General features: G+C 38.2%; 1 protein-coding gene across 1 annotated transcript; it reads right to left on the reverse strand.

Annotated features, from left to right (window-relative positions):
* Nucleotides 1-16,361: 16,361 nt before the first annotated feature.
* Nucleotides 16,362-48,796, reverse strand: GPR63 (G protein-coupled receptor 63). Its single transcript, XM_004673711.2, has 2 exons — nucleotides 48,614-48,796; nucleotides 16,362-21,641 (listed from the first exon to the last, which is right to left on the reverse strand). Exon 2 carries the CDS (start codon nucleotides 21,491-21,493, stop codon nucleotides 20,234-20,236), a length of 1,260 nt encoding a protein of 419 aa, XP_004673768.1. The 5' UTR covers nucleotides 21,494-21,641; nucleotides 48,614-48,796; the 3' UTR covers nucleotides 16,362-20,233.
* Nucleotides 48,797-72,089: the final 23,293 nt, after the last annotated feature.

Raw genomic sequence — 72,089 nt, forward strand, 5'->3', positions numbered from 1 at the left:
CATAGAGGAGAAAATTTTCATTTTAATTCAGTAAGTATTCATTAAGTGCTAGTGAATGTACAGCTGGCTTAGATATTAGTACACTTGGCTACAAGTAATAAAAGTTGCAACTCAAACTGGCTTACATAAGGACATTTATTGGCACACATCACCAAAATTCCTTCAGTGAATTGGGTTACAGTAGTGACAATCCAAGTACTCTAGGTCCATTTCACTGAGGTCGTCTTGGTATATTTCTCTGCTACTGACTTTAAATTCACTCTGATAAGAATAAGAATTATTTTCAAGTATCACATGCATAGGAGAGTTGCCTTTTGGAATCTTACCCAAGAGATGAAGTAAATGCCCCATCAAATCATTTCTTATGACTCGTTCATTCATATTGCATCATATTCTCAGTCTTAAAAAGAACAAGGAGGGATGAACACAAGAGGCTATGGTGAGGGATATTGGGTGCTCTGGTGGTGGGAAAACTATGGGGACTACTCCTGAAGGGAAAACTCAAATACTACACAAAAATGAGCAATGAAGAAAATAAATCAATTTTTTCTGTTTTTTTTTAAATAATATAATAGCTTATTTTTACATCATTTTGTGACTTTTTCCATCTCAGTTGTAATCCCTGTGAGCTTCCCATCACCAAATTACCTGTGTGCCATCACCACAGTCCAGCGCCCCTCCCCCCTCATTTTTGATCCCATTCCCCGCTTCACCCTGGTAAATTGTCTCTAATATATATAGTTGTTCACTATTATTATTATTTTCTCTCCTGGTCCTTTATACTCCTGCTATGAGTGAAACCATCTGTATTTTTTATTTTGCTTTCTGGCTTATTTCACTAAGCATGATCCCTTCCAGCTCCATCCATGTTGTTGCAAAAGGCATGTGTTAATCTTTTTGATTGCTTAGTAATATTCCATTTCTTATATGTACATCTTTTTAATCCAGTCATCTACTTTTGAGCATTTGGGTTGATTCCATGTCTTTCCTATTGTAAATTAAGCAGCAATAAACAGGGAGGTGAAGGTATCTTTTTGAATCAGTGTTTTTGTGTCTTTTGGGTAGGTACCTAGGAGTGGGATTGCTGGGTTATATGGAAGCTCCATTTTTAGCAGTTTGAGAAACCTCCAAACAGTTTTCCATAGTGGTTGTACTAGTTTGCATTCCCACCAGCAGTGCAGGAGAGTTATTTTTTCTCCACATCCTCGCCAACATTTGTTGTTGCTAGTGAAAACAAATAAGTTTAATAAAAAAATTTCATTGGCAGAGGAGATGAATTCTATAAGCCAGGGCTACACTTAGAGAGGGCATGAGGATGGTCTCTGAAGGAATATGGGCTGGGGTAGGGAGGTGAAAGGGGAAGTGGTGGTGATGTGGTCCTCACCCTGTCAGAGTTAATGCTGTTCCAGAAGGCAAACACCAATAAGCAGTTATAACTTTACATAATGTTACAGAACAGTGTTGTGCTTTGAGAACAGATAACAAAGAATTTGTTTGTAACTGTGGATAACTACCCTGAAGCATGCTTATGACCTAAGGAAAGGAAAGTGAAAACGGAACCTATAAAGACAGGAAGGCCAGCAAGTGTGATGGTTTTAAGTGAAAGCAGGCCAATGCTCAGAACCTAGAGGAATTGAGGCAACTCCTATACCTCTTCTGTGTATTAGAAAAACTGTAACATATTGCCAAGATAAAGATGAATGTCCAGAGAAAAACAATCCAAGAAGTTCATACATAAAGAAATAGAAAGTCAAATGAAAATATGAAATATTGTGTGGCTCACTGATAAATGGAGTTGCATTTTGAAGTAACATTACATTGTACTAGGATAGAACCAAGAAACATCACTGGGCATGGTAGAGTGGGACATTCCCCCTTGAACATACCCCTTGGCCTAATTCTCAGAATATTTTGATGCTTCCATGGCAAAAACACTTTGTATATGTGATTAAGTTAAGAATCTTTGAGTTGGGACGCTTATTCTGGATAAGTTTAGCCATGTGGAATGGATGTAACTACATGGGACTTTATAAGTGCAAAGGGAAGAAAAAGGGTCACAGTGTGCTACACCCTGGCTTTGCAGATGGAAGAAGAAGCCACAGCCAAAAATGGTTCTAAAAGCTGGAAAATATAAGGAAATAGATTCTTCTTAGAACCTCCAGAAGGGGCTTGGGACTTTTATTTTAGCTCAGTGAGACACATTTTGGATTTCTGGCCTCCAGAATAGTAAGATGTTTATTACATATTTATAAAATATATATTACTTAAAGCCATGAAGTTAGTGGTAATATGTTACAGTAAATAGTAACTTATTACAATTAATAGAAAACAAATACACTAGGGCAATCAAAATTTAACATAGATACCAAAGAGCAGACATCCAAAGGTAAGATGAGAAGTGGCCAGGAAAGTTGACAGAAAATAAAGAGGAATTAGGTCCAGAAGGGAAAAAACAAAATATTGAAAAGGGAATGTGGTGGCAAAATCAAAAACTAACAATAGAGCAAGCTTGAAAAATTAACAGAAAAGTGACCATGTATTTAGCAACAAAATAAATAACTGATTATTTTATTTGGGGGAAGTTTCAGTGGGGTGACTATAGGAAGCCAGATATAGGTAAGTTCAGATATGCCTAGAAAGTAAGAAAGTATATATAGAAAGTCTATGTTTCTTGTGGGAAGTGAAAAGAAAGCCTAGTACTTATAAGTCAGGCAAACATAACCACCAGACAACATACTGTCTTGTGTGTATCCTGAGAGAAGCCAAGAATCCTGGCTTTTTGAGCAATTGACGTTTGTACAACTGGAATAGCTAGAGGCATGTAATAAAATATATGTATTTACTTAGCATTAAAATAAGATACACAATACATATCTTGAGCAATCACAACAAATTACCCATCTGTAAGTCTGGCAAATGCAATCACAAAGTCTAGAAAAAATATTAATTTATACTGTTCACTCCTTCATAAATAATACTTTTTCCATAAATAATACTTTATGATCTCTTTGTATGACAAAAAAAATGTTTCATAAAATTTTCTGTGGAGATAGCAGGGAGATAATTCAAGCATTTTAATGTGATTCTTCAAAATTTACTTTTTAATATTAATGTTAGGAATGTATAAAACATGAAATTTCAATATACACACATGTCATCTGCAATACTACTAAAGGTTTTTCCCTTGCAAGCACAGGAACTATGATCAGTTTTTCTTCACATTATTTCCATCCCAAAAGAAACATATTGTAAGTTGAAATCTTTATTGCATTACTGAATGTGTTCTGCTACCCAACTTCTGCTTCTACTAGGCTTCAAAAAGAAATGAATTCTCTACTTACAATTTTATATATATGAGGAACGTAAGAATTTTCCACAGACTAGTTTCTGGCTTCAGATATTTCCAAAATTATTTCTACTCCATCCTCCTTTTACTTCCAGTGCCAGGCATCACACACTGCATTTGGACAACACCTTCAAGTCACAATGCAGCATGAGTCAGCACAGTTGGGAGAAGCAGCATTCCTGGAAGCCATCCCTATATGAGGCATGCAAGCAATAACTGTGTATGTATCCCATTCAACTAAATTAAAATGTGTCCCCAATTCACTTTGTATGCCAAATTGCTTACGAACTCCCAAAACATAAAAAAATATGACAGAACCTAAGTCAAAATGAAAAGAGATAGTGGTGCTACAGTGAGTAAAAAGTAAATACAGAAATATTAGTATTAATATAGCTTCCTTCTACATATTGTGTGCCCATATATGGCTAAGTGAATACAATGCTAAGTTCCCACCTGCAGTGCAGGAGGGGCTTGGACAAAGGAGAGCCTGAAACTTACTTAAAGGTCATTACTTAAAGGTCATAAACTTACTTAAAACTTACTTTATGGTAAACCTAACTCTGAGTGGAAAGGATGCAGACAAGTGGAAAAGTCTGCAGATATAGGGAAAAGAGGGCAGAGTGATAACTGAGGACATTGGAGAAGGAAAGGAGGTAAAAGTGAGTATAATTTAGGCAACTGTGTGTATGTAGGAAAAGGAAGTTGAGGGAGGACTCACTTTTTATCCACAGTTTTCTACAGGAAGTAAAAGGCAAAGTTGTCTACTGACGGTGAATGGAGAGTTATGTCTAAGGTGAGGGTTATGTCTAATGGTGAGGGTTAGGAATTGTATAAGAGATGACCAGCACAACTCAGTTGAGTTGAAAATATAAATGCAGAACATGTATCTAGTCTTCAGCAGCATCCAGCAGTTGAGCTGAGAAAATGTATGCCATGGAAATATTTTTTGACCACTCAATATGCATAGATCAGCACTTTACTTGTTGTACCCCAATTTCCTTTTAGAGAGCAAGCTACACTTTCCTTCATTGTTAGCTCACATATTTCTGGGATCCAAGGTAGAACGTGTTCTTCCAGCCCAATCCAGATTGTTTCAGTTTCTATCACTTAAAATGAAAAGTACTAACTGAATTTTTAAAAAATGAGACTGAAAGCAAGATAGTGTAAGTAGTAGATAAAATATGTGCCTTCCCTGGTGGCACAACGATTAAAGCACAGCATTATGAAGCTCTCCGAAGCCATTGCAGCACTAGTTCGGTCCCTGGCCAGGGAGGTGACCCACATGGCATGGCAGACCTCTCTTGACCCACCTACTGCTCCCCTCAGCAGTGTATTTCAGTAGAGCTGCCTTTTCTGTTCCCCCACTCTGTCTGGTGAAACTGCTCACATCCTGCACCTCTGGCATGTACCCCAGTTCTTATATGTATAAATGAATTTTTTTTATGTGGAATAAAAAAGACAAGGTGTAAGTAATAAAGATTTCCCATCCTATAGTGGAAAGTCAACAGTCCCTGTTAAGGAGTAGTACTGCATATAATCCTCTACTTGTATTTTGGGATTAAGAACACATGCCCTCTGGAGCACCTCCAATAAAATATTTGATAGAAAAAAAGTTAGAAGTTCAGAGAGTGTTATTTGTTGTAGCTTCTGTAAATCCTGCAAAGAAAAGATTTAATTAGACTAAAATTAACCTATATGAAAGCACAAAGGAATCAAATATGCTATGCTAATGTATATGCTAATGGAGATTTCTGCCTGTGGCCCACAATCTGAAATGTGTTTTAAAAAATTCACTGAAATGAAACCAGAGGATGGAAAAAAGGAATGTTTTACTATCAGTTAAGGTTCCTGCCAAGTAAGGCAGGGAAAGCTCATTCCAGGAGACAATATTGGGATGTTTCCACTCAGCTCTCTGGTGGTGTACACTAGGGTAGTGAGTAACAAAGGGAACAACTAAACTAAATGCAAAGAAGCTGGGATAGAACGTAGGAACAAGAGGTAAATTACTGTTGACTCCTACCACCACTTTTGTTTAATTTTACCCCTAGGCACAGACCAAGATGGAAGCCATTTGGTAGAGAGTCAAGTACAGAAGCTGATGTCAGGGAAGGTCAAAAATTTCCATGTCCAGTTTCACAACTCAAAAATGACTTGGTATGATGTCTGACTCTGAAATGGGGGGCATTGGGAGGGAACCCTCATAAACTGTTAAGTTGTTTATTTTAGCCCTAAATCAACCCCTAGAACCCTGAAACTTTACTAACTCAAAATAGACTGCTCCAGGATAATACTATTCAATAATGCATTCTTCTAATACCCATCTGAGATATTACCATAGAAAGCAATCAACAAGAGAAAACCTCCTAGAAACCAGAATAGGAATCTGTTTTTTAAACATTCTGATTTAGTAGGTTGTCTTTGGGGATTCTGTACCTTTAATAAATTAAATGGGATTATCACACACACACACACACACAGAGAATATAATATTTTAAGCAACTTAGAGCACTGACCTTCTTTGGAGATTTGTTTCATCTGTTCAAAATGTTCTCTCCTGACCAACTCCAAAGACCAGGAAGGACCAGCAGGAGAGCCTACATGATAGACAGGAATTGAGAGGGAAACTTGGGCCTTGTGAAATGTTTTCCAAAGGGAAAGTTGCAACCAAGAATCCAGAGGCATAATTTGGGTCATACTCAAGGAAATATAAGAATTTATAACCATATATCATATCCTAGGAGTAAAGTAAAATTACAAACGAAAGAATTAAGAAATGAGGTCAGAAGGTAAGTAAAAGGGGTGAGAGACAGGATGTTTAAGTGTGGTTTTATAGGATATGTCTGTATGTCACAACCGACCTCCAACATTAGTCATTCCATGTGGTCTTTCATCTAGACACTAGGTCCTAAGCCCTCCCCCAGTGCTCATCCACCGGGGATAATCAGTGCTATTCAGACTTGAACAAAGTTGGGCAGCTCAGTAGCTGGACCCACATACCAGGATTCAGGATAAGACTTTCTTCGATTATCATGCACTCCCTCTTAATCTCATGAGCACCCAGAGCCCACTGGCTTATTGGAATCAAACATATAGGAAGGAAGAGAAAAAATGACTTCAAGGAAGAGAGAAGAGGAAAAATCTGCACTTCCTAGAGTGGCTGAAGCATTTCCCATCAACAGATAACAGATGAAAAGACAGAGGGGAATATCTATAGACATAGCTGAAATCCCCAGGGAAGGATACAATTGTAAGAGTAAAAATGACTTCAAGGAACAGAAAAGAAAAAATATGCACTTCTTAGAGTGGTTGAAACATTTCCCATCAACAGATAACAGATGAAAATACAGAGGGGAATATCTATAGAAGTAGCTGGATTCCCCAGGGCAGGATACAATTGTAAGGGTACTGCAGGTCATACTTTTATGCAGCAATAGCTTGCTTCCTCTACTCACAGATTATATCTAGGCCTCAGCCATGAAAATATGTGACTGACTTAACTGATCTTCTCTGCACAGACAACTTAATTTGTGACCTAGTCTAATATACCATGGTAAATGTCCAGATAGTCGTCTGTTGTCAGAAACGCCAGTTTCATTGTTCCTGGATAAAACCTGTGCCAGCAATCAGAGCTTCAAAACACAGCAACATGTTGATAGATGCTGCAGTAGAGGTGACAGATGGTGATGGAGACATTTGCTTTCAGGATGGATGACCTGACACAAGCTGAAATACTTCCAAAAATCCTGCGTGGTGTTCCAAGAGGAGACTGGCTGGTCATGACTGTGGGGTTATTCGTCTGTCTCTCCTCTTAGCCAGGATATTCATATTGTCACTCATTCTGCAAGGGGGAAAGGATGTCCTGAATGAAATCTACAGATACAGGTTTCATGGACTCCACCCCTGCCCCAGATACTGGAACTACAAATCCCATCGATACCAAAGAGAAGCATGCTGGGACCTGAGGGTGGAGCTAAGCAGCCAGGTTGGGATAAAACCAGACATGGGCTCCTGGGGGCTTTTAGCCTTGTGGTGCAAGGCTTGTCTCTAGTCTCGTCATTGGCTTTCAGTATGCTATTGGTGTTCCAAATCAGCGGATCTGGTAGGACTCATTGATTAACTTTTCTCTTTCCTTGAGTTATTCATTTCCCCTTCTCCTTGTAAATAAGCCCATTGTTGACCTTTTGTGTGTGTGTGTCTGCAGTTGAATTTTAAGCCCATTGGTGAGGACTCACAGTCAGGGTACCCAAATGGCTTGCCCTGTAACAATTCTACCTTCCAATAAATTTCACAGCCTGGGGTACAGAATTCACCAATGGCATAGGAAATCTGGATACTAATTCTACTGTGAAAAAAAAAAAAACCAACATTGTTTCCACTAAAATTCATTTCTTTATCTGAGGTACAAAACTAGACATTTCTCAGTCTCAAAACACATTGAAGGACAATATATTTATGTTGCCAAATACTATCCAACAGAATATGGGGGAGAAATGATGGATGCCACTTCCAGGTGTGGCCTAAATAGGTCTCCTATGCGTCAGGTCTGGCACCTCTTTTATCTAGTCTACTGGATGAATAGTAGCACACAAAAGAACAGATGCTGGAAATAATAGCGCTTCTACCATTCTGGGCTCTTAAAGAATTATCTGGAGCCAATCAAGAACAGCTGACTTTGGCTATTATATGAGAAACTAAATGAATAATTTTTATACTAAGCAATTCATTACAGGGCTTTGTATCACAAAAGCTAGCATTACTTTGTTGAGTATATAGATTGATGTTTATGTCAGATTTTCCAGGCCAGGGGAAACCACCCAGAGTCATGATTGGACTGGAAAAGATGATTACCCAGGATCACGGCAGGAAGGACAGCTAGAGAATATAATGACTAAAAAAAAAGCATCCCGAGAGTTAAAGTGGAGGAAGGAAGTCATTGACAAGATAGTAAAAAATGAGAGTCAAATTGGGAAGTTTATATAAGCTTATATAAAACTGAGTTGGGGGCCTCCCTGGAGGCCTTGGGACTATCACTACTATGGACTGAGTTCAATCCCCTGCCAGGGTACTAATCCACATGGCATAGCAGATCTCTTCTGTCTCACCTGCTGCTTGCCCCTCAGCAGTGTATTTCAGTACATCTGCCTGTTCTGCTCCCCACTCTGTCTCTGGTGAATCCTCTGACTCCCCACAACTCCGACATATACCCAATTCTTCTACGCAAAAAAAAAAAAAAAGAAAAGAAAAAGACTTTAAGACTGTGATGTATACAATACAAAAACTAAATATTTCATTTTTATTGACATTAAAAAGAAATAAAAAATAAGTACCATAACTTAAGGCTATTCTAGAATTACTTGATTTCTAATGGAGTGGGTGGGAAAAACTGAATTCTCATACTGATTCACAAATGTTTATAGCATCATCATGTTTTATGATTTCTCATTACAACTTAATTGAAATTTCCTTTTAATATGTTCTCTATCTAGGACCTGTGGTTATAGTTTGGCACAATATTTTAATGCAATTCAACAACCACTAATGTGAAAGAATAAATATTTAAAGACAGAACATTCCTTGGTTTTAAAAAAATGGGACCTAAGGCCCTCTCTGGTGGCACAAGGGTTTAAAGCACAGCCCTGCAAGCAAACTGTAGCAAATTCAGTGTGAGTTCGATCCCTAGCCCCAGAGGTGACCCACATGGTGACCCACATGACCTGCCTGCTGCCCCCCAGCAGTGTACTTTGTCAATCTACCTGTTTTGCTCCCCACTCTGTCTCTGGTGAATCCTCTCACTGCCTCTACACCTCTGGCTTGTACCCCAATTCTGTATGAATAATAAGTAAATATTAAAAAAAAAATGGGTCCTGTATGACAATGATGGTCAAACCCAAAAAAAATTATGATTGGTTCAAATACTAACTGTTCTCCAAATGCCCCACCCACAAATTCTTTGCGGGTAGAAATCATAAAATGAATGTTAAATTGTAAAGTGATTAATATTTTTATAGAATTCATCTTAAAGTGATCTGACCTTGTGTTGGACCACTCCTGAACCAGGGTTCTACTGTACATTAGCTATAATGCTTGTATCATCTAGGTGGTTTCAAGCAACAAATAAAAGATTGTGGGTCTGCTAATCCTAAGTGGCTTATCCAGCCTCCATTTTGTTATTCCTAAAGCAAGGTCAGAACTGCCCAGTCATAGGAGCCCAACCCTGTAAGGCGACTTTCAAATCAATTAAGAGCATAAAGCTGGACCACTCTGGGAAGGATATATATCAAGAGGGACGCCTGGGGGTGGCTGGCAACAGGTGAATAAACTTACTCCTGACTTATACATCAGGAGGTACGACTGGGAACGCTTGGTGGCCATTGGCTGATGTATAAAGAAGGACCCCAGAAGCTGATCAGTGAACGCCTCATTGATAAGATTGAAATCCTGACTGGGGAGTCAGGAAGATTGAAATCCTGACTGGGGAGTCAGGGCTGGATCTACATACCAAGCTATCAGCAGATGAGAAATACAGTTCCACCCTCCCCCTGCTTCTACTTCTCCCTTTTCTGTTCTACTTCCTCATATGACTAATGTTCTATGACTGGCTTATCAATACCAAGGCCAGTAGCTTGCCCTTGAACAGCATCTAGCATTATGCAGCCTGCTCCATGACTCCTTTCTTTCAGTGCGGTGTTGCCTGAGGAAACTAAACTAAAGATGGCTGGCATTAATATGACTATTTGGTCAAGGACTTTGCATAGTATTTAAATAACATTCATGGCCTGGTAACAGAAATCATTTTAACACTTACCTTACTTCAGTCAACAATGAATCAATATGTAGAATTTAAATCTATTAGTATTTATTCATTGGATAGAGTAAGTAAGCTCCTTTTAAATATAAAAGTCTGAGCCAGCTACCAAGAATACAGCACTATGTAATCACACACTTATTATGTTAGCTGTTACATGTGACTGTCTTTTGTTTTAAAATGCCAGTATTTTATTTTATTTTTTTAAAGATTTACTTATTTATGCATACAAACCAGAGGTGCAGGGGTGGTGAAAGGATTCACCAGAGACAGAGTGGTGAGCAGAGCAGGCAGATCCACGAAGTACACTGCTGAGGGGAGCAGCAGGCGGGTCAGGAGAGGTCTGCCGTGCTATGTGGATCACATCAGGGGCTGGAGATCAAGTGCTGCGTCCTAACCCATTGTGCCACCAGGGCCTAAACTGCCAGTATTTTAAAGATCTGTTACTAAATGCAAGTTTTCTTCGCTTCTATACAATACTACATTAATTTGCCTGTCTGTTTTTCCCCCTAAGTTTTCTTTTTTTATTGAACCAACCCTTTGTTCTCACACCATGTTAATATACCTTTTAGCCTATTTTACATGTCACATCTTGGAGTGACTTTTTATTCCAAGTTTCTTCCTGGCAGACAATGAACACAGTGAGCATATTTAATAAATGTTACATAATAATAACTATTAAATGTTCCTTTAAAATTGCAACAGCTTTTTATCTTTAGCTCCTACTTTGAGATAATTATATATTTTCCCAAAGCTATTTATAGCATCCATCAGGAAGAACAGCTGAAAAAAAAAATGTGTTACAAGTCCTGCCAAAATTATGGTGAAAGTGATTCAAATTCTGAATTTTTGTTGCAAGTGTTCAAATAGCATTCAACGTGTTGATCTCTAGATACAGCAATAGATTACTTTTCCCATCTAAAATCTCCTGCGTGGAGGTAGTTATTGAACACTTTTGCGCATACCACACTGTCATTTAATAATAAAGTAAGATTACACAAAACATAATTTCTACTTGCTGTTATCAGTCCACATGTATTTGTGCTCCTCATCTTCTCCATAAAATCTTGTCCTCCCTCTGGTCTTTGAAGCCTAAACCCAAGCATATAGTCAAGCCACCCAAGGAAGTCACAGATCAGCTTTACAAATGAAAAGAAGAGAGGACCTTCTCTGATCTCTGTTCCACATCATAGGTTCAAAAATTTGCATATATATGTGTACATATATAATCCTAATTAGTATCGAAAGACTTAGCAATTAACATTTAGAACCCCAAAGACCCTACACACTCACCTCCTAAACTAGTCTAGACAGTGTTAGAAAAAGCCCAGATGACTTTCCCTTGCAGATTTGAATGGTGAATAGGTCTGTGCATGCGAGACTGAATACCTGGGCACTGTCCTTAGCTCTTGCCACTTAGAATCTATTTGGTTTGGAAAAGTCCATTAAGACTTTGAGCAACAATATTCTATCAACAAAAGTCCATTTCCAGACTTTTTGGAACTACTACTCACTGTGAGCAATCACGCTAGTGCAGGGAAACCAGTAAGCAAGTACCAGACCCTGCCCCTGGTGTCAGGGAAAGACCTGGGCACCAAAAGTGAGTAAGGCTGGCCAGAAATCAAGACTGAGCTTGTCTTTTGTTTTTTTGGCTGCCATTATATCTCTGCTTACATTTCCATATTGCCCTTCCATGTACATCTTGTTTTATTATGTGTTTTCATGAGAAACATTTGCCCTTGAGAGAGATGAGACAGAACCTTCACAATGTTTAATATAAAATATGTTGATGTCTTGCAATCTAAATAAATCAAAGCTTCTGAGAATATAAATACCTCTGGGGAAGTTGTCCAAGAAAACTCCATCTTTCTTCCTGTCAGAGAAATGCCTTTTGCACCATTTGCAGTTACATTGCTCATTGACAAGATCTGGAAAGGGAGGCAGGTAAGAGAAGACATTCCTGACTACTGACAGTTTCCTAAGGAATACCCAGCATCCAGGAAGAAAAGTTGTTCTAGGTAAAAATCATAGCAGTATTTATCAGAGCAGTTTGGTGTATAAACCCAGCTTAAGTCTGCTCAGATTTAATTCCAGACTAAGAACCAACCGCTGGCCCCCAGATTTGGCAGCAGTAATTCCTGGCATCTTTGCTTTTCTGAGAGCAACTGCTTTTTTTTTTTTTTAATTTATTTATTTATGCATACAGAACTGGGGTACAGGCCAGAGGCTCAGGTGCAGTGAGAGGCTTCACCAGAGACAGAGTGGGGAGCAGAACAGGCAGATCGAAGAAGTACACTGCTGAGGGGAGCAGTGGGCGGGTCAGGAGAGGTCTGCTAGGCCATGTGGTCACCTCCGGGGCAGGCGGGGATCGAACTCATGCGGAAATAGCTTAAGCTTCTTAGTACTGTGCTTTAACCCGCTGCGCCACCAGGGAGGGCCCGAGAGCAACTGCTTTTTAATGGATGCCCATGGGTGGGAAGTTAAAATAAGAAATCACAATTTCCTTATAAATGTAAAAATTCTGTTCTTCCTTCTACTATTAAAAAAGCAGATGTTGGGTTAAGATTTTTTTTTTTAAAGATTTATTTATTTATGCATACAGAACTGGGGTACAGGCCAGAGATGCGGAGGGTGAGAGGCATCACCAGGGACAGAGTTGGGAGCAGAACAGGCAGATCAATGAAGTACACTGCTGAGGGGAGCAGCGGGCGGGTCAGGAGAGGTCTGCCACACCATGTGGTCACCTCCGGGGCAGGCGGGAATCGAACTCATGCGGAAGCGGCTTTAGATTCTTAGTGCTGTGCTTTAACCCACTGCGCCATCAGGGAGGGCCCCTTAAGATACTTTTTTAGTATCATTTATCTGGCCTCTTTTTACGTGTTCACTGTATTTGCAAACCTCGAAATACTACTTTTTTTTTTCGCTCTGACAGTCAAATCTCACCTCCTCCACGTGAAGTGGGAAGATGTCTAAAGTTAGGAACTATCTTGCTGAGTTCGAATCCCAATTCTACCTGTAAGCTCCTGTGAGAAGTTGGGCGAGTAATTTAATTGCTCCGAAACTATCCCTCCATCTGCTTATTAAATAATGCATTTGAAAGCTTTTCCCAGAGGTACTGTTTAAGATAAATTGTCAGTAACATAAATTGCACACTTTAAACAATATTTTCATCATTATAAATATATAACAAACTAAAGTAACAGGGTCCCAATATTTGTAGTATGAATAATTCTACTGATTCAGCAATTCTAATTACTATACCAACTATGAATTAGTATCTTAAAACATACTTTTTTTTTTATATCAGGCTGAAAGAGGTCTAGTGACTCCATAAGTGTGTTGAAGCTGGCACAGGACGCCAGGGCTCTTGACTCCTAGCTCAGTTTTCTAGGCTTATTTGATTTGTTTTGATGGCTTAATACTCTCCAACATTATTATTAATTTGCTTAATCAACCATACTTAAATAGATTAATCACATAAAACCAGCTCACATTTATTACTAATTCCCAACTGATAGTTCGCTACTACATTTACATACAATATAGACATGTGTTGACAATCAGAAGTCTCATGGGTCAATTAATATAGGAAAATGCCAATGTCATTCTGAGTTTCAAAGATTTAGTCTTCTGAATGCCCAAATGCAGGTATTCTCTTCTTCTCCAGCTATTATTGAAAACAAATGTTTATTAACAGTGTTTACTGAGTGCCTTTTATGGACACTGGGGAACAACAGAGAAAAACATTGTCTCCTGGTATAAGGGGCTCACAGTTGGATAGAAGACATCACCATTTCTCAGCACTGGCTCTGGAGTCCTGGCATAATTCTTTATGGGTATCTTTTCCAGAGACCCCAACAAGAGTATTGGGGGAAACCTCACAGACACTTCCACCTCCAACACTTTACACTCCTTTGAGCCCCGTCAGCTCTGCCAAACTTCATTGCTTCCACTTTCTCTGCCCTGGCCTTGTCTGCTATAGATAAATCCCAGTATGCTGAAAATTAGCACATTACTGAAGCCCATTTGTGCACTTATATGAAGGGCTTTACAGAAGGAGTTCTGAGATCCAAACAATTTAGGAAAGTATCTTAGTGTTCCCCAAATTTCTGCTATAGTCAACAAATTCTGTGAAGGTCTGACATCAGAGATGGTGGATCCCCAAATCCCAAAGGCCAAGTCAACTCAATAATCTCATTTTTAACCTAACCAATTAGTTAATCACTTAAAACCAAGACCAAAATAACCTAGGTTTGTGTTAATATCCACAGCTTTGTGAATAGGTTTTGCTGCTATGAATATTTATCACCTAATGCATGTAAAGTAATAATCATCCAGTAAGACTTAGCTTAGTAAACTCTTGTCTCTAGCTGTTCAGCATTGTTAGATAATAGGGACAAAGTGACCTAGAAAAATATGAACTTTGGCAAAAGGCCTATATTTTAAGACTCCACTATGATTTCATCTCCTGGGAAACTGGTTTCCTCAATGGGAAAAAGGAGAAAAACACTGTGGATTGAAATGATAGTGTATTTTTGAGCATAAATAAAAAGTTAAAAAAAAAATGGTACCCATCATCATCAATACTATTGCCATACCTTTATGCTGTTATTTTTTATAACTATAAATGCCTTCAAACTTTGTAAAACATGTCATCTTTGCAACTATCAGTTTATATAGAAAGGAAGTTGGATTGTATAATCATCTGATCAATTGATTATTAATTCATTTTGAGAAGTTTCAAAATTGAGAGTCAAAACTAGAGGTAAATAGTATGCCCTGTATGTGAATTTGAATATATATCCTCTGTAACAAGTTTATCTCTATCACTTTCTTAACTTCAACACTGAAATGCACATGACGAAATTTTGGACTACCACCTACATCATGGAAGGATTTTACTATATTTTACCATATATATTTACTATATTTGACTATATTTGCTATATTTAACCATATAGTTGGCTAGTGATGGTGCACTACTGATATGTCACTCTGGCTAGGTTACAGTGACCAGTTATTCCACCAAACACTAATCTAGGTGTTGTTATTAAAGTATTTTGTAGGTTAAAATCCACACTCCGTCCACAAGACCTAAGAGAGATATCTTAGATTATGTGCGTAAACCTAATTCAATCCATGAAGGGCCTTGAAAACAGAACTGGAACTTCTCTAAGGAAGAAATCCCACCTGAGTTCAGCAACCTCAGCTTGTGTGTGTGACTCCAGTCTGCCCTACCCCAAAAGCATTGGATGTCAGACTAGCATAGCCACCAACACACATGTAGCAATAAAACTCTTAATAAATTTCTTCTAATGGAGTCCTGCTTCACTGGTTAAAACCCGATACAACCATGGAAATTATTTTTCTGTTTTGCATTAAATCTGACTTTATCTTAATATTTAAAGGTATTAATTGCTCCTAGAGCATCTCTTCATTATCAATGAGTTGACACGGTGTATTACTTCCACAGTAAGTGTGAAAATACTTTTAATTCAACGAGTCCCTCTATTTTGCTAAATCGTACTGATAACTTTTCATTTTGGAAAAAACTGCAAATGTAGATTCAGTGACAACCTTCTTTACAGGTCAACTTTCTTTTATAGCTTAAATAGAAAAGCATTTACCTATGGCCCAAAATTGAGAGTCAAAACTAGAGGTAAATATTATGCCCTGTATGTGAATTTGAATATATATCCTCTGTAACAAGTTTATCTCTATCACTTTCTTAACTTCAACACTGAAAGTCAACACCAGAAAGTCAAAACAGTTATATACTAATAAATGAGAGGTAAAAGACCATAGTTTTAAAATAGCAGGGTGGCATACAATCATTTCATCAGAGCAGGAGCAGACATTGTCTTTGCTTTGTTGAGTGACAATCAAATTTTACATGACTCAGCAATGACATGTCCATGACTCTTCTAGAGGGAGTTCCTTAAACTGTCTCAGGCACTAGTGGGCTTTTGCCAAGTTCCATTTCACCCTTAACTACTCTAAGAACTTCTAAAACTAGAAGATAATCATATGCACACAGGCTCTGAGAGCTAATTTGGAGATAAAAGCCCAAAGGAGTCAGAATTTGAAATTAAGCTCAGATACTACCAGAAAGTATTATTCATGACATTTTTTTCTAAGGTAAAATGAAGTAGTCCTTTAAAAAGAAAACTCCACTTTTAGAAATGTCAAACTTTTATTCATTTTCTTGCTGGGAATGTGTTTCTCATTGTAATAATATGCACAAAGAAGCATACTTTTTGTTTTTTGAATATTACAATCCAAAATTCACGGAATTTTTTCCATACAGGCTAGGTACTCTTGTAAAATAAATTAATTTTAATTACAAAGAGCTAGTACCAGTATATATATCTAAGAAGTATGTTACCATTAACCTGTAATAACAAACATGTGCTTTGATATTTTATTATTATAAAAAAAGGAGTTTTTAATGAAGGCAGTTTAGCAGGACTATTGTGAAAATAAATTTGAATTGAGCAGTCTATTAAACTTAAAGTCACGGTAGAATAAATTGTCAAGCAAGTGGAAATTTTTCTGTAATATATACATATTTTCATGTAAACAAAATCAAAGATCAAGAAAAAAATTAAATATCTTTGTCAGTAACAGAAATACATAGATTAAAAGATTTATTTTATTTTCTTCATGCTTCCACTGAACATGTCTGAATAAGCAGAGCAACAAGAGTTAGATGAATCTTTACATTCCCTCATACTCTTCAGGTTACATATGTAGGAGAAAAGAAGGTATTAAAGAAATTAGGCTCCTGAGAGTTATGAATTTCAAATATTAAGTAGCTTTTTTGCTCTATTGTGAGTCCATATGGTTCATCAGAATTTTGCCAGTTGAAAGGAGGTACAGCTACACTGGCAAGACCCAGCACTACCAACACACACAACAGCAAATGAGGCACAATGATAAATAGATTTTCATCTCAATGTGGATTACCCATGCACTAGGAAATGGCTTCCAACACAAAAATTTTGGATAAAACGGTCAGTATGTAAAGTGGGTTACAGGAACATTTCATTTCCCAGGGACCTGGATCAGGCAGAGTGCTCAAGAAGTGTGCATCCCTGGGTCCAACCCCAGCCCCTCTAGGCACCCTGGGGGCCTGTACTGTTAACAAGCTCCCCTGAGAATACTTATACACACTCACACTCATACCAAAGCTTAAATATCCCAACTCCACACTACTTGGGATATCCTTTGACCACAAATATTTCACTATCCCTTTCATGCTTCTCAAATAGCCAGATGTAAAACAAAAATAAAAATATTTCTGATTTGTTAGTTAGCAGTGATATTAATAGTGGTCTTTTTCCCCCCTTAAGAAAATACAGGGAAGAGGCAACATATGATTCTGCACCTAAATTTTTCAAAGGTATACCATAGTACTATTTTGTAAAGCTTTCGAAATGTGTGTTCAAAGTGATTTGTAAACTGTCATTGGATCAAGATTATCCAGTGTAAAGAGAACTGCTGTTCAGTGTTGTTACTGAAGTCTCACAAAGGCCCCTCATGGTCTCCTTTTGCAAACATGAGAATCTCAACAGGTGCTACAGTGCTCCCACCAAACCATGCACTGCCAACCAAGCACCACAAAATACCTAAGGATTACTCATAAAAACAGCACAAAAGAAAACAAAGCTCAGATTCATCCCTAACCCCAAACAATTGTTAAAGCTTACTGGCACTACCTATGAGAAATACAGATCATGCTGACTTTCCTTAGAGAAAGTCTAACTTCAAACACACTCATTAATATCTGCTTGTAATTCAGTTGATAGTGAGAATGGAAAGCATAATACACTTCATTTTGCCACAAGTATCTACCACAGTGTCTATGTTCTATAGGGTTCCCATGGACAAAAACAATACTACCTGTGACTAATATAAAATAGAAACCAGAGGTAGGTGACTATCATCATCAGATGATTCCAAAACAACATGTTGAATAATATGCATGAGTCCCCAACTGGAAAATTAATTCTAACACCATTACACGTGCTTTGCAAGCAGTTTCCCAGATCTGTAGTAATGTCATCACACTTCCAAAGTCCTAACTCCTAATACTATGCCATGTGCTCCTCAGACATTCGATTTTAAGGTATAGCCAACAAAGTAAAATAGAAAGAAATAATACTGGAGACCAAAGAGTGATGCTGATTATTTCAGCTGGACTCTTCAAAGAAATTTTCAATTCTCGCGTGGAAGAAAACACATCAGAGTTGGACAAGACCTTGAAGATTCATCTAATCCAACTCCCTGGTTGTACAACTGAAGAAATGGAAACTCCTATTTTCCCATTGGCTAAACAGAGGACTCAAAATTCTGATAAGATGCTCTAAATCCAAAATGTTCATGATTAACTTACCTATTTCTAAAGCTCATGATGTAACCAAAGGGCCACACTTCCAGTCCTTATGATCTTAGTCTGCAACTCTATCCCGGTAGGCTATTTTATAAAATGTGCCAGTGGTGGAAATAGAGAAGGCACCTCCACAATTATCAGTGAAAGAAAAAATAATTAAAGAACCCCAGGCTTGTTCCGTTAACACTTGCTATATGGTCGAACCAGGGCTTATCTTTACTTTTTCTTAGGAGACATGCTTCTGAGCACATTTACAGACTCCCGCTGTTTTACAGACAAGCATTGAGCCACCGATGATGTTCTTCTGCCCAGAACATTTAGAAAAATAGCTGGACTATTGGAAATTTCAAAATGCACAAGGCAAAGACCTATATACAGCTTATTTAACCTCTCAATAATTGTCAGTTACTTGTTTTGCAACTCCCCCCCTAAAAAAAGTCTTTTTAAATACCTTATTTATCTAAACCAGCTAAGTTCTAAGTGATACAAGTGGTTGTGATTTAATTTTTTCTTTTCTACGTTCCAAACTTCTTTTTTTCTTCTGGTAATAAAAAAAAAATTTTTTTAAAAGGTTTTAGTCTAAAGAAAATAAAAAGGTATGGAATTCCTGCTTGACTATAAAACATCTAAACCTAACAGAGCTGTCTGTGTGGCACAGGAGAACGTAGGCTCTGGACTTTGACAGATTTTTGGATCCCAGCTCTACCACTAGTCTTGGGCAGGATTTGAGTCTCTCTGAGGCTTGTTTTCTTCATTTGTAGAAGGAAGAATAATACCTACCTCACAAGATGCTGTGAGGATAAAACTATGCAGTGTGTCCAATAAATGTCAGACCCTTCTCCCCAACAGACTGAGCAAGAATTCTTAAACAGAATTGCCACACTCTACACCAGTCATCTTCTCACTGAATCCCATTTAAATCTGCAAGGGTACTCTTTCTCCTCTACTTTGTCCTATTGCTCAAAAAAATCACTATTGTGCTTTGAAAATTTTCTATATTTTTATGTTTTCACCTTTAAAATTTATATGCGGATAACACACTAAAAACAAAAAAAACTATCTTCCTAGAAATTATAATGCAATGTTCCCTAAAGCACATGTCATGTATAAAAATAATTCTGAAAAACATGACTGAATTAGTTTGTACATTGTTTCTTAAAGTGCACCAAAGTAAATCTTAATGAACTTTAAAATGTCACTAACCCCCTTAGGTTTTTCTTTTAAATAAAACTAAATATTTATCTACTGAGATGTATGTGGTTTTTGGCTCCAATGTGATGGTAAAAAGCAGCAGTGTCTTCCAGGAGAAAAGAAATGATAAACTCAATAATCATACTTAGCAGCAAACAAAATACCTACAATTCAATGTAACTGCAGGCTCAATAAAGCACAATCCTATAAAAACACTCCTATAAAAACCAATCAACCAAAGAAACAAAAGCCCATCTCCTTTTCCTCAGTAGAGTATTTCTCTTGAACCCTGGAGGTAACATTTGTGATCATTTCCCTAATGTGTATCCTTGGTGACAGAATTATAAGTAATCACCATTCTTTACGTTGCACACACACACACACAAACACACATCCTATGAAAAACAATAAAGTGTAAGTGTTCGAGAAGCAATGTGAAAGAAAATTCAAAGTCAGATAAAGAACCACCACCGTCCCAAACATCTGGCTGTTCCGACAGTCACACCACCGTCCGATGTTCTGCACAAACGTAGACAGCACTGGGCCGAATCCGGCGTCTCGTGTGACCCGGGAGACGCGGCAAAAACTTGAAGGATTTAGGCATCATGTCCAGGCAGGCGTCATGGAATTTCTTAATCCTCCAATAGTAGATGAGTGGGTTCAATGCAGACTTGAGGTAGCAGAGCCAGAGTAGCCAGGTGCTTATCTCAAAAAAGTTGTGCTTGTAGTAAAAGTGCTTACTGAATGTTGCCACAAGGCTGTAAGTGGTAAACGGGGCCCAGCAGACAATGAAGACAGCAAAGAGAATCAAAATGGTGGTGAAGGCACGCGTTTTAAAGCCCATGTCAATGCTCATCTGAAAGGGTCTCTGTAAACTCATGAGACCCAGCTTGCTGGCCTGGCTAAGGCAGATGCCCTCAGGGTAGCTGTGGATCCTCAAGGCATTATGCCGAAGAGTGTTGAGGATGCCCATAAATGAATACAGTATCACCAAAAAGGGTATGAAGAAAGAAATAAGAGAAATCATAATCACGTAAGCCTGGTATCCTGGGTTGGTTGTGTACCCAAACACACACTGGGGGGCTCGGGAAGGCATCTGCAGTTCAGGGTTGCCTACAGCCAGAGGAAGAGCTATACAAAAGGATGTTGCCCAAGAAACTGCAATCAGAACCTTAGCCCTGTATGGATTTAGCTTATCTTGTTTCTGCACGATAATAAGGAATCTATCAATGCTAATGATGAGCAGAATAGCTACTCCTTCTATCACAAACAACCAGAAAAACATAGCCGACACCCTACAGAAGAATTTCCCAAAAATCCATCTGGTTGTAAGAATAGTTATCAAGGCAAACGGCATGTTCAGAACTGCAAGTAACATATCAGCAAATGCCAGGCTGGCAAGGAGGATGTTAATTGCCGAACGCATAGCAGCTTTTTGGTAAACCATGAGGCAAACCACCAAGTTCCCCAGAAAAGACACAAACAGAATAAATATCATGACAGCAGAAAGAATGATCTGGAGAGGCAAGTTCAAGCTCTTAAAAACTGCTGGTGTTGGGGTCACAGCTGTGCTATTCCCTGTCAAGGAATTCATCCCAGTCGGAGCCAGGGGTTCAAAACTGTATCTAAGAAGCGGGCCAATGCCGGCATGCTGCAATGGTGGAGGGACCGTCATATTCACGTATGTGTTTTCATAGACAACAAACGTTGTGTTGGACGCCCCTGTATGGGACGCAGTCAACACTGCCGAGAAGACCATGGTTTTTGTAGGACAGAAGGTGCCAGCCTGGGCAGGCGCTCCTGGAGCATTTCAACACAGGGTAGCAGTGTCATGTTCCACTGATGGGCTTGGAAACACATTCTGGAAAACAGACAAAGAGTTCCATCTTCCAAAGCAGTCCTGTTGCCTATAAACAAGTCCAAAACACACACAAAAAAAGGTACATGAGAAATTAGCTCTTTTGTAAATAATATTTGACTTACCTTTCATTGTGTTTGTGTTTTAGAATTTTCTCTCTTTTTAACCCTTTAAAATATTTAAGCCTCTTTATCACTCAGATATTGTTATGTATTTGTCAACCATGATGGCAATTTCATAACATTCATACATAAAGCGAAAAAATATCAAAATGTATAACCTCTCAAAGACAAAAGTTGTAAGTAACCTAATGAGTTCTTTTCTTTTAATTATCTGTCACTACAACATTCCCCAGTCACTATGAAAACAAATTTTATTACTGGTTCTCCTGAGACTATTAATAGTGTTCTTAATAGCTGTATGATACAGGTTCATATTCTACTTTTTCATCACCACAAAGATGGTTGGCAAGGAACATTATTCTCAGTATCTTATTTAACCCCATAATCACACACTTTCTTCTAACAACCTTATAAGTGCCAGGTTATTTCCAATGAAGGTCTAAGTTTCTTGACTTCCTACTTATCTGTGTTTCTTTCTGAAAACTATAAAGAAATTACTCAAAAGTTATTTTATTTTAATTTTATGTTGAGGTAACACTGGTTTACAATGTTGTTTGTTGTTTCAGAAATATAAAACTCCCCTTTGGGTGTTATTACCACATCACACCCAACAGCACAATACCCACAGCCTACCACCATAGTCCATTGTGCTCTTTCCCATTTTCAAGGTTGCTATGAAAGTCAGGGTCGATTCTTTTAACAAATCTCAATGACTAGGAAAAAAATAAACACATACAAGTTTAAATCAATACTATACTACACTAATTACCTGCACTTAAAAGAGTTAACCATCAGGGCCCTTCTTGGTGGCACAGTGGGTTAAAGCACAGTACTGAGAAGCTAAAGCCACTTCAGCATGGGTCTGATCCCCAGCCCCAGAGGTGACCCACATAGCGCTGCAGACCTCTCCTGTTCTGCTCCCCACTGTCTCTCACCACACTTGCACCTCTGGCCTGTACCCCAGTTTTATATGCATAAATAAATAAATCTTTATAAGAAAAAAAAGAGTTAACCATCAATTTTAGGGATAAATGATGTAAGTTCATTTATTCATTTTGTAGAGTATGAAGGGTGAAGGCATCCCATTTGGGAAACTCAAATATCCACTGCTTGTGATCAAATCATAGGTCTCTACCCACACCTACATCCCTTTGTAATCCCTTCTCTGTTGTCTAGTGCTGCCTTTATGAATAAGAGGATACTAACCTATTTGTTTGATATACTATTTTTTACTATTTACTCATTTTAAAAAAAGATTTATTTGTTTATTTATGCATACAAAACTGGGGTACAGGCCAGAGGTGAAGGGGCAGTGAGAGGATCCACCAGAGACAGAGTGGGGAGCAGAACAGGCTGATCTACAAAGTACACTGCTGAGGGGAGCAGCAGGCGGGTCAGGTGAGGTCTGCCGCACCATGTGGATCACCTCTGGGGCAGGGATCAAACTCATGCTGAAGTGGCTTTAGCTTCTTAGTGCTGTGCTTTAACCAGCTGTGCCACCAGGGTGGGCCCCTATTTACTCATTTTTTTTTTTTTTAAAGATTTATTTATTTGTTCATACAGAACTGGGGTACAGGCCAGAGGCTCAGGGGCGGTGAGAGGCTTCACCAGAGACAGAGTGGGGAGCAGAACAGGCAGATCGACGAAGTACACTGCTGAGGGGAGCAGCGGGCGGGTCAGGAGAGGTCTGCCACACCATGTGGTCACCTCCAGGGCAGGCGGGAATCGAACTCATGCGGAAGCGGCTTTAGATTCTCAGTGCTGTGCTTTAACCCGCTGCGCCACCAGGGAGGGCCCTATTTACTCATTTTTATAGCCTGATTTTTGTCTCTACTAGAGTTTATCCATTTTCACTATCACTCTGAAATGCAAATCATACCTGGGAAAGATACCACACTTATTTGAGCCAAGTGACTCTCAAACTTTATTAACCACAAAAGGCAACTAGGGAAGACTAAGGTCCCCTTAATCACTGTAAGTCTCTTTAGAATCACCAACACATACATGTCCTTTCTTTCAAACAATGTCCTAAATATATCAGAGAAAAGTAATCAGAAAGCTAAAATTACTAAACATGTAGCTGTATTTTTGGAATAGAGTGAAAATTCAAAAATAAACAATTTAGAATTTTGGTTTTAAGCAGTCAGAAGCATATAGGAATAGATATTATCAAGCTAGTTAGGCAGTACTTAAATGGGGGATTTGCATTCTTAAAGAGAATAAACTGGTTCTTTTCTCTTAGAATTTGTTAGGAAGTATAATGTCAAAAATTGTCTCAGGCTTTTGGAATATAAATGAGCTTTTTAAAATTTCACAGTAATCCTGCGAGATTAGTCCTATTTTAATCCATTTTAAGGATGAGGACACTGAACAATTGCATGCCAACAAATCAGCTAACTGAGAATAAATGAATAAATTCCTAGAAATATACAATTTACCTAGTCTGAATCATCAGGAATAGAAAATCTGAACAGACCAATGAGTAAGGGGATTGAATCAATAATCAAAAATCTCCCAACACGTATGAAACATTTGAAGACTATTAATACTTGTCAAACTCTTCCCAAAACTTGTTTTATAAGACTAGCAATAACCTAAAACCTAAACCAAACAAGTACACTACTAAAAAAGTTACAGGTCAATATCCAATGACCATAGGTACAAAAATTCTTACCAAAATATTACCAAATTAAATTTAAAAACATATTTAAAACATTATACAACATGATCAAGAGGGATTTCTCTCTCACATATGAGAAAAGTTCAGTGCCTACAAATCAAAATAAATACATTAACAGAACAAAAGAAAAAATCATGAGTTTTTCAATAAATACAGAAAAAGCATTTGGGAAAAAAGCTCAATGTCCCTTTGTAAGGTGTCTGAAACCAAAAGACTGTTACAGATGGTGCCCCCTGCAGGGAGTTGCTGGTAAGAATAGATAGTCCCAGAGAAAATGCTAAAAAGTACCATATTTTGAGGTGAGGCTACCCATAAGAAATACAAGCTACAGCAGAAGGGGGAGGAATTCATTCAGGTCTTGGGATTCAACGTTTTGGTTTCTTAAGCATTTGAGTTCAGCGGATTCCGGCCCCCACCAAGCCTATCTTCCAGCAGCCAATCTTGGAGAAGAAAAGTTCTGAGACTTTGCAATTAAACAGGCATCTGAAATTGTTCCCAGTTTTCTTGTGGTTACCGCCTAGCAGAGAAGGCAAATACCTAGGGCTAGGTGCCTAGTTGAGCTACATAAATGTGGCTGTTTGTCAGTTGTTCGGCTGCTGCAGCTGCTTTTTTTTTTTTAGGGTGTACTCATCTGGTGCTGTACTGGGGCATCCCTGCAGCTTTGGAACGTCTCCAATTGTGTTTTCTGTTGTCTTCATGCATTGCAGGTAGGCCTGGAGTCTGGCTGTCAGGAGCTCCCAGTCTGCAGACATGAGGCAGAGTCTTCAGCATCAGAAAGACGCCATTTTGACTGTTTTTGTTTAGGACTGGAAAACACTAAACATGGCTTTGGGTGTGATAAAGGCCATCATTGACCTCAGCGACTATTTGTTTTCCCCTGGTTTGTTAAATAAATGCCTTTGTTGTTGTTCTCTGAGCCTAAGTAGTCTTGTAATTGTGCACATGAGCGAAGAACTTACAGTGACCATTTTAGCAGTACCTTTGGTCAGTTCAGTGCTGCCCTATATGACTTAACAAATCTGATATAAAACGAATGTACTTAACCACAACAAAGTCACATATGGCATGTCTGGAACTAATATCATATGCAAAGATAAAAAGTTAGAAGTCTTTTCTATAAGTCTCTAAGATTAGGAACAAAAGAAGGACAACCCATTTTCATCACTTCTGTTTAACATATTACTGACAATTCTAGCCACAGCAATTAGACCACTAATAATAGGAGAGGGGAAGGAGGAAGAGGGAGAGAGGAATGAGAGAGCAGGGAAAAAAAACATCCAAATTGAAATAGGATTTTCAATTCTATTCTAAAATTTTAAACTCTCCATTACAAAAATGTGTGAGAATAAATAAATTCAGTTAAGTTGCAGGATATAAAACATATAAAAATCAGTGTGAAGAAGATACAAATAAATGCAAAGATACAATGTTCTGGAAGAATTAGTATTATTATAAAGTGTCGATACTAACCAAAGTTTCCTCTAAATTCAATAAAATCCCCACTAAAATGCCATACCATATGGATGACTGTGAGAATTAAAAAGCTGGAAGTGGATAAAAAATACAAAGTATCATTAAAATACAACCACCATTATCTTTCTTTGGTATTTTAGCAATTTTATGCAATCAGTGTCTTCATTTTACTCTCTTGGGATGTGTATAAACTGATTGCAATTTTTTGGAGGGTCACCGAGCAGTATTTTTCAATATTAAGATAAAGTAATTTAACTTCTATATTATAAAAATAACATCAGAACTATGCAGACAAGGATATTTCTAGCAGCATTTTAAGTGTAAAAAAACTAGATTCCTTCTCAACAATAGCATGTTTAAATAGCACACATACTAGGGAATACTATGCACCTATAAAAAACACTTGATTAATCTGTAATAGTGACAACAAAGAACATTCATTGTAAACTGAGTGAAAAGAAATCAACCTGCAGAATGAAATACAATTTAGTCACACTGTGTCTGTATATAGATTATATATGCCTCTATGAGTATGTTGTGTACCTGTGTATGAATACTCATATACATATAGGCAAAACGATGAATATATACCAAACTGAGAAAAAGAATTTCCTCTATGGTGTAATAAATAGGGTGCAAAAAAATACATAACTTTTTTATTCACTTCATGGTTTGTAAAATGTTGATAATAAGTCAATAATAATTTTTATTAATCTATCACACTTATCTTCACCAGTTTCTTGTATAAAAGTCCTGAGGAGACAGGCCACAGCCTGTCTTTTTCATAATCTTTCCACCTCAACATAAAGTTGTATGCTATAGTGATGCTAAAAATGCAAGAACCATTTATAACATCCCATCAACAACAGAGAAAGTTGTTGAAAAGTAAATACTTAGTTTGTAAATCTTCCTGACAACTGAACCCAGCAAAGGCCCTGGGGCTCAAGCTTCTCCCAGCAGAGACCTCCCTTACGCCCTCAAGTTGGTCTTGAGTCCATGGGTATAGGCTGCTGGGAAAGACTCTGAAACAACTCTTTTCCTCAAGGAGGGATGCACGTGCAAAACTGAGTGCTGGCAAAAGAGAGGACTAATGAGATAATCCACAAATTTGGAAATATGAAATACTAGCCTTAGCCAGACTGTCTTTTGTCTTGAACAAATTATAAGTCTAAAAGAAAGGGCATGCCTAAGAGAGAATCCTCCTTTTGATCTCTTGACTGTTTCCTCCAACCTGGGCCAGAGACTGTATGGAGGAAAGGTGTCATGCCACTGTCCTTGGCTGACAATAGTGACACTCGTAGCCAAGAATTTTGGTCATGAAGGTTTGCTTCTCTATCCCACCCTTCCCCTCATTCAAGAAAAGAAATAAAAGATGATATATCACATATAAATGCATATTCTTTGCTTACATTAGGCCCCAAAATTCATGTCTGATGATTTTAATTGGAAATGGGGAATGAATGGTAGGAGGTGGCAGGATGAAAGCAAACATGCTTATGAATTCTTGAGTACATTGCTAAGTTTCTTATGAGGCAGGTGGAACCAGAACAAAAAATAGCGCCTCCCCTCAGAAGTGAATCAAGTTTCAACTTTACTTCACTACAAATAATAATTAAAAAAGAGAACAATCACTTTCATAGGCACCAAGTTTACAACTGCAAATAGTCCCCAAATAAATGTATATCACTAGAGCAATGTCTACATTGTCAAGGCTGGATGCTGTTATTTTTTTTTTTTTCATTTATTTGTAGGTATAGTAGGAGGAAGCTTTAAACAAACTACCAAAAGAGAAAATGCAACAATCAAGTGAAAAGAAATGACGTAGGTGAGGATTATTCAAAGTTATTATTATAAATAGAAATTCATGGCTGCACCAAAATTTCACTTATGTTCATGGTGTGCCTAACTTAAAACCCATGTGCAATAAAGATTGGGGGGCAGGGAAAAAGGGAGAGAAAAAGGGAAAATGCTGTGTGCATATTTTCTCACAAATACTAAGTAGAAACTAAACTAGGCCTCTGTTTCAGGGAATATTCTAAGGATTTCTGATGACAATTAAAACTGAAACTCAAGTGGCAAGAAAGGTTAGCATTTAATATATAAGTAATTAATCATAATTAAAAACAAGGCAAAGTCTTTTTTTTTTTTTTAAGTTGCTAATAGAGGGTTAACCTTCTGGAACCTCTCTAGAAATACAAAAAGCAAAGGGAAAAAAAGATGAGCCTCATGGGTGACAGGTTTTGTTCAAGTTTCTTTTGTCTCCTACTTCTATTTTTTATTTTCTGGCTCACATTCATTAGGCCATTGTTCTGCTGAGAATTTTTACTTGCCTTGAAACTACTATCAGTTTCATGCAGGCAAATTTAAGTTCATCACTGTTTTTGAATAGTTCACAAATACTGACCTGACACTGATGTTTCTCACAACAGTGTTGGACTATAAATTCAACATTGGATAGGAATACTTAGATAATGAACCTGGAATCTTAAAACAATTCATAAGCTTGCCTAGATGTACAAGTGCTCTGTTAAAACTTGAACATCTCTTTTCATCACCTATAAACTATTTTCACAGAGCAAGAGTGAAAACAAGTTTTGTTTTGTTTTTTATACCTCAGGGAGTATGCAGACATTCACATTGCTAATTAAAAGCAATGTAATTTAGTCTTACTTGAGAAACATATAAAAACAGGAAAAAGGGGTTTAAAAGCTTGGTTCTTTTCTTCTTGTGCCATAGGCAATCTCTTTTTCGCTGGCTCCTTCAATTATCACCTATATACAGATAGTTGACAAGAGCACTCAATGGCCCAAACTTTACCTCTGAGTTGCAGCCTCACATACTCCACATTTCCACCTAAATATCTCAAAAGCACCTCAAACCCTGCATGTATGAGTTAATGTAGAGGAGTGCACCTGTCTCTTTAAGCTACACAGCCACCAGTGTTTCCATGCTCAGTGACTAGACCGTCACCCATCTGGTTATACAAATCAGAAAGGTAAGTCATTTTGACATCCTCCTCCTTACCTGTCACGCCAAGAGCTATCTGTTTTAACTCCTCAATAATATTTCTAGCAAGCCATTTCTCTCCACTCATCCTGCCATATAGCAAGCCATTTCTCTCCACTCATCCTGCCATCATTCTGGTACAAATACCTACAACTCTCATGAGGTAGGAATTCTTGCCTGAGTAAGACTGACTTCCTGACACTTACAACTGTGCCTACCAGATAGTTGGTGTTCAGTAAACACTGCTAATAAATGAAGAGTCTCCAGTTGCCCATTCAAACCTCATTTCCCACTCACTCTGTGAATTCTTTTTCTTCCTTTATTCTTGGAATTACCTCTGGTCCCTTGACAAAGCCAACTCCCACCCATGTTCTGTTGCCCCATTTCTTTGTGACAATAGCCCTTTTAGTTTTCCATGGTATCCCTTCATTTACACCTCTGCCCATAACCACCCCACCCTCCTTCTGGATAGAGAGATGATTTTTTTGCTCAGCACTGCATCCTTATATTCAGGTTAAGAGCCTGGCCTATATTATATACATTGACTGAAAAGCTACTAAGTATTAATCTTTTAAATTCTGTTATCACATTCATAATACATGTCTTTTTTTAGTCCTCTTCACGAAACCCTTAAAAGAAGTTTATTGCACCATATTGATTTTATAGTTCTTTATTGAAATAGATAACACTATCTTGTCTACTAGCAAGCTACAGAGGTTAACCTAGTAATATACAGGGAATAGATGAAATCAAGTACCTGGTAGGATTTGATCATCAAGGCATTTTTCAGACTTCTGAATAATGAGCCACAGTTGATATAGTCAAAACGGGTTTGTCCCCCCCCCAAAATTTGTGTGTTAAAAAGCTATGACCCGGCCCTCCCTGGTGGCGCAGCGGGTTAAAGCACAGCACTGAGAATCTGAAGCCACTTCCTCATGAGTTCGATTCCTGCCTGCAGCCTGCCCCGGAGGAGACCACATGGCGAGCCAGACCTCTCCTGGCCCGCCCGCTGCTTCCCTCAGCAGTGTACTTCGTAGATCTGCCTATTCTGCTCCCCACTCTGTCTCTGGTGAAGCCTCTCACCGCCCCTGAGCCTCTGGCCTGTACCCCAATTCTGTATGCACAAATAAATAAATAAATCTTAAAAAAAAAAAAAAAAAGCTATGACCCAATGTATCAGGTGGTAGAGCCTTTGGGAAATGATTAATCAAAGAATAAAACATTCATGAATGGCATTCGTGCCTTTATGAAAAAGGCCAGAGGAAGCTCCCTAGCCCCACTGCCAGGAGAATATGCAGCTAGAAGTCTGAAGGCTACCACCTGGAGGAGGCCCCTAACTAACTCACATGGCACCCTGAGTTCCATCCTCCAGAAATGAGAAATAAATCTCCGTGTATAATCCAACTAATTTTGTTCTAACTGCCCAAACTGACCTAACAAGCATACAGAAACACAATTATATTTCAATCCAAGTCTGGAAATTATGTGAATGGAGACATCAGATTTATAAAAACTAGATGAATATGAATTGAAGATTAAAGCCAGAACTGTAATAACTCTTAGTGATTATAAATGGGAAACTAGAAAATCAGAACACGGTTGAGAGAAGTTGGGAAAGTATTTTGTAGGCTGTTCACCTGTCTCTCCATTTTCACTCACAGCGCTTCATAAACTCCTGGACCTCAGCTGCTGGTCTACATCTCAACCCACAGAACCCACAGCAGTTCTGCTCCTCCAACCACTCCTCAACTCACACTTCTCACCATACTGTAGGTAGTTGGATCTGCTTTCTACGGCTGCCCAGGGTGGCTCCTTAAACCAATCAAGCCAGAAGATCAAACCCCAGAAACCCTAAGAGATGAATTTTTGCCTGAAAAATGAAATAGAAAGGCTGTCTCTGTCCCTTGCATCCCTGATTCACCACTACGTGCATGAAGAGCTCTTTCAAGCCTGTGCAGAAGACATCTGGTTGTGGCCAGATCAGTAACACACCAACCACCTTGATTTAGCTTTTCTTTGCTCCAGCCTCACTTTGGCTGCCTAAGGATCGAACTTCCTAATACAACCTTCCTTCCATTGTGTTCGCTCTGCCTCAGACTATGGTTTCCAAGAAAACTCTGCTAATAAACACAAAGGAATTGAAAAGGAGACAATCTAATGATTAGTATTCAGTACTCATTAGATACCGTAGTAGTATCTAGTGATACTACAACTAACCTATTATTACTGCTGCTGTTATTACTACTACTATATCTTAACTACAATTATTGACCTCTCCATCCAATTACTTCAGCCCAAAACGTGGATAGATAGGTAGATAGACAGACAGATAGACGGATGGATAGACAAAGACAGATAGATAACTAGATAGAAAATGGACAGAGCTCAACTGGAGGATAAAATGTGTGTGTACATATTTTTTTTTTTTTTTGAGTGCCCCATGGAAGTATTTTCCACTCAATTCATCTCCTTTCCTTTTGGTCTCCTCCTCATGGTGGAGAAACCATTCTGTGAGACCACATCCTTGCAGATTTTTCTAAGAGTGACTAAAAGTCAGTATCTGACCACTCAGGTATTCCTACTGATCAACAGCAACCTTCTGAATTTATGCCAGCTTCAGAAATGACAATTTGCATCTCACTAAACTTCTTTGTGCCTATTTCTCTCACCTTATTTATCACATAGCAGTGTTGCCTCTTGCCCCATCACTGCCTGTATTAATAATAACAAACAAGGACAGCTGATTACTTACTTTATATATCAAATATTTACCTAGTGCTTTTATATTAGCCAGATGCTATTAATTACATCCCAAATGTTAATATAATTAACAACTGTACAAGGTAAGCATCATAATTATCCTCATTTACAGGTGGGGAAGTTGCACGACAAAGAAATTAGGTAACTTGCCCAAGGTCACAAATCTAATAAGTAGCAGAGCTAGGATTAGTACCTAGGCAACCGGGCTCTAGTTTGTGAATCATCATTTAAGGGAGGGGAAAAAAAGATTCATTCCAGAATAAGACAAAATTTAAAATGTATAATTATAGTTGCCATTTCTTAAATACTCAGCATGTATCAGACCTCTATTGCTAATCCTGACAAACCACCCAAAAGACAGACATTATTTACCCCATTCTGAAGCCACATAAATGGAGGTTCAGAGCATGGCAGGTCTGCAGGCACACAGCTGGTGAAAGAGCAGGAACTGGAACCCAGGGCAGTTTGGCTCCAAATTTCCTCCTCTTTCCAAAATGCTTTGCATCCTCTCTCATAATCTTAGGACAGAAAAAGGGACTTTTATTCCAATTTGCTAAGTTAAAAGTGCTGTCTCTGAATTTGGCCCACACCCTTGGTCTAACACCTTGAGAATTTTATTTTTAGATGAGCCTTCCCCAAAGGCTTCAATTTTTCTTCAGAACGTCATTCCCTAAGGGCCACAGGCAGCAGAACAGACATTATGTTTTAAGCAAAGTTGATGAACTGACCAAAAAAAAAAAATAAAATAAAAAAATAAGGTAGGGCAGTGAGAGACTAAAACAAGGACACTCCCAGGAGCAAAATGATACTTCTGCAATTAAAAGAAGCAAAGTGTGTTCAACAACCATATGGAAAATTCCACTATTCCTCATCCTCACGCATGATTTTCATAATGTTGACTGAAAATTAAGCCTGAAATCTAAATACTTGGTTAGTGTTACCTAAGAGAACAGAGAACATTTTAGATTTTTATGTGCATGCTGTAGTCAATCTAAACACTTTCAAGATGCAACTGATAAGGTTGCTCTTCAACACTGATATGATACTTCGAGGAAAGACATTAACCTAAACTTAAGAACTTAAGACATATAATTACCCTTTTATAACTGTGGAGCTTTATGGAACAGATACTTAACCCCAACAAATGTGGTATATCACAAAGGAACATTTGGTCCTAAAGTCATCATTTGGTTGAGTGTGAGAAAATAGTAACTCAAAAATGGAATGCCTTAGATTGAAGGGCAGATTTATAAGTGAATATAAATCAGTAACTAAACAAACTTTCCATGGTGATAGTCACAGAACAGGACATGACACAGAAAACAATCTTCACATCTGTATTATTTTTTCATGCGTTCTTGCTTTGTATTAACATGGGGTACACTATGTCCCAGATACTAAGAGACAAACACGTCTTGAAATGGTGTGAAGGTCAATGGAAAATCAATTGTTTTAAGTCCTGGAAGGTAATAACCCTTTATCTTCAGATGTATGAATTCTTATAAATACAGGCGATGTTCTTTAAAAATTATAGATATTAAAAGATAAAGCATAAGTAAATGATACACAAGACTAACCACTATTGGAAACAGTGATATATGGTAAATGAAATGGTCAGGCTTTTGTGCCACGGGCCTCTGTGGCTATCACCTGCAGCGATGAATGCAGGAGGCGCTTGAGAGAGTAGGCACAAGGTACACAGGGCTGATGGTGGACACCTGGAGTATGGTGTGGGCATGTGTGAGTGAGTCTAGAACTGAGTCTAGAATTGAGGCTATAAGGACAGGGTCACACAGGGATGTGTGTGGCAAAGGACGGCTGCAGTGCAAAGCGGCAGGGTATGGCTAAATGAGGAGGACTAGCCATGGCTGCGAGAGGAAGCCCAGAGGAGTGTACAGAGATTCACAGGAGCCCAAATTTCTGTCTCCCTGATGGTTGTTGCCCCTGCATATTGTTAAAAAACCTATGGGGGGACCCTCCTTGGTGGCGCAGCGGGTTAAAGCACAGCACAGAGAAACTTAAGCCACTTCTGTATGAGTTTGATCCCTGCCAGCCCCGGAGGTGACCACATGGCGTGGCAGACTTCTCCTGACCCGCCCGCTTATCCCCTCAGCAGTGTACTTCGTCGATCTGCCTGTTCTGCTCCCCACTGTCTCTGGTGAATCCTCTCACCCTCAGCATCTCTGGCCTGTACCCCAATTCTGTACAAATAAATAAATAAATCTTAGAAGAAAAACAAACAAACAAAAAACCTATGGGGATGACGCCAAGGGCTTCAAGTTTCTTTTTTTCTTTTTTTTTTTTTTAGATTGATTTATTTATTCATACAGAACTGGGGTACAGGCCAGAGATGCGGAGGGTGAGAGGATTCACCACACACAGAGCGGGGAGCAGAACAGGCAGATCGACAAGTACACTGCTGAGGGGAGCAGCGGGCGGGTCAGGAGAGGTCTGCCACACCATGTGGTCACCTCCGGGGCAGGCGGGAATCGAACTCATGAGGAAGTGGCTTTAGTTTCTCAGTGCAGTGCTTTAACCCGCTGCGCCACCAGGGAGGGCCCTCAAGTTTCTTTTTTTAAGCTGCCTGAATGAAACTACACGGCCTGGGATGGTTGCCAAGTAAGTGGCCAAGCTCACAAACTAAAAAATAAAAATTAAAAGAAAAATACAATGTAATATTTTGCACAACACATTTTCAAAGATTTAACAAAGATGAAAATAATTCTGGTAAACTAAATACTCCACCATTGGAAATGCAACCATGCCCATGATGCAGCATGTTATAGCAACAGCATTGAAATCATTTGAAGGGACTTTCTTTACTGGAAAGACAAGATTGTAGCAGACCAATATTCCCACCAAAACAACTCCTAACATTGGATAATTCTCTAAAACTTCTTTGAAGGCTTAAGATGTACCAAAGTAGGAAGGACTTGAGAAACAAAGAAAAGAAAAAAGTATGAAAAGGTGAGGCTGCTCTGTATTCAGATTTGCTCTCCCACTCCAAGTATGAGACAATTCTAAATGTCAGTTCAAAAGTTTTCTCAAAGCAGCTGAGAGCTGAGAGCCTTCAGAGGCAAATGAAAGACTTTTAAAAGCAGCTGAGAAGTTTAAACTTGTGTGAGTAAGGCAGCTTGAGGGCTGAGAAGCTGAACAGTGTCTATCAGTCTCAAGGGACAGGAAGCAGGAATTCAGAGCTCACAGGAGGGCTGGGGAATCAACATCTGAAGTGCATCACTTGCAGTGTATGCATGGGCAGGGAACAGAAGAGGTTTCAGAACAACCAAAAACCAGCCAATCAGCTCAAGTCTAAGTTTCTCAATCTTAAGTAATGTTCCAAGGTTTAAATATTTTTTTTAATTAAGTAATACTGGTTTAATAGGCTCTGGGTATACATTATTATAAACTGACAACATTTATATCACATTAAGTTACTACCAAAAGTCCAATTCCATCCTTCCCATATATTTGTATGGTCAAATATATTTTAAGAAATAAATAGGACAATAAAAGCACTCCTTATAAAGATAGGAAAGATTAGCAAATTGAAATAAGGTATCACTATGACAACAAAAAGGTATGAGAAAAGAAGACATTTACAATCATATAACTGACAAAGGACTCATACCCTAAAATAAATGTGTGTGTCACACAAATGTGTATAAGTTAATACACACATTTGTTCTAAAACACAGCAAACCCACTCCTGAATATAGAATGAATAGAAATGCTCCAAAAATTATGCACCTAAAGTCAAATACAAATGTGTTCTTAGCAGCACTATTTGAAACAGCCAAATATTAAAACAGCAAAAATGTCGTCAATAGAATCGTCAAATAAATTCCTATGGTGAAATATTATACAGTCATGAAAATGAGCAAACTTCTGCAACGTGCCATATGGGTGAATATCACAAATATAGTACTAAGCAAAAGACAGGTGTACAAAAATCTATATATCGCATTATTCCATTTATATAAAATTCAAAAGGAGACCAGATTAAATCACAGTGTTAGTAATTACTGGCTACTTTTGCAAAAAAAAAAAAAGTAATAACTGGGAAGCAGCTTCTGGAATGTTTTGAGGAGGAAGTTCAATCTGGAATGCTGGTAACATTCCTCTTAAACTGTGTCATGATTATACACATATATTCATTTGTTTAAACTTCACTGACCCATATTCTTAGGATTTGTCCATCTTCCTGTTTGCATGTAACACTTCAAAAACACTTTACTAAAGACTAATATAATGAAAGTTTCTACAACTTTTACTTCCCAGGATCCATCCTCAGGAAATATCTTAAAATAAGCTTTAAAAATTCTAGTTAAGGGCCCTCCCTGGTGGCGCAGCAGGTTAAAGCACAGCACTGAGAATCTAAAGCCACTTCCGCATGAGTTCGATTCCCGCCTGCCCCGGAGGTGACCACATGGCGTGGCAGACCTCTCCTGGCCCGCCCGCTGCTCCCCTCAGCAGTGTACTTCGTCCATCTGCCTGTTCTGTTCTCCACTCTGTCTCTGGTGGAGCCTCTCACCGCCCCCGAGCCTCTGGCCTGTACCCCAGTTCTGTTTGCACAAATAAATAAATCTTTTAAAAAAAAAATTCTAGTTAAATAATATGATATATTTAAAATATTTTATAGATATGACACCAAAAGAACAGTTTATAAAAAAATTGATATATCTCATAAAAATTAAAATTTTTTGCACTTTCATAAGATATCATTAATGAAAGTTCAAGCAACAAATTGTATTTACAAAACACGTATTTAATAAAAAAAAAATCTGAGCCAGAATTTATAAAGAGCATTTATAACTTAATAATATTCAACACATCAAAAATGGACAAAACATATAAAAAGACATTTCAAAAAATAAGACATATAAATGTTTCACATGTTCAAGATCACAGTCATTAGAGAAATGCACATTAAAATTATCATGAGATATTTCACATCCAATAGGTTGTCCTTAAGAAATATGATACAGAGCCCTCCCTGGTGATGCAGCGGGTTAAAGTACTGCACTAAGAAGCTTAAGCCACTACCGTATGAGTTCGATCCCGGCCTGCCCCGGAGGTGATCCACATGGCGTGGCAGACCTCTCCTGACCCGCCCACTGCTCCCCTCAGCAGTGTACCTCATTGATCTGCCTGTTCTGCTCCCCACTCTGTCTCTGGTGAATCCCCTCACCCTCAGCATCTCTGGCCTGTACCCCAGTTCTGTATGAATAAATAAAAAAAAATATGATAGAGTGCTCACTTCGGCAGCATATATACTGCAAAAAGAAGAAGAAGAAATACAACAAAAAATAGCAAATGTTGGGAAGGATACAGAGAAATAGGAACCCTCATACATTATGGTACTAATGGAAAATGGTGACACCAAACTGGAAAACAGTTTGGTAGTTTCTTGGAAAGTTACATATAATATTCCCCTACAACTCAGCAATTTAATGCCTAGATACCTAACCAAGAGAAATGAAAATGTACATATACATAAAGACTTCAACAAAAAGTGTTTATAGCAGAATTACTCATAATAGGACAAAACAACCTAAATGTCCATTAACTGATGAATGATAGACAAAATGAGTTCTAGTCCTAAAGTGGGAAACTGTTCAGCAACAGAATGGAATAAAGTACTGATACATGTATATCACAAAGGTACTTCAAAAATATTATGGCAAGGAAATCAGCTACAAGAAACCACTTTTTACATAATTCCACATACATGCTATGTTGAGAAAAGTCAACTGTATAGAGACAGAAAGTAGATTAGAGGTTGCCTGGAACTATAAATGGGAGGGATGATCAACTAAAAATGAGAATGAGGGAATTCACTGTGGGTGTTCTAGGGTAATCTCAATGTGAAATGGGTTGGCCTGACTGTGACCAATGCTGAGCCCTCACCAGCACACTTAAAAGAAATTTACAATGAGATTTAACTCTAGGCAAACATAAAAAGGTTAATAAAGGTTTTATTTACAAAAAGGGGAAATGAAAAAAGGAGAAAGAGAGAGAGAAATTGGTGAATGTGTCCTACAAGTTCTGAGCTGGGACCCCAATAACATGCTGAAAACCAGTCATAACCCAATGGACCTTTGGGCCCCCATGTCTGGTTATATACCAGGCCTGGCTGTTTAACTCCATCTTCAGTTCCCAGCAATCCTCCCTTCAGTGGTGATGACCCTGTGGAATTTGCTGTCCTTGGTGTCTTGGATCTCATTGCCTGGGTAGGGGTGGAGTCCATGAAACCTGTGTTTATAGTTTGTTCAGGACATCATTTCCCCCTAACAAAGGGAGACAATATTCTAAAACCAACTACAGTAATGATTTTGTGCCATTTGAACTGTACAATTGAAAGGTTGGATTTCATGATATATTAAATATACCTCACTAAAGCTGTTAAAAAAAAACTTCACTGATGTGGTAATAGGAAAACAGAAGCAACTTAACATTTCACATTAAGAAACAGATTGAGTCAATTATGTGATTTATGTAATAGTTGATTATATAACCATTAAAACTGTTTTAAAGAGTACTTAAAAATACAAGAAATGACATTAAATATTCTGAGAATATATTATGAAAGTATGTTGAGTGGAGAAAACATACTACAAAGCTATGTATAAAGTATACTTTTGCTGCTGCTGTTTTTTTTTAATTTAAAGGGGATAGAAAGAAAATATCAAAGTATTAAGATATGTCCCTGACTAGTAAGATTATTAGCGATTTTCCCCCTTACTTTCTCCCCTTACATATTAAATGATACTATGAAAAAAATACTCGAACATTCTCGAACATTTTATATATTTTAAATACACATTAGCCTTTCCTTTCAATAATCATAAGGTTTAGTTCTTTAAAAAAGACTTTATTCCTTAGGAAAGACAACAAGGAAACAAAAGGGGCATTCTTCTATTTATTCCATCATGCTTGTTGTCTGTGGGTACAACATAATAAGAATACTTACCAATTTGAAAACTGGTGACAAAAGGAATTTCTCAAATGTATCTTTTCCTTTGGTCAAGTGTATTAATTATTATGCAAGAAATGTACTCTCACTAGAAAAAGGCATAATAGACATATCAGTAGAATAGAAGTTTGCTATCTCCCAAAGCACAAAATTTAAATATAGTAGTTTTTCTAGTCACTACTTTCAAAAGTACCCCACATTTCCTCCTAAGTTTTTACTGACTAATGTAAAATACAGTGCCTTCCCTTTTCGTATTTATTTTTTCATCATCTTTCTGAGGTGATAACACCACAAACATTCCCTAAGAATCAATGCAATTTTAAACAAAAACAAGAAAGAAAAGAAAAACCCCTGCTTATTTCTGCTTATATTGATAAATTCCACAAAAGTTTTCAGTTTTGTTTGCATTTTAATCCACTTTAGAGCCATATGAATTTCAGGGTACAGTTTAGTTTGCCATTCTACTTTTTAAACCTGTTTTCTTCTGCAACCTATTTTATCCTCTTATATGGATATTTATGTCACAATTAGACACTTACATTTTTCTTTAATGGACACAAAGTTAGCACAATGAAAGTTCTCAGGCCTTAAAATAAGTCTGTCCAATCAAAACTAAATGTTTTCACCATCATACATCATATTCCTACTAAAAATGTAAGTAATCTCTTCTCCATTGTTTCTTGCTACAGAAGACCTTGGCAATGTGCTCGGGATGAAATGAGAAGGCAGTCAGGGCCACACCGGCTTTCTACTAACCACTTCCATCTTTTTCCTCTAGATCCCCACTGTGTCCATCTTAGCTGTGGTCAGAATATGATTGCCACTAATAAAGCGTGTGAGACTGGGATAAATTAAATCGTTCTGTTCCTTCTCAGAAAAAAAAAAAATGTGATCATAGTGCAAAGTAAAGTAACAGCAAATGCACAGTACTAGCATATATAGTCAGTGTTCACAAATATGAGATAGCAGTTCTACTTGGGCCAGAATAGAAAGTCATGTCCTCCACAACACCAACACTTCAAAGTGACACTAAGGATCCCACACAATCACCCTTGCAGAAGATTTTTTTCATATCTCATGCCAAACTGAATTTAAGCCTGTTTCTTCCTTTACGTTTCTGTGCTGTGAGTTTGATATGGTATTTTGTTTCTCTTGCTCTGACTTTCTCCCTCTAACGCCCACTTTCTTTATTTCAGATGGGTGAATTTCAGTAGCTTCTTTACAGAAAAAAAGAGATGCAGCTTCTCTTGCTCTTTCATTGCTTCACACATGTGGAAGTCTCTGTATTCTTTCTTAGACCTTGCAGAAATTGACCACCAAAGGTGTGGCAGACCTCTCCTGACCCTCCTGTTGCTCCCCTTAGCAGTGTATTCCGTCAATCTGCCTGTCTGCTCCCCACTCTATCTCTGGAGAATTCTCTCACTGCCCCTGCCCCTCTGGCTTGTACCCCAGATCTGTATGTATAAATGAACAAATCTTTCTTTTTTTAAAAAAAAAAAAAAAGAAAAAAGAAAATCACTACTATAATGGTGTCCAATTGATTCCTATCTCTTGACATAACTGTGTTATATTTTACTTGTTTTTCATAAGGATACTTTTTGATGATGTGCGTGCCTCTGAGAGCTCAAACAAATCAACTCAACAGAAATATCATCCATGTGTCAGGCTCTGTCCTAATTGCCCAAGACTCATATGACATGCTATCTGTCTCTGAAACCAAAGTTGGGACACATAGACTTACACCAGGGTCTCCTCTCTCTGTCTATACCTCTGGACAGTGTCACTGCTTGGCATGGTGGAAACACCATCTCTGGGTATAAAATAATGTGTAAGACTACCTTGCTATTCTACCCCACTGGCTTCAATGGAAAAAGTTTTCTCATTTGGTGTAATAGAAATTTTACCAGAGACCTCAAAAAGTCTTTTAGTTATAGCTAGAATAGTCAACCATAATTTTAAAAAAGAAAAAAAAAAAAGAATGTTAAAATCTCTGGTCCGTATGTATGTAAATATAATTCACTACCTAGTACACTCCAACAATGAACATAAGGGAAAATACAGAATTGCTGATTTTTTATGAGTGGGATGTTAGCAAAAACACAGGAGAAACAGCACAAAATTAAAGATCATTTTGCTCTTAGTATGTCTTTTCAAAACAGGATTGCTGAAGAGCAGCCTTGACTCATCCTCAGAAATAATGTTAAATCTGTCTTGACCTTAATTCACTGCCATGATCAAAATAATTCTGGTTAACTTGGGAAGTGTATGAAAAATCTAAAGGTCATACTTAAAATACTTAGAGCTCAAAAAAATCTATGAAGACTTTCATTTTAGCATTCAAAGTGGCCACCCAAAAAAGATAAAGGAAATGTCAATAATCATCATGAGCGCAGTGAAATGACCTTCCCTTGCATACTTGCTGGGATACTGTCTCCCAATCAGGCCATTTATGTAGCTTATTAAATCTTCAACAAGCTCTTTCACCTTGACTTATCACTTCTTTAAATTCATTTCCTTTCTTCCTTCAACAAACATTTGGTGCTCTCAGCCAGCTAGCTTCTGACTAAACCAGGAAGACAATGAAGAAAGAACATATATATCTCCTGATTTTAGATAGCTCCCAGGTATATGGCCGATTTTATGTGTCATCTTGACTGAGACACAGGGTGTCAGCTTTAACATCATTTCTGGGTGTGTCTGGATGAGAATAGGTTTTGAATTGATCAGCTGAGTTAGTTACCCTCTCCAAGTGCCTTCTCTTGGATGATCACTCAATCCTTTTAGGGTCTTAACAGAACAGAAAGATCAAGGAACGTGGAATTCAAAAACTCTGACTGAGCTGAGACATCATTATACCCTCAAATCGATACTTTCATTATTGGCTCTCCAGTTCGTAAAACTATACGCTCTGCTTTCCTGGGTTTCCAGCTTTAAGAGGGCAGGTGGTGAGACTTCCCAGCCTCCATAATTGTTTATGATTCAATTTATTGTAGTAAATCATCTATACATATCTCTTATTGGTTCTATTTCTCTCAGAAACACTGAAACATCAAATACACCCTAACCACTGGATTACACCTTGTTTGTGCCATGAAAAAAATTTAGATGCCAAGATCAGAAAATAGAAAAAAAAACTTAACTCCTCCTTTTCTTGCAACATGTTCAAAACTTGATGCTCTATGATCATAACCACTAAAATGAATTGAAACTACTAGGCTGATAACAAGTAAGTTTTGACTTTGAATTTATACTTCATTTTGTATTAGGGTTTACTTGTTGGTGGTGAAGGGATAGCAATAAGTTGATCATAATGAGTAAGAGGTAAAATAATAGTCATAAACATAATTTTGCAAGAGTAAATTACAAGAATAAATACAATTTTACAAAATATATGTGATACTGAAAAAGTCTTCTAAAACGAAATTGTTGGCAAATTGTAGACTAAGAAAATATTTCTTGACATAAGACTAGCTCAAGGACTCTTTACTAAATCCTGCCATAAAGCAGAATTCATTCATTCCTCTAAGTCAAATTTATTTTCACTTCTATTATTTCTAAATTTTAATTTTAATTTTCAATCAAGTCTGCTCTTCATTCAGCAATGGGGAAGGAATACTTTCAGTGAAAAGTTTACAAAATTGTCATTCTAAATTCATAGTACTAAATAGTATTTTTATAGATAGTCTCCATAGCCCCCCCCAAAAAAAAACTTTAAGAAAATCTGCAATGTTCATTTTGAACCTTTAGAAATAAAAACAAAATCAAGGGGATAAAGTGGTTGTAATCTAAATAGTAAAGAACAATTTCTCACTATGGATCATAAAATCACAGGGAGAAAGGGTTTAGGTTGAGGTTGTGGTTGTTTAATGGGTTTAGGTTGAGGTTGTGGTGTGTTTAATATGAGGTTCCCCATTGATTATGTAACAATGATGTTATCATTCAGTGAGAAATATGCTGCTAGTCCTCTGCTCAAAGATTAATGCATCAGAAAAAGCCTTGCAAAGTTCAAAAGTGCTGATGTAACTACCACACAACTGGCAAGACCAAGGACCTAAAGGGAATTCACTTTGCAAAGCACTCTGGGTCCATGTCAACTGTATATGCAATAATCAGAATAAAAATTCCTGATTTCCTCTCAAACATAAAAATATGGAAACATACTAAATATTGCCATAATTATGTGGAGTTTCTCCAATTTTATTATGTTTACTCATTCTCACATCTCACTTGATCTCTGTGAGTGATACCAAGTGGCATCTACATGTACCTGCCTCTGTATGTCCTCAATACACATTCAATAATGGCAAGACCACTGCATTAAAATGGCCCTCATATACAGTATACCTATGGTTATGAAATAAATGTGAACATTTCTTATAGACAAACTGTTTATTATACTACAATTGAGTAGAATATGCAGAATTTAACATAGATTCTGGGAGGGACAGTATTCAGTGAACTGTTCCCAGTCAAAGTTCAAATAAAAGAAAAAGTTACTTCCTATAAGGGTCAAAAACTAAATGGATATCTCATATAATATGGCTTTGATGTGAATGTTCTCACTCTATCCACTAAGAAATAATTATCAGAGAGATCTTTTCCTGGAACTTTATTCCAACTTAGAATCTAGAGCTCAGCAAAGACTTACTAGAAAGAGATTCTAGAGTGTGAACTTCAAGATGGTTTCTATTTTGGTGCTGCTTTATGCAAGATGAGGAAATTTAGCAGGACAAAAAGATAAATTTTAAATTCAGGGTGCAAAATAAAAAAATACTTCATAAAAAGAACATAGCAAACAATAAAAGAAGAATTTTATAACATAATTATCACTGAAGTATGGAAAAATTATCCAAAGGTAACCAAGTTGATTATTTTATATATCCTTTTTTGTTCTTGGCTTCATTTTATCACTGTGCTAAATCTGTATTGCTAATGCACAGTAACCAAGTTCTGAGAGATATAAATGCTAAGGTTCTTATTAAACTCTATTTCAACTGTTCATCAAAACCATAGCTGCACACACATATCTACATCATGAAGACTTAAAAGAGAAAAAAGAGTATGTCATATGAAAAAAGGGTAAGACAAAACATTCTTAATGAAAATGTTTACCAAGATGTAACCATCTGAAATTAAGCACAGCAAAATTATTCCTTTCAAAAGTTAACTCCCCAGAAGAAACCTGCAGCTTGCCATCTTTAACTTGCTTATGAGAATATAAATAAGGACACAGACCATAGGTACCTTTTTAACTTTCCTACTGGAATGCCAGTTGCATTCTTGTCACACATTCTACATTAGTGTTTGACTGATCTCTTTTATGTATAAGGACCGGACAGCTTTGAGACTCCCATGAGTATAGGGCCTGCCATTTGTCCAGGGGGCCACAATTAAGGATATATTTGACCCTCATCTGGGATGAGCCACTTTTCAATTCTGTTCAAATTCAGCCACCTTGTGTTGTGTTTTTGCAAGAATTTTATTTATTTTTAAATATAAGGACTGGGGTATAGGTCAGCGGTACTGGAGGTGAGAGGATTCACCAGAAACAGAGCGGGGAGCAGGACAGGTAGATCTACTGAAATACACTGCTGAGGGGAGCAAATAGTGGGCTATTTAACTCTTGTCTCCAAATGTAATCACATAGGATGTTATGGTTGGAGAGGAGGTTCAATTCAATCCATAACAGAAGCCAAGAAAACAGTCTATTTCATATACAGCCTAGAATTGAAAAAAAAAAAAGCAAAAAATGATCAAAAAAATTATTTTGTTAGTAGTATACCTCTCTTTTGTGAGGTAATGCAGCAATGCCTGCACCAGCCCCTTTCCACTCCAAATCTTTCGATCTGTACCTGCCCAGGACCTTCTTGATCAAAAACCTGCAGCAGACACCTCCCCCAACCTTCAGCCAGGCACTGTGCCAAACACCCCACACAGATGTTAACTGATAATTCAGTAAGTTTCAGTTAAAACCCTTATTCTAATCCAAACCTCAGGGATCTTTTAAATGTCTGCAAATGCTCTTTCTCAAAAATTACTGATGCATTTGCCTTTTTTTTTTTTTAAAGGAGGAAGTGATGGCCTCTCCGTTTGAAAAGTAATACCTAAAATAAAGAATCAAACCCCTCTGCATCACCCCCCCAAAGCAGATACTTTAGAAGTAATAATCCTAACAGGCTCAATTTAGATTAAAAACATCCCAGTTAGATGTACCTGGCATATATGTTAATATTGATTCTTAGATAATTTTCAGTTGAAATCTTCATGTGTCATTGTAATGATAAGCTTTACATTGCTTTCTGAGGTTTTAACCATAACTTCTTAGTCAACTTCTGTCAACTGAACAGAAGACCAATCTATCATTTAGGCATTTGAAAATCACTGGTGTCAATTATTTTTATTAATTTTAATAGGTGACTGCTAGATTACCTTCCTAATTGCAAATATATTCTCTTTTGCCCAAGACCTGACAATGCTGTTAAAATTCAACTTTCTCAACTCTTCATTACATTTGTAATGAACATGAGTGAGATTTCCAATATATTAAGCTAGAGTTTTAGATTTCGGAATCATCTGTTACACAAATAAAAATAAATCACTTTTACCAATTCTGTTCCTATCTACTGACATAGAGGCTAAAGGGACTTTATCCTATGTGTCAAACTCAAAGTCTGAAACAGCTTGCTGTCAGCTTCAGAAATCATTTTTATAAGCATGGCACACTGCCTCAAGCCAACTAAACACTAAAGCTGTTGGGCTGCCCACACTGCAAATTATTTGGAATGTTCTCCATGTTTTGTGGTTGCAAAAGTACCTATTTTGTGGATCACCCAGTTCATATTCGGACCACATTTGACCTTTATTTTTAAATGTGTTTCATATTTTAGTGTATAGTTAAAAAGCAACAACGCTGAAAAATAATCCAAGTCTAAACAAAGTAATAACTAATCCTTAGTTTCATTAAATATCTAATCAATTTGAATTTTCAATCACATTATATGTGTCATAATTTGTCCTACTAGTTAACCATGCAGAAATCACTAGGCTAGAGAGACACAAGGCAGCGATTATTCTAGAATAGGGATCGTGGTCCAGGATCACAACCTGGTTAGGACCACATCTGACTTAATGAAAAAGTCTCAGGAAGCTGAAATTACAAATGACCAACATCTCCTCTGTTCTGAAAGTCTGCAGTCTAAGGCTCACAGTCAAACATTTAAAATGTTATTTTTCTGAAAGGTGAGAAAAACAACATAAATTCTGTGACTTATTACTGTCTGTTTCAAGTAAGCCCTAAGAACTCATCCTAACTACTTCATATTGTAAAAGAAGGAAAAAATTGCTACATACAACAAAGAACATTTGTAGCAAATATATTTCTAGTAAATGCCAAGCAAACTAAAGCACAAATCAGTCTAAAAATTTTCATTTCATCCCTAATGTTATACACATGCTGAAATGCAGCAGCTTCAGCTGTAACTATGTAAGACATATTCCAAAGTTCTGTGTGTAGTGATAGCAGCATGGAATTACAGGTATTATTTAAGATATTATTTTCCCAAGCATTAATGTGTACCTCTTTCAAATCAAACACTGAGCATTTCACAAACTGGATTACCAAAAAGTAATGGCCTTCGACTTGTCTGTGGTCTACTCTCTAGTACCAAACCTATAGGTACTGCTTTAAGGTCATTTTTGTAGTGTTAAAAAAGGAAGCATTATATTTACAATTGAGATTTTAACTAAGGATTCCTACACTGAAGATAAATTATTGAAGCTTAAGAATTTCTGATTTAATCATCCATTAATGGGCTACTTCATTCATTTTGATAAATATGTAGTTAGGATGATTGGCATATGGTCCCATCATCCAAGCCTGGTAAGAACATGTTGGAAAACAGTATTTTTAACTGATATTGATGAAAATGCTGAAGAGATGACAAGCCCCAGCAGGAACTATTTTTAGCTTCTAATCTTTTAGAACTGCTGTGCTTAATGTATGTTTATTATCAAGCACCTGAACAATTTTGTTGTATACAGTGCATTTATCTGCATTATATATACTTATATATACACCATGTGTATATTCTATATATATATATAAAGACAGACTTTATAATATATGATACAGTTAATTTCAAAAAGAATCATTCACAAATAATCATCTCCAAATAAATCACATACAAAATCTCTAGGAACTCTTATTAATAATTACAATTCTAGGAAATAAGTCACATCTACCTTAGAACCCCCAATTCTTTTGGAATGTGTACTTTCTTGCCTGGAGTCCAACCACCTTAAGGGACAATAGTAATTGCAGTTAGGACTTTGAGTATGTAAGTTTTTATAAACAAATTCTTTGTCTTGAATGTTCAGTTTAGCACAAATCTTCAGAAAATGTCTGAGATATTGTTGTTGTTGTTTTTGAAGTTTTGGTCCTGGCATATTTGACAACAGAGTGACAAAATCTATATCCCAAACAATATGTTCTATTAATGGTTACTTGGTAATAATTTTCTTTCAAAACTTTCCCACTGCAATAAATAAGACACTACAATATTCTGTCCAATCTGGTAGGGCATCTTTCACTCATACAGTTTCATGTAAATCATTTGCCTGAGAATTTAAATACTTCAAGATACTGTTTAAAGCAGCTCCTATGTTCTATATTTATTTTTTCAAAATAACCTGGATGATGTACTCATTTATGTCAGTAAAATTCTGGCTATGCAACACTTCACAAAACATAGGGACTTTTAATCAGCACTTTTGATTTGTAAGTGAAATCAACTGGTACACAATGTGAATGGAGAAGATAAAAAACAGGAGCAGAAAGGTGTGATGTAGACCTGGGGGTGTGAGAAATCTGACTTCCTTCACCCACAGGACCACATGAAAAAAAGAACTTACCCATCTGTGTAATAAATGTACTCATATATCAGGAGTCATCAAGTAATTACATGTATTACGTACCTCACTCACGGGTAAAACCATCTGAAGCAATGTTGGACTGACTACATGAAACGTCTGGTTTTATTTATGATTCTTAGAAATACTACTTCTAAATTAGTTGGAACCGTCTTAGTCTAAGATATCATGAAAACCAAATTCACCAATAAACAAAGATAAAATTAAAATGGTTAGAACTTAATTCTGCCTACTGATAAAATGCATCCTACTATGAGGATGACCTGTATTTTTTTTTGAGTGTGAGATTCCAAATATTTCAGGAAGGACGAGATGATCACGTACAATTTGAGTCATGGGGGGGGGGTAAATTCAGTGAATGTATGGGGGAGGGTATTTCTTTGATGCAGTGCCCTGAGCCTCTGTATATTTCTTTTCTTAAAAAAAAAAGCAAAGCAAAAAAAATGAATGTTTCCCAAAGGGGACGGGCAAGGAGGTCTAAAATCAGGGCGATGCTGAAGTCTTCCAAGGCTGAAAGACACACAGCGCCTCAAGCTTACCCACATGGGAGACAACCTCTCGCAACTGCCGGAGCTCGCCAGCAGCCTTCCAACTTGGGCAAATAGGGTGAATTTCACACCCCCACCCCCCACCCCCAGAGCGACGCGACCACACTGTAAAAGTTGAAGAGGATTCTAGCCCCTTCCTCGCATTCCTGGCACTCAGATCCTCACGCAGAGCCCCCGCGGAAAGATGGGCGTTGGGTGCCGACCTGCAACCGACGGGTTTCCTAGAAGGCCTAACTGCTCCAGCCGGCAGGGGATGGGGGTCAGGGGGTGTCGGGAGACTAGGCCAGGCGGCACCGGGGAAACCGAGTCCCGGCTGGGCCCCCAGCGTGTGGGGCCGGCTGCAGAAATAACTCAAATCCAGCCGCAAATACCTTCCCGAAAACCCCAGCTGCTCCCGCACAACTTCGGTGGAACCTGCCTCCGTCTCCGCCACACACTCCACCCAGCCTCACACCCTTCCCGACGCCGAGGTTCAAAGCGCTCCGGCGCGGGCAGCTACCTGTCCCGGGGGCCCAGGACCCCAAGTCTCACCTCATACAAAGGGTTGCGCGCGGGCGCCCGCAGAAGATCCCAGGGAGCATGGCCCCATCCAGTCCCTCCCGGAACTTTCCTGACATAGCCCTCCTCTCCTCCGCAGCACAAAACCCCGCTCCGAGGCAGAGGACGCGGAGGAACGGGAGGAGGCGGCGGCGGCGGCGGCGGCGGCGGCGGGAGCAGAAGCAGAAAGTGAGGAGCACAGGCGACCAGCGCCGCCGCCTCGCGAGCTGCCGAGGGGTTCCCGCCCCCAGGGTAACCAAAGCTCCCTCTTAAAGGCGCCCGCCGCATTTTCGGAGGGGGGTGCGGGAGGAAGGGGGAGGAGGCAAGTCAAGAAGGAGGGGTAAACATTTAAAGAAAATCTCGTATTTTTTTTTAAAGCAAACTTTTAATTAAAAACAAGTGTCAGTAAGGAAGAACTGAGAATTTGAACTGAATTAAAAATTATCTGGACTATTTTTTATATACAAAGATAAATCAGGACACCAAAGTGGTTTCTTCATTCTCATAGGCAACACTCAAGCTCTTTCTCCACAAGCATATTTTTCTTTGTGTATCCCCTGCTTCTATTACTGGCAACTTTCCAGTCAGCTAAGCATGAACCCTGGAAATTGCTCTGGATGTCCTGGATCTCCATCTCCTCAGCCGAACCGCATTCAGTCAGTCTCTCTAGCCCTCCTTCATCCCTGTACTTCTGCATCGGCCTAGGCAACACTTCATCATATTGCGATAACTTACCCTGGCAGGTGCAGTTTCCAACTTTACGTAAAATGCCAATAATCTGCGCATGACACCATAAAGGTGTTCCTGAAGGGACTGAGTTTATAAGATTCAGTGACTTTACCTCCTAGAGGTCTAACTGAGGCCAGACAGGGAAATGGCGACAAGAGAGCACATGCATCTACTCACACAGAGTCACGCTTAACCTGTTCCACAAGTAGCCCACAGTCCACACAATCACTGATGAAACGTCTATAGAACAAGGCACATATCCCTGTGGTTGGGTCTGAAGACACAAAGAAATGACAATCTGAGAGCCAGTCATTGCCATTCTCTACCAGCTTCTCAGAGATGCTCAGGACTTGGAATGACCATTAAAGGCAAAGCCTTAAAAAGATTCTACATCTCATTCCTACATGCCGAACTTCATGATAATAGAAATATGAACAAATGGCAATACCTCACAATGATGATGACAGTAGAGAACTAAACTAAAATGTTAAAGCCAAAATCTTAATGATTTCCTGTCAGTGGGATCAACCTTCAGAGGCAAGTCATAAAGTTGTACCATCTTGCATTTTGTCTCCTTATATATCTTCCATACATCTTTTCTCTCAACTTAGATATTGAGATTCTAAGCACTTCTAGATTCCATGTCTCTAATGATTGTTCTCAGTGCCTAGGTTGATTAGCCTCAGCTGACTTTCCCACAGCATAATTACGCAAAGGTCTCCTTTCCGGGTCTGGGAGTTCCAGAGCACATGATGCCACAGAAGGGCCAGGCATCAGCTGGGGAGTCAAATGAAATGAGCATTATGCTCAGGTCTCCCTTCATCAGGTCTTCAGAGAACCCAGGATGCCAGGGATGTTTTGCTGATGAGGACCCGAATCAAAGGACTTAGTAGCCAAACATACCTGCCATTGCAATGGAGTGTGACAATGATGGTTAATTACAACAAACAAAAATTTAAAAGAAAAAAAAAAAGGAGGAAAGGAAAGGGGATAAGTAGAGAAGTCTTGCTCCCCAGAGCCACCATTAGGAGCAACCCTAGCTGCTGCTAAACTGGTCCTTTTCTGGCTTTCAATCTACTCCCAGTCAGGTCTGAGCGTACCTCCACTTGGAGAAGGACACTAAGGGTGGGTAGGACAGGGCAGGGCTTCAGACTTCATGTGGGGAACTGCCTTGGCCTCACCTGGTCCTTGGCTTACACATCCCCTCAATCCATGGAGATTTATGATATTCCTAACTGTCTGTATATACTGTTTAGTGTCACAGTTTCTCCCTCACAATGAGGCACAGCCCTTACCAGTGTCCCCAAAGGAAAGGCATGCTGAACTGTACATCATAACTGTGTTTCCTCTCATGTTTTCTGTAATTCTTCCTTCAGTTCCAACACAATGAAGGTCTTCCTGAGGAGTGCAGGAAACTGATGAATTAAAGACCACTGTCTTCTAGACTGACCTCTGAAGTTGCCACAAGATTCACTAACTGCCTTGCTTTCATCTTCCAAAGGCCAGTTGCCAAGTTATTTCCACCTGTATTTCTTGAATGGCTGACATTCATCAACAAACACTGGCTGTAAAGATAGTCAAACAGAATGGATGATGTCCTCTCTCCCCCAAAACATACTGCTTAAAGATCTCAATGATACTGGAAAAGCTGATTTCAAGTGACAAGATATAATGTTTTTTCCAGCAATTGTCAACATTTGTGATCACTGCTGAGACCACAGTGGGGTACACCAAGTGCGGGAATGCCCTGGAGAAAAAAAGCATCAGCAGCTATCTTCACCCCAGGAGTGAACCACAATAACAGTGGGTGTGAGCCAAATGGATTGATTTTCTTTCTGATAGCTCCAACTTCTTGCTTCTTGCCCACAGGGCCTCAGCACAGTGCTGTGTCATTTGTACCCTGCAATGACCTCCAGCTGAGTTGGGAGTAGACAGACAATTCAGTTGAAGATGGGGCCTGGTCTCTAAAGTTGGTGGTGGCGGCAGAATTAGAGGAAGTAGTACTGTCTAACTCACAGTAGTAGCTTGAGACTAGACCTCTGTTCCTCCTCTTCTACCACCTGCAGCTGTGATACAAGCACACATTGACTGGTAGAGGGAGAGGGTAGGAGACAGTATGCAAAAGACTGGCAAACTTCCAGTCACCAAGATTGGAAAACTTCTAGTTACCAAATGAAGAGAAAATAAGCCTCCTTGGATTTTAAGAGACATGATTCTCCCTGGACATGATAGAGGAGTTTAGCAGTAAGCAAGAGGAATAAGATCCTGGTTTTATAATAAACTCTATAGTGTCAAGATAGTTTTATATAATAGGTACCCAAATCAAACTGACTTAAGAAAACCTACAGTGGAAAGAGTTGGAATTTATTAACTCACAAGCTTATAAGTTCCAAAAGTAAAACTGACTGACTCAAAAAAAAAATTGAGTTTTTTAAAGCCTTTTTCTTTCTCCAGATGCTCCAAGAACATCAGGACTCAGTTTCTCTCCACATTTGGCTATAGTTTTAATGCATCTGTTTTATTTTCTTTTCAAGGTCTAGGCTTATAGCTCCAGGCTTTCATCTAATCTCCCTGGTAACTGATCCCATTAACAAGAGAACAGGCCTTGGAATGAATCTGACTGGACCCCCTTAGTTAGATTGTGTACCATCTCAAATGAATCACTGGTAACCATGGTTTGGAATATACACTGCAAGGTTCGGTCATTTGTCTTTGTCTTAACAATGTCAAGAGCGACAGTTTCAGAGCCTTCTCCCTAACCCACCAAAATACATCCAAACTGTAATGACTGAGTGGGAGAGAGGAGAGTCCCCAAAGGAAAATAGTGTTGTTAATAAAGAAGAAATGAATTAAGTAGAGAAGTAGAGACCATAGATGACCCATTACCCACAGTCTCACATTCTCCAACACACACCCCTACACCGCCATTACCACCACAACTACCAGAGATTCTCTACCCTTCTGATTTCTCTGCCAGCAGCCTCTTTTCAGGGGACTGTCAGTAATTGATCCAGGCTCATCATTGACCTCAGAAGTCACTGAAAAGTCCTTAGGGATGTTAGACAAATCACTTGCAAACAAGCAATAAATGTGGGCCTTGTATGAACTGTATTCAATAATTTTATTCCTAAATCATGATAACTCTACCTCCACACACCCCTAACTCCACATTCATTGTTAAGTTTTATGATATTATATAATCAATTCAACTTGATAAGATCCCATGGAAATTTCTTGTTCTATATATAGTCACTGAACTTGAAAAGGAAATGCAGCTTGTGAGTAATCCTATTTTGGTATCCCAGTAACACAGGGCCTGACTTCATTTTCAGCCCCCAATAAGTTCTTCTTTATCTTTTGTAGAGATAGCACAGAGGAGTTTTATATTTTGCTTAACAAAAATGCCCAAGTTTCAGGCTTTCGTCTTCCCACACAAGAATTTTTCTTGTAGTTGTTTATAAAAATGTTAAATATTTTCTTTTTTAGTTTCCGATTTCATAGAAATCTTTATATATAACAAAAGTATATAGAAAATTGGATGTCATTTTAGAATTAACCTAAAAGTGCCTTTTTATTTCAGGGATGAAGAAAAGAAGCTCAGAAATGGATTTATTTAAGGTTACATAACTGTTTTGAGCACCTGTGTTGTGCTCAGCTCTGTGCTAAACATTTCAAAAACTACCGAAGCAAAAGCATAGAACATGGCCACCATCCTCAAATAGATTAAATTTAGTTAAAAAGATATAATTGTTTAAGATATATAAGACAATCATGGAACATAACAGCATATATCATTTAGTGTAAAGACATATGATGAGTGCTGTGTTGTAACTACAGACATTGAAATAAGAGGTGATATGATCTGGAACATATAGCAAGCACGTTTTAATCAGGAATTAATTTGATGCAGAGAAAAAGAGGATGTGCTTTCCAAGTGAGAAAACAAAGGAAGAGATGGGGAAAGTGAGGAGGTATTGGTAGAGAAAAGGTCAACTTGCCATGTGTTGGAACAGAAAGAAATCTGTGCTGTCATAATTCAGAAGAAGGTTTCAAACTGCAAGTCATGAAATTTTTAGTGGGTTTTTGAACTATTATTTTCTTAATTAAATAAACATTAGAATGCATCATAATGAAATTAAGAATTATTAGTTAAGCTTGCATTTTATTATCTTGTTCTTCTAAGCTATGGTTTAAATTTCATGTCTTACTTTAGGTCATGTTCAAAATAGTTCCAAAGCTGGATAAGAGACTCGCTCTACAGCAAAACTTTAGGCAAAGGGGATCTCCTTGTTTGTGCAACAGGTTAAAGCGCAACACTATGAAGCTACAAGCTACAAGCTAGCCACAGCCACTTCAGCAAGAGTTTGACCCCCAGCCAGGGAGGTGACCCACAGGTGCAGCAAACTTCTCGCTGTTCCCCTCAGCAGTGTACTTTGCCAATCTGCCTGTCTGCTCCCCACTCTATCTCTGGTGAATCCTCTCACCACCCCCCACCCCCCAACCCAAGACATAAATAAATAAATCATAAAAAAAAGGAAAAAAGCAAAGGACACACCTCTCAATTCATTGTGTGTAAGACATTTTCAGCACAGGCCTCTGCACAAAATAAGACCTATAAAATGATATCTCTAACTTGCTGACTAGATTGGATATTTTTCCACCTTGACAGCATATTAGAATTACCCCAAGAGCTTTTTTTAACAATAACAGTGAATGCCTGGGCCCTACCATCAGAGACCCTGACTCAGTTCTGGCGTAGAGACTGGGCAGCAGTGAGCTTGACAGCTGCCCAGGGGTTATCATGGCTGAGACCCCCTGAACTGGATCCATAGCAGAACACTTCTAGCACCTGCAAGTGTGAGGATACACTGTCTCTTCAGTGGAAACACTGACCTTGATGATTTCTATTTCAGGTTCTTTCCCAAGCAGGAAATATTATGCTAGATAGTCAGCAGAATTTAACTACTTTCTGCTCTGAAAATCTCCCACTGCAGTGCAAACGGCTTACGGTTTATCTCAGTCAGTAACACAGTGTGAATCCTGAGTCATAATCTCTTATGTGTCTCTCCAAATGTACAATTTATAGTCATTTATCAGTATACAGTATTTTTAAGAGCTGTTAAGTAGCAATGAAATACCATCAAAATCTCCCCAAGAAAGATGAAAAGGGTAGAAGAAAATGACATTGGAAATTCATAGGTTAAATAATTAGCAAATGACTCATTAAATTTCAGTTTCATCCTGACTCTGAATAGTGTAGTTTCTAAATATAGTTATTAGTGATTAGTGATTTTTGTATTTTTATATTCAGTAATCCCTAAGTGTTATAAATTAGACATTTTCCCCCCATGCAATAAATCCTTTTGTTTAAAAAGTAGAAGTTTCTTCAAACACAAATTGGCTAAGAACCTCAGAACCACTACTACTCTGCCTAGTCACATTGACTATGAATATACCAACTTTTTAAAAATTGCATTATTTGGGGGCCCTCCCTGGTGGCACAGCGGGTTAAAGCACAGCACTAAGAAACTAAAGCCACTTCCGCATGAGTTTGAGTCCCCGCCTGCCCCAGAGGAGATCCACATGGCCTGGCAGACCTCTCCTGACCCGCCCGCTGCTCCCCTCAGCAGTGTACATCATCGATCTGCCTGTTCTGCTCCCCACTCTGTCTTTGGTGAATCCTCTCACCCTCCGCATCTCTGGCTTGTACCCCAGTTCTGTATGAATAAATAAATAAATCTTTAAAAAAATTGCATTATTTTGAAACTTACCAAGAGAAAGTGAATAAAGAAGTTAGGAACATAGGTACAGGTCATAGTTAGGAACAACGTGTCTGAAGCCACCAAGTCCAGGCATCCCAGGATCTTTATCAACCTGAATAAGGAACAATGGGCTGGAGCCAGGAGAGTGCCCCTCCGGAAGCCCAGGATCATTTATCAATCTGATTGAGAAACAAGCAGTTGAAATCAGGGTTCCAACAACCCAATTAAAAGTACAATGTTCAGAACACCAACATAATAACACAGTGTTAAAGTAACAGACCAAAGTTGGCTTTGGAAAATAGGCTGGGAATCTGAAAGACTCAGTGGGCCTCAAAATCTAGGAGGTCCTGCAGGTGCCAACCAACACAACACAGAAACACCCAACTGCTGAACCCCCACTCTGTGCCAACTATAGCCATATAAATATCTGTTTCTAAGTCTGTCAGTGGCAACCCACTCAGTACCCCACTTCTCAGAGAGCTTCCTGTCCTTCTTGTCTATCAATAAATCTCTTGCTTTTCTGTATGACTCTGTCCTCCATGTTGAATTCTTTCCTTGTCAAGACAAGAACAGAGAGAACCTCTCACAGTCCTGGGAATCCCATGCCTGATTCAAGAACAACTACAAGTAAAAAACATAATATCATATAACATTATAAGTCCAATATTATGGCATCATATGACAAAACTAGAAGTACCTAGAATGACTTCGTAGGTCATTTTGCCCAGGAAACTAAATCTGAATCTGATAAAATCTCTAGACATAATAGTAAACACAGGGGATAGGGGAGAAAGTATATATATGTATATATATGTATATATATGTATATATATATATGTGTGTGTGTGCCTCTGGTGAATCCTCCCACCACCCTTCCCCGAGGGGACACCTCTGACCTATACCCCAGTTCTTCTGTGCACAAAATAAATCTTTTTTAAAAAATGAAAGGAGAAATGATGAAAAAACAGTGTTAATTTTAAATTTTTAAAAATATTTATTTATTTATGCATACAAGAACTGGAATACAGACCAGAGGAGTGTGTGGGTAGAGGGAGGTGAAAGGATTCACCTGAGACAGAGTGGGAAGCAGAACAGACAGCCTGTCTGAAGTACACTGCTGAGGGGAGCAGCCAGCAGGGTCAACTCCCCAGCTGGGGATCTACTCCTGCTGCACTTCCTAGTGCTATGCTTTAACCCCTTGTGCCACCATTCTGGCAGACCCCTGATTGATAATTTTAGAAGCCAGGAGTAGACACATTATTATTCTATGCTCCTTATTATTGTGTGTGTTTAGGAAGTAGTCCTAAAATATTAAAAAAAAATCTCTAATTGATCTTGACCCAACTTACCATTAAAATCTTGCTCAAATTTTTGCTTCAAAGATAATGATAAATATGTGTGAGTCTGGGCCTAGTTATATCTTCAGTATCTTTACAAAGCCTTTAGGCTCAAAAGTCTTATTATAACATTTTTGTTACTATTTACTGTTTGGGGGTACAATATTTGCTGATCACACTCAAGGCATTTTTCAACTCACTAAACATGGGATAGCAAAAGTGATCAGTGAAGATCACTGCTGGTTTTCCAAATTGCAGGTGCCCTCTCCTAGTATCTTTGTGCTCCAGTGTCTAGAGTTGGCTATGATTTTAATTGGTGAAGTTTGCACGTGAGACCATAGTGATAGTCAGTATATTTCTCTCATTTCCATAAGTCTTAGTGGGAACAAGTTGTTTTCCCATATCATGTTATTGCCCCTCCCAGGTACACTCTTGCACATACACAAATGCACATGTATATTATTACACACAAACACACACCAAATAAACATTGCAGTGGTTGATTTTCAGCTGGCCAGGACTTGGGAGGAGAGGGGATGAACAGACATCAGCCTGCTTTCAGCCCAGGTGTTAGTCCCATGTTTCTGTAACACTGTTATATGGACCACTATTGGCACATGATTCCATCTTAAGATAAGGCTATTTAACTTATTATGAACTACAAAATACAACTAGCACATCAGTCTTACAGATAGTATGTCTTAGGATGAGGCTAAGGTTTTAAAAAAGCCAGTTAAAGGCCCCTCCTGGTGGCACAGAAGGTTAAAGCACAGCACTGAGAAGCTAAGCCACTTCCACATGAGTTCCATCCCCAGCCCTGGAGGTGATCCACATGGCGAGGCAGACCTCTCCTGACCTGCCCGCTGCTCCCCTCAGCAGTGTACTTCATCAGTCGGTCTGTTCTGCTCCCCACTCTCTGTCTCTGGTGAATCTTCTCACCGCCCCTGTACCTCTGGCCTGTTTCCCAGCTCTGTATGCATAAATAAATAAATCTTAAAAAAAAAAAAAAAAGCCAGTTAAAAACATTAAGTGAATAGAAGTGCAGATAATTTAAGGAGATGACAAGTACACAAAGGTGCTTCATACATAATAACTAAGAGTATTGAAATTTATCTATAGAAGCAGAAAAAGTCCTAACAGCTCAGCAAATTTGTATTTCCCTCTTACTCTGGGTCAGTCACAGACTATGGCTGGGGCACTGTGTTGGCTCATTCCTACAACATGGGGCTCCTCTAGTAGACAATTTCGACTCTAGGAATTAATAGTCTGGCCAAAGCTGCAGCATAGTTCTAAGAACGTTTTTATAATAATCTATAAATTCCATATATGTCTTCTCTAACTTCAATGTCTGTCAACACTATCATCCTTGCACTAGATTTCAGATATTACAAAAAAAAATGAGTCTTCAGTACCAAAATAAGTGCAGTTCAAGCCTAAAATTCATTATGTTGTAAGACATACCATGAGAGCACACCAATGCATCCTACAATCAGTGAAAAGTGTCAAAATTAAAAGTGACCAGAGATCAGGGTCTTCCCTGGTGGCGTAGCAGGTTAAAACACAGCACTAAGAAGCTGAAGCCATTTCAGCATGAGTTTGATCCCCACCCTGGAGGTGACCCACATGGCGCGGCAGACCTCTCCTGACCCGCCCGCTGCTCCCCTCAGCAGAGTTCTTCATTAATCTGCCTGTTCTGCTCTCCACTATGTCTCTGGTGAATCCTCTTACCACCCCTGCACTTCTGGCCTGTACCCCAGTTTTGTATGTCTAAATAAATAAATCTTTAAAAAAAAAATTGACCAGAGAGCAAAGGGCTCTGAAAGACAAATGGTTCTGGAATGAGCAGCGGGATATTCACAGCAGGGCAGGAGGCAATGGCTGGAAGAACAAAAGCAAGCTTTTCTTTTTGCTTCCTGTTGTGTCCCTGTCAAATTCATCCCATTTAATAACATTATAACAATTATTCATATTAGTTAGCGTTTACTGCGTCTTCTCTGCTCTAAGCATTTGTTCACTTTCCAAACATTTCTTTATTCAGTTTTCATCAACTCTATAAATTGGTTATCCCCATGTTACAGATGAGACAACTGTAGCTCAAAATGGCTATTAAAATTGCACAAAATCGGCCCTCCCTGGTGGCGCAGCGGGTTAAAGCACTGCACTGAGAAGCTAAAGCCACTTCCGCATGAGTTCGATTCCCGCCTGCCCAGGAGGTGACCACATGGCGTGGCAGACCTCTCCTGACCCGCCCGCTGCTCCCCTCAGCAGTGTACTTCGTGGATCTGCCTGTTCTGCTCCCTACTCTGTCTCTGGTGAATCCTCTCACCCGCTGCATCTCTGGCCTGTACCCCAGTTCTGTACAAATAAAAATAAAAATCTTTTAAAAAAAATTGCACAAAATCTAAAGCACAGGGCTGAATTTAACTCTTCACTAGGATCTGCTTAAGATCCTCCACGCATATTCCAGGCCATGCTGTCCCTTGTCCTAATGCCAAGACTCTTCCGTTGATTCTCAGCAAGTGTCTTGACCTTCCTGTAGCAGATGCTGTCACTGTCCTGAACAATTCTCTTAGCATGTGATAATTCCACATGCTGGTTCCACATCTGACATAGTCAGACATAGTTCCCCTCTGCCTGCAGTCTCTTTCCCACCTCTGGAGGCTGTTCTGCTCCAGCACAAGACAGGTCAGACCTTCCAAGGTATTGCCAGTCCTCATTCAGCTGGTGATTTACCAGAACTGGTGGATTAATTCTCCAGCTCCCTCATCCTTGTGCAGGATAACTGAAGTGCCTGTTCTGCACAGATACCAGAGCTCTTTGGTAGTATTATATTCTAGCTGCTCACTGTGGAAACTTGCATACCATTTAATGATTTTCTTCTTTTTCCACTTTAATTTCTAAATTAATTTTTTGTACTCAACTTCTTGTCAGGCTCTGTTTCTAAAAGAGCTGAAATCCTTTACAATCTTAAATTCCTTAAATGTAAAATGTGGATGGTATATGACTTGGATTTAAGACTTCACTTAACTTTTCTGCCCATATTGACTTCCTATTTTCTGCTTCTTTGTATATTCTTTGTATATGTGTACAAGGTAAACAGAAAGGGAGCTCAACTTCTTTAATTTACTTTATAGAAAATAAAGAAAAACAACTCTTCTGCCAATAAGATTCTCAAATCTTTGGAGTTTCAAATTTCTCAGCTCCAAATATGTCTGCTGAAATATCCTCATCCATGCTGTGACCACCAGCAACTTTATCTTAAGAGTGAAAGATCCAGTAGAATGAAGCGTTTCATTAACATTGCAACTCTACAAATGTTCCTTTTAGGTTCTAGAGCTTGGGCCCAATTGTATCTACCCTGAAACCTACCGAAGAGAAACACTTTCAAAGTGGCTGTGGCAGGTTTTTAACTCCACTATGGTTTCAGCTGGACAGTCATAATTTCCACCCCTTCTTTTCCTTACTATAAACTACCTAGGACAGAAGAAGATAATTGATGCCACTGTATTTATTATCATTTTTGATCTTATATGTTAACATTGTTTTCATTGTGACTAATTACATATGAGCTGAGGTGGAACAACCATTACCTGGAAAAGGAACCAAAGATTTAGGAAGGGTAGTTTTACAGTAGGTACAACGAGTAACTGTGAAAAATGCTATCACCTAAGAAGGAGTCTCGCCCACACTGTTTAATTTGCAGCTAATGAAGACTTAAAACTTCTGGCCACCTGCCTGTGCCCTGCAGCCAAGGTGAGCCACTTTTGAAGACCAAACCAGTTTACCCACACCCTCTGTACCAGCAGACTGCTCTAATACACTTGCTCTGGCAGCACCTTCTCATAAGTTTCTTCATCACTGGTAGGACTGTAAGAGGTGTTTCAAACCTGGAAGAGGTTTGAACCCTGTGGTAGTGGGAAGGTAGGGGGCTATTACCTGCTATTTTAGGCTTCAAGGGTTCATCCTTCACTCCTTTGAGTTGATAATGACCTGCTACTAGTTAACAATTCTTTATATTACATGCTGCCTGTTTAAATAATATGGGTTTTTTCTTTAACACCCTGATGGATTATGCTATATAACAAACATGAGTGTTTGTAATAGACAAATGACTCCTACAAATCAATAGAAAAAAAGATAATCTAATAGAATAGCCAACAGATGGTATAAGTGGGGTTTTCATAGATGAGGAAAATAAATGGCTAATAAACATAGAACACAAAATTCTCAAGCTCATTAGCATAACACTTCAGGGTGGGTGTGGGATGCTGTTGGATCAAAGGGCACATGTATCTGGTGAGAGAAAAAACCACCTTGGTATTATCTCTGAAAGCTGAACATTGTTATACTTGTAGACAGCAGTCGCCTCCTAACTATGCACCCAAGGGAAACACTGAGCGCATGCACATTATGAGACACAAGAAAGTACCTCATATCATTATTCATTGATAGCAGAAGGGAAAAAAGGGGGGAAAATTGTCCACAGAGATGCAGGAGAATGGATGAACAATCTGTGGTGTATTCATATAAGGGACAATTATAAAGATGTTAAAATGTACTCAGAAAAATGCAACACAATTGGTGATTCTTGGAAACATGATATTGAGTTAAAAAAGCATGTCCAGGCCCTCCCTGGTGGTGCAGCAGGTTAAAGCACAGCACAAAGAAACTTAAGCCACTTCTGCATGAGTTCGATTCCCGCCTGCCCCGGAGGTGACCACATGACGTGGCAGACCTCTCCTGACTCGCCACCTGCTCCCCTCAGCAGTGTACTTCATCGATCTGCCTGTTCTGCTCCCCACTCTGTCTCTGGTGAAGACTCTCGCCGCCCCTGAGCCTCTGGCCTGTACCCCAGTTCTGTATGCACAAATAAGTAAATCTTTAAAAAAAAAAAAAAAGCATGTCCAAGAGGACTACTGACAATAGGCTGTTAATAGTTACTTTAGACCTCAAAACAATCCAAACCAAACAGTGTATTTTTACACATCAGACACATACCACTAAAATTGTATTAAGGAGTATATAATCCAGATAAAAATTGTAAATAAAATATTTTTTAAAGATGAACAAAGGAGAAAGGCTTATAACAACACTCCACAAGGATCTGTCCCCCCACCCCTGATCTTCACCCCCACCCCGTTTGTCATGCACACAGTACACAGCACTGCAGGAAAGGCAGAGTCAGTGGAAATACATGGTGATGGATTGTGTGGGATGTGGGAGAATGAGAGAATGAACTCAATTCTCTTTGTTCAAGTCCTTAAGTGACATCTGAAATATTGGAGCAATAAATAGATCTTTTTGACATAAACAATAAGAAAAAAAGAAACAGTGAAGAGTCATCAAATGGCAAGAGTTGGTAGAAGAAACAGAGCAAAGGCTTATCACTTTTCTTCTGAGTCCTTCTGATGGTTTTGTTGGTATGGCTTGTTTTTTCTTCTAAGAAATAATATTTTTGATATCCATACCTTAGCAAAATAGTTTAATTATGTTTTAAAAATGGTAAAAGAAAAGGCCATAGAAGAAATCCTTGGATCACACTTTAAAAACCCTGGGGACACTGGAAGTCAGGTCCTGATGTCAGGAATACCTAGGAAAAATAGTTGGAACACTAATCTGGGTTATTTTGGTAAATGATTAAAACAAAGGAAATTAAAATATGAGAACAGATTATCATTAAGTGAATTCCAAATCTAAGATTTAATTTTTCTGCTGTCATTCCAATATATATTTGGACTTCTGGCTGTAAAACTATTGTCTCTTAGAGCTCACTCACCTGGACCCATTATTCCTTCACCACCCTCTCTGTTAGTCTTCCCTTGCCTGGTAACCCTGAAAGTATTTGCTGAGAATAAAAGCTCTATTTATATAAGTGTTACCTCAAATTAATGGGGAACAGCATCCTGAGCTTTCTCTGCTGTGTCCTTCAAAAAAAAAATTGTTCTTGGGAGAGGGAGTGAAAGTGGGAAGGAGGGAGGGCTGGAGAGGCAGAGTCATGCATTAGTTCTACTCCTCTCCAATCTCTCTGACTTAATATTAGAACTCTTTCATCTTGTTGGCAGAACAATTTAAGTGCCTGTTCCAGACCTCTTCTGTTTCACACCCCGATTGTACACTTTGAACTTCAAAGCTTAAAAACAAAACAAACCCCCCCCCCCAGCACATCCTACATTATGGGGTTCATTTCTTTCTGCCATCCAAGTTCTGGAGAAGCAGCTTACTCTGAAATCATTTCCCCCACAAAAACTGTGGTACCAGCCTCAGCAGATAGATTCTGTCAGCCTGGAACAGTGAGCCCACTGACACTATGTGAGTCTTCATCCTTACTGAGATAAAGGGATTAGGAAACAGTAACCTGCTACTAATTGGCATTTGAATCCACTTGTGGCCCATCTTTAAAACCTATAGTCAGATGGAGCCTTCCCTGGTGCTGCATATGTTAACACAGAGCACTAGGAAGTTAGCCACAGCTGCTTCAGCACGAGTTCAATCCCTGGCCAGGGAGGTGTCTACATGGCTCAACGTCTAGACCCCTCCTGTCTCACCTGCTGCGCCTCTCAGCTGTGTATATCAGTTAACCTGCCTGTTCTGCTCCCCACTCTGTCTCTAGTGATTCTCTCACCTCCCCCACCTCTGGCCTATACCCAGTTCTGTATGCATGAATAAATTTTTTCAAAAAAACCAAAACTATATTCAGATGAATTTCTCCAAAACAGCAATCTTTCTTCTTAAAGAAAGTTGAGGGCTTGAGTTTCAAAACTAAGGAATCACAGCCTTTTATATCTATATTCCTGATGAGTAGCCTGCCACTGCACAATGCTCTGCCCTAGTTATTGGTTGTATTTGTCATCTACGCTGTATCCTTAAATACCCAGGATATCAATAAAGCAAAATTATACCATTCAAAATCACTCCGGCAATTTTAACTCAACATTTTTTAATGTTTTCTTGTTTCGGTTGTTGTTTTCATATTTTTCATCTCATTAAAGGTTATGATTTAGAGTATCTGTCCTTTTTCCATTTCTCTTTTTCATAACTGTGTCATTCAGGGGGATTTTCTGATATATTTTTCTTAGTGAAATTTGATTATATGGGCTCAGGGCTATAATTTAGGAAAAGCTTATATGAGTGGCTAACTTCAACCAAATTACTATGGAATCATAAATCCCTATAGTCGTGCTTAAAAACCTTGGGTTATTAGGGAAGACTTCATAGTGAGTTATTTTGCTTTATCTAGATTGCAACTGATTTTGTCAAATCTATGACATATGCATTTGCAAGATAATAAGAATCTGTTATCATTGAACTTCAAGTTATAGTGTCTTTGATTTCACTTCATTTAATACAATAAGCATTTATTAGACATTTGTTTTGTGCAAAGGATTGTGTGATACTGAAAGGGTTATTAAGGTGAATAAAACAGATTGGCATTTCCCAAACAGGAAAGATTTTTTTCTAAGGCAGTGGAAGCAAGGACTATAGGGTAATAAAACCAAATGTGGTGGTAACTTGAAAGAGAAGATGCCTCATTTCACCTCAGGGATGTTGGAAGACTTTTCGTGAAATAAGATTTAATTTGGAGAACTGAAATCACTGAAAAATTAAGAGAATGCCAGAGGAGGCTTGGTACTTGGACAAAGGCAGATTTCAAAATAAAACAAAGAATATTCTTGGTATAGGTGCATATAATTCACAATGTTCATCACAGATATAACAAAGGGATGCTATTTTCAACAGATGGCAACATACATGGCAGGAAAAACATTAAATCCTCCCAACAGGAAAGCAAGTAAAAGACATATTTATAGAAGAGGAACTTTGTAACTAATAAACACATGCTGAAGTTTACTCATAATAAAGAAATACGGTTGTAATTTTTTAAGCATTTTAAATCACAAAGGGGATTAGGGAAAAAAAAAACTACCTAGGACCTACAATGTATACAACGGTTATAAACTGGAACACCTTTATAGAAAAACAATTTGATCATAAATTGAGAGTCACAGAAAGTTCATATATTTAGTCTCCTCAAGTAATTCCACATATAAGAACCTGCATAAGGAAATAATTAAAATATGTTTAAGGCTCCTGTACAATGATTTTCCCCATAAAAATAACCCCCACTAAAGCAAAATGGTTAAGTAAGTTTGCTATACATTGCAAATGGACTATTATTCATTCAAAAAGTTCAGGAAAAATTTCAGGCATAGGAAAAAGCTAACAATTTAATTTTTAGTGACTGGAACAGGATACAAAACAGTATCTTTAGTATATTCCCAGTATATACCCACATAGATGGAAAAATATATGTGTGACCATATATATTCTAAGATACATGGCTGCATATATACTGGAATTTATATATAATTTTAAGAAATAAATTATAATAAACTTTTTAGTGGATTTCTATGTTATTTCTATAATATCATTATAGACAATAAAATGTTACTATATATTATTTCTATATATTTGCTGTGTACACCAAAATGTAGTAGTAATTGCTAGATGAAACTAGATTTGTTTCATTCTTTACCTTTTAGTTTCAGACTTTTCTTCAGTTGGCTATGTAATACCTTTGTCACTAGGAATCAGACACATTTTCAAACAAATTAGGTATCTTTCTGTTCTTCCACTTTCCACATTTGTTCCAACAAATTTTACAATGACAGCCATGTATCTACCACAGTATAGGCCTCCACCTTGGAATTTGTGTTTCATTTGCAAAGCTTTCAGCACTTGCAGCACATACCCAAATCAAATCCCAATCACTTTCGGCTGCTACTACTTTACAGGGATTTCTCTCACATAGACCCTTGAGTTATCACCAGGTTACTATTCTAATAATCTAGGTCTTTTTATCTGAGAATTAACATAAGAAAGAGAAAATGGGTCTTTGATATCACTTCACAACCAGGAATCAAAAATTTTGTTTTTTAAATTCCATTCCTATTTACACAAAATCAGTTCAATTGTTCATATAAATCTGAATTCTAAAAATCTGGTCTATTTAGTACCAATGCCTGAAATTTGTGCTGAAATGCACTGAAACCTCACTTATCAAATCAACCCTTCTCATAAATATTAAGACCTAATCCTTTTAAACCATAATTAAGGAAATGATGGGTATGGAGTACTTTCCCATACTTGGGGAAATGTGGTATTCTGTTAGTGCAGGCTATTTATTCACTTTCAGTTAGATACTGTAAGGGAACAAAATGCAAGTGCAGATATTGGGTTATAAAAGAAAGAAAATACATCCTTCATAGAGAAGCATGGGACTGAATCAGCTTCACAGAAAGCAAGAACAAATGCAGTGGTAATATTCATACTGAGGCCAATATTAGCCTCAGTCACTGGTGAGAAACTCAAACTACAACTTTAAACACAGGGGGTGGGGTTGGGGGGGGGAAATTACTTAATCTTCATTAATCTAAATTCTGCTTTAGAGCCCATCTCACTAGAGAGCAACGCTATCTGACTCATTGTTAGGATCACAGATTCCATCCCAAGCCTATGTCATAAGTCAGAAAACATTCATGGTAATCTAAAGAAGTCCCTTAATACCTCTTTGGTCATGTTGTTACAGGCATCTTCATAAATCAAACCTGACAGGGTCTCTTAAATGTTTTGCTTGTAGCCATTTCTAGGACCACAAATTCTGGATGCTCTGAACCATTTCTACACCTTGTGCCCAGGGAAATCTCATTCCAGGCTGGGGAAATCCCTCTCGCAGCTCCTCTAATGCCACTCTGCTTCTCTCCAAAAAATCTCTATTCACTCTTGTATTTTCACAATGAGTTGTGACAGTCCATTTGCCTCCTGGCTAAATCTGAAAACTAGTTCTTTTTCTTTCCTCAAGGGCAGGAAAGGTTGATTCTTCAAACTCTCCAGGTTGGTGAGAGAATACTTTCATTTCTATTTCTAAGGCAGCAAAGAGAAAACAAAACATGAAGTATGTGACACTGAACAAATCTAAACATCCATATCCTGCATTTTTATGTTTATTTTTCTCAAAGCTTATATTCTCATGCACCTTACAATCACACTAGTTCCATGTTTCTTATCCATTCTTTTTCCTTCCTTGAGCCATATTCAATTACCTGAAATATACACATCTTCAAGCCTCTATTACCAAGTAAAGCAACTTTGAGAAACATTTTTACATTTTAACCATGCAAGTCTTACATTATTTCTTTTAAAGTTATTCAAAAATCTTAATTTTTCTCTCATTCCATTCTCAACTTTTGGGTTCCTCTGAGAGTATTTTATGGAATTAGGAAGTGCTTCAGGATAAGAGATTTGGGAGAGAGGCCATCTTCTGCCATTCTTGTTGCATGGCTCTTCAAGAATACCCTAGCATTCTCCTGTACATGAATGATCAACTGCATGAGGCAAAGTTGACAATGAATAAACAGAACATATATATACACTTTCTCTTACATTGACACTATTTTCCTCTCCTGTAATAGTTCTCTGACCACACCTTGCCTGTCTGGTCTGCAACATGCTGTAGCAGAACAGCTGTGCTTCTATCCCCTTTAAGACATGCATTATTAATCCATGAAAAGCAAACAAATCTCAGTATTTGAATGTTTCCAATATACTTCCTTCTGCAAAAGGTACATCATGAATTGCATTTTTAATACTTTCTAGTTATTCCTAATATTCATATTAGTATAGACAATTTTAACTACGAGTAACAGCAGCTAACTCAAGGGCAGGACAGAAAGGAAGAGGCACTTGTGGATTTCTCTCATCCTCTTTTCTCAACTCCATCATACATCTACTGAATTCCTCCTTGGTTTCTCATTTTTCCATTCCTAGAACAATCCTTGTTCCCAGAAAAAATAATTTTCCTGCTTTTGCTGGTGTTGTTATAATTCAAGCTAATGGAATCTAATTGGTTATTTTATAGATTTTTTGCTTAATTTCCACATTTTCCAGAGAATTCAGTTTATTAAAGAAGATTCCAATTTTGTAATCTTTTTTTGTTTCATTTGTTCTAAAATACTAAAAATGCCAAACAAATGTTGAAATGTAGCACAACAGACGTGGATTTGTTTCTTTCACCCATACTAAATTTTAAGCAAACACAGGAGTGATCAGGCTAACTCCACAATGGTTTAAATACAGATGACTTATTTCACCACTATTAAAGGACATAAGGAATTGAAATGGCCCTAAGTAGATAAGATGGAGTGTAGCTTTGATTGGCACCTCAGATAGAGCTGAGAAGAGTCTCCACAGCTGAGCCAAAAAGAATCCAAACCTTCATTAAAAACAAGTCTCCTCAAAAAAATAAAAACAAAAAGTACAAGTCTCGTTTCTATCAGCTGATGCTGAGGAGGAGCAGGAACTGGTAAGGGAGCAGCTTGGTGGGTTCTGCCCTAAGTCCTAAGGTGAATTATTTTTCTTTCCCACATTCAATTACTTGTGTTCCCAGACTTCTTGTTTCCTTACATAATCACTTCAGAATATGAAATTTGCTTAGGAGCCTGGCATTTAAATTTACATTAAATGAGCACTTTTGGACTGAGCTCTAGCTGGTCTGCTGAGGCACTGCCAGGCAGATGACACAGCATGTCAGTGAAGACACACATTACCTCATGATCATTAGTTGGAGAACACAAGGTAAGATGCTTTATATTAAGAGAGAAGGTGAGAGAAAATAATCTGGGTGGTGCTATTGTGTGGAAAGACAGAAGGCTCAAGATCTGGAACTTGAAGTTAAAATTGAGCCTGAAACTGTTTCCACCCAAATTCTAAAGGTGTGTCTTTCAACCGAACTATCCTTTCCAAGCAATTCTTAAGCAGATGATGCAAGATAGCAAAATAGGATGGCTTTGTTATATTTGAAGCTGAAATATCTTCTCTGAAACACTTGAAAACTAATACAGATGAGGTTTTTATATCCACATCCTTTCCTATTCATGCAGCTGTGGTTTCCTAACAAGTATATGCAGACTTCTCAACTTGCAAACAAGTCTCTCCCTCTGTACCTGTACTGCCAAATTGGTGGCTAGGTTTGTAAACTCTGGGGCTTTAGGACATGATTTTCACTCCTGACTTCCCCACTTAAACAGGGCAAGTCACCTAAACTTTCTTTTTTATAGTCATGTCATATTAAAAGTAGGCAGAATAACACAGTAACAACACCTAATTCACAGGAGGACAAAAGGCAAAAGGAATTAAAAATTCTTTTTTTAAAAAAGATTCATTTATTGGGCCCTCCCTGGTGGCGCAGCGGGTTAAAGCACTGCACTAAGAAGCTTAAGCCACTTCCACATGAGTTCGATCCCCGCCTGCCCCAGAGAAGATCCACATGGTGAGGCAGACCTCCCCTGACCACCCACTGCTCCCCTCAGCAGTGTACTTCGTTGATCTGCCTGTTCTGCTTCCCGCTCTGTCCCTGGTGAATCCTCTCACCCTCCGCATCTCTGGCCTGTACCCCAGTTCTGTATGAATAAATAAATAAATCTTTTAAAAAAATTCATTTATTTATGCATATGGGAATGGGGGTACAAGCCAGAGGTGCAGGGGGGTGAGTGGCTGGGGATAGCTTCATAATGCTGTGCTTTAACCCATTGCACCATCAGGGAGGGTCTGGAATTAAAAATTCTTAAGAAAAGTACTTAACCAAAAAAAAAGCTTAGATCTATAATCTGCTATAATCTAATAAAGTTGAAGGAAATTTGACATTATGATGAAAATTCACAGTCCAGATAATAGAGGAAACCTATAAATGTTGACTTTAATACTAAAACTAGACTATTACAATTGGTTCTTTGACACAAATCTAATAAGGATATCTGAATTATGGTCAGGGCCATCATTAAAATAAAAAAGAATATCTTGCCTTGCTTTCATGTGAAGTTATTTATTAAAATACAGTGATAATGTGAAAATGAAAAACAGCAAACAAATATAAACCAGAGTTATTTTATGGGAATGGAGAGGAGAATAGAATCAAAACTGGGATGGGAAGAGCACACAGAACTATGGTGATGGCACATGGGTGAAGTGGCGGCGGGAAGCCCATGGAGATTACAACCAAGATGAAAAATGCACAAAATGAAGATTGATGTAAAAATAAATACAGTAAATAAATAAAAGGACAAAAATACATGAAAAACAAACAAACATCCATCTTGGCTTTAGGCCTTTCCCAGCCCATCATTTCTTGTCACTGTGAAAGAAGGGATGAAGTGTCCTCGCATTAGTCTCCTGAGTCTGGGGACTTATCAGCCCATACTACAACCAGGCCATCAGCTGGAATGACCCTATTACTTCTTCCCTCTTTTTCTTAATTAAGATAGAACCATGTACTGATAGTCTACAAAATTTGAATTCCAGCCAGTATCAAATACTTAAGTCTTACAAGAGTATTTATAGCATGTTTTAAGAGGAAGTTCCAACCACGCCTGGTTATTCAAAAAGTCAACAAATTCAAAACTTGAGGTCCCTCTTGCCTCTAACTTAATGGAATGAAGGAAGGATTAATTTCAGATGTGATGAGATCATGTGACATGTAAACTCAGTGAAAGAACACACCAGAAAACGAGTTTGGAGAGAATCCATGAAATCTTAGTCTGGGGAAACATGACACCAGAAAAGAAATCGGTATTTACAAAGATTTGGAACTTAGTCATAAAAAGTAAAATGTAATTCCTATTATAATAAAAACAAACCTAATTTTTCTGTTATAGTTCAATTCATTTCTGTTATTCATAGACACGAACTAAAAGAGAACAGATAAAAATGAAAACAGATGGAGATGTTGGAGGAATGAATTGAGAGGATTCCATTTTCCTTTTTATTATGATTTTATCTGGTTTGGACAATAAGTTTTAAAAACAGGAAATGTTATCTTCTCTACAATAACATGAATGCTGCTTAACACATTTCATAACAAAGAAATGAATTTCAATTTAACTAAATATTTAATGGTGTTCATTAAAAGTTGTTCTAATTGACAGTAGAACAGAGAATGTGAAGTACTGCTGAAGGATTAAAAAAGTTAAATCCAACCCATAATTTCAGCTGCAAGTACCTCGAAGTGGTTAATCATTCAAGAGAAAAAGTGGAGCATCAAACACAGAAATGTCTGTACTTAAAATGTTCTAAATTGTTTTGGAAATAAAAATTACCTTACAAAGTAAATAAAAATTACTTTACAAAATAGATATCTGTCATTTCCAACTAACAGAGAACATCTATTTAATTTTTTATTGAAGTAACTACCACCTTATGCTCAAATGGGCCTCCTTATAAAACACCTATTTTAAATTATGAAATATCTATTTTAAATACTCTACATTTTCATGTCATTAGTCAAAGCTGAGCATGTTAGTAGCTGAACATTGCGAATAGAGGCTCCCCTGATGGCGTAAGGGGTAAGTCTCAGTGCTATCACCTTTATGCCCATGTTCAATCCCTGAGGAAGGAGCTTGCACACACGGTGTGGGAGACCTCTCCTGACCCGCCCGCTGCTCCCCTCAGCAATGTATATTAAGTAGATCTGCCTGTTCTGCTCCCCACTCTGTCTCTAGTGAATCCTTTTACCTCCCACACTTCCAGTCTATACTCCATTTCTTCTATGCATAAAATAATTCTTTTTCAAAAAATATTTGAGAATAAATATACTTTGGTTTTAAAAGTTCCAATCAAATAGAAAACGTGGAAAACAAAACAAAACAAAAAAGTGGCTTTATCTCTCCCTCTTAAATTGCAATGAACCTTTCAGCTTTGCATTTTTTTTTTTTCAGCCACATAGGGAGGGATATTGTTAGCCTGAGTCTTAAGCATCTATTGTAGAGCCATTTGCCTATCAAGCAGGATAAGTGAAAATATTTGCTTATTAAGTAAATTAGATTTAACATCATCTATTGGATATTGTCAATATGGTACTGCCATGACTACAATACATAGTATCACAATACAAAGACAGTAACTGCTCTACTTGAGACCTCAGGAAGGCTTTGACCCTGAGTGGCAAAATAAATTTCCTTTCAAAATACCAATTCTCACTGGAGGAGTATGACTGTGAGGTCACCTCTTAGTTACACAGTGATGCCTGTCACAGGCACAAGTTGGATGTATGACATACCTGTGTTCATATATTAGGCAGAGGTATAGTGATGATGAATGTATACTGATGAAGGGTATTTTTTGGTGTGAATTCTTGAACACCCCCTTCAAACTGCCTGATTTCCTATAGTTTCTTCAATGTACCCTGTTTTCTGTACCCCTCTGTGTCCTTACTTGTGCTACTGCCCCTGGTGCTACATGCCCCTGGATCTGATTTCACTACTTATGTGGCTCTGGGAGTTCTAAGTAAAGGTAGGCAATACTCCCTTTTCTTATCCAGACCAGAACAGTTAAGGGAATGTAAAAATAGGGCTAAAACACACATCAGCACTGGTTATATGATTTATTAATATATTTAATAATATATTGATTTCACGTAATAAAGTAGGGCCAGTAATGTGTAAAACACAAAGTCCCCTCCAATTCTTTATGCAACATATACAAATACACTTTCAAAAGATCACATTTATGGTTCAGTTTACATTCCAGTGATATTTTATGCTCTACAGTATTTTCCCAAAAGCTTTGTCAATAGTATAATTCTGAATTTGGTAC

The sequence above is a fragment of the Condylura cristata genome, unplaced genomic scaffold (genome assembly GCF_000260355.1).
Source record: "Condylura cristata isolate star-nosed mole 26May11 unplaced genomic scaffold, ConCri1.0 scaffold00001, whole genome shotgun sequence".
NCBI classification, from domain to species: domain Eukaryota; kingdom Metazoa; phylum Chordata; class Mammalia; order Eulipotyphla; family Talpidae; genus Condylura; species Condylura cristata.

Coding starts and splice junctions, on each gene's coding strand:
- GPR63 (XM_004673711.2), bottom strand. CDS start 21,493: ATGGTCTTCTCGGCAGTGTTGACTGCGTCCCATACAGGGGCGTCCAAC.